This window comes from Muscardinus avellanarius (genome assembly GCF_963383645.1).
Source record: "Muscardinus avellanarius genome assembly, chromosome: 15".
Taxonomy (NCBI): domain Eukaryota; kingdom Metazoa; phylum Chordata; class Mammalia; order Rodentia; family Gliridae; genus Muscardinus; species Muscardinus avellanarius.
The window spans coordinates 4,430,664-4,502,752 of NC_137801.1; the positions used below are offsets into that span (position 1 = coordinate 4,430,664).

At 44.7% G+C, this 72,089-nt stretch overlaps 1 protein-coding gene across 1 annotated transcript; it reads left to right on the forward strand.

Moving 5' to 3' along the window:
- Positions 1-11,835: 11,835 nt before the first annotated feature.
- RSAD2 (radical S-adenosyl methionine domain containing 2) lies at positions 11,836-25,502 on the forward strand (the record flags this gene model as incomplete). The annotated part of the gene is made up of 6 exons (XM_080711995.1): positions 11,836-12,187; positions 13,824-13,985; positions 18,051-18,280; positions 19,397-19,546; positions 22,974-23,006; positions 25,338-25,502. 6 exons carry the CDS (start codon positions 11,836-11,838, stop codon positions 25,500-25,502), a joined length of 1,092 nt encoding a protein of 363 aa, XP_080568121.1.
- Positions 25,503-72,089: the final 46,587 nt, after the last annotated feature.

Sequence of the window (72,089 nt, forward strand, 5' to 3'; positions counted from 1 at the left end):
ATCAAATTGGTTTAAACCTTAGCTTTTTTTTTTTTTTCAGTACTGGGGATGGAACCCAGGGGCATTCTACCTCTGAGCTACTCCCCCAGCCCTATTTTTTACTTTTTATTTTTTTTTTTATTTTTTTTTTATTAATTTATTTTTTATTGGTGCAATGTATTCATACATTATAGTGGTATAAAGAAAATACTTTTGTAGACATACATGCACATATCGCCCAGTTAGCCCCCACCCGATCCCCACCCCATTCCCTCCCCATCCCTCCTTCCCATGCTTGGCTTAGTGGTTGACATCTAGTATTATAGCAATTTATACAATATTAACATTGATAATCTCACATAACAGTTTCATTTGTCTGGTACCAAACTCTTGATGCCTTAAAGATAACATTTCAATATTTCTTTTTGCTTTCTTTCTTACCAGAGACTATTTTTTTTCTTTTTTTTTTTTTTAGGTAAAACTATCATACATTTATTTATTTATTTTTCAGAAAAAATCTATCCTGATATGGAATATGGACACTAGATACCCAAAACAATCTCAAAGAAGAACAAAGCTAGAAGATGTATATTTTCTGATTTCAAACCATATAAAGCTACAATAATTGAAACAGTGTAGTACTGTTCTAAAGGCAGATATATAAACCATTGGAGCTAAATAAAAGCCTAGAGATAAATTCTTCCATACATTGTCAAGTTATTTTTGACAAGGTTTCCATGAATTTTTGGTGGAGGAAATACTAGTCTTTTAACTAAATATTGTTGAAAAATAATAATTACATGGAAAAGAATAAAATTGGACCCTTACTTAACACATATACAAATATTAACTCAAAATAGATAAAAGACCTAAATATAAATCTTAATACTATAAGCTTTTAGAAGAAAATCTGGGTCATAAAACCTCACAACATTGAAATTGGAAGTGATTTCTTGGATATGATTTCAATGGCATAGGCAACAAAAGGGTAAATAAACTCCCTAAAAAATAAAAAAAAATATTGTATATCCAAAGACAATGTAAACAGAGTTAAAAGTTACTGATCCTCTTCCAAGAGTTCCTCCTATGACCCATTTCTCCCTAACTCTCACAAATTAGGGAAAGCATCTGATTTCTTATTTTTTGTGCCTGACTAATCTCACTTAGCATAATGTCCTCCAGTTCCATCCATTTCCCTGAAAATGATGTAATTGAGTTTTTTTTGATGGCTGAGTAAAATTCCATTGTGTACATATCCCACAGTTTTGTAATCCATTCGTCTGTTGATGGACATCTTGGCTGGTTCCATAGTTTGGCTATGGTGAATTGTGCAGCTATGAACATAGATACACATGGATTAGTTTGGTAATTTGGTTTCTTTTCTTTTGGGTAGATACCCAACAGTGGTATTGCTGGATCAAATGGTAGATTTGTTCCCATTCTTCTGAGGATTCTCCATACTGTTTTCCAAAGTGGTTGCACTAATTTGCTATCCCACCAACAATGTCTTAGAGTTCCCACTTCTCCACATCCTCGCCAGCATCTGTTGTTGTTTGTGTTTTGAATGATGGCCATTCTAGTTGGAGTTAGGTGAAATCTCAGGGTAGTTTTGATTTGCATCTCTCTGATTGCTAGTGATGTTGAGCATTTTTTCATGCATTTATTGGCCATTTGAATTTCTTCTTTTGTGAAGTGTCTATTTAGTTCATTTGCCCATTTTGTTATTGGATGTTTTGTTTTCTTAGTGTTGAGTTTCTTGAGTTCTCTGTATATTCTAGATATTAGTCCTCTATCAGTGGTGTAGGTGGCAAAAATCTTCTCCCATTCTGTTGGCTCTCGATTGAGATTCTTGATAGTTTCCTTTGCTGAACAGAAGCTCTTCAGTTTCATGCAATCCCATGTATTGATTCTCCTTTTAATTTGCTGTGCCTTTGGGGTCTTGTTGAGGAAATGTTTGTCTGTGCCTATGTGTTGTAGTGTTGGACCTATACTCTCTTCAAGGAGCTTCAAAGTCTCTGGTTTAATTTCCAAGTCTTTGATCCATCGTGAGTTGACTTTTGTACAGGGTGAAAAAGTGGGATTAACATCCAATTTTCTGCATATGGTTAACCAGTTTTGCCAACACCATTTGTTGAAGAGGCTATCTTTTTTCCAGTGTATGTTTTTGGCCTCTTTGTCAAAAATCAATTGGCTGAAAGTGTGTGGACTTGTTTCTGGGTCTTCTATTCTGCTCCACTGGTCTATATATCTGTTCTTTTGCCAGTACCATGCTGTTTTTATTACAATGGCTTTGTAGTATAGTTTAAAGTCAGGTATTGTGATTCCTCCTGCGTGGTTTTTGTTGCTGAGAACTACCTTGGCTATTCTGGGCTTTTTGTTATTCCAGATAAATTTAAGGACTGATTTTTCTATGTCTGTGAGGAATGATCTTGGTAGTTTAATGGGCATTGCATTAAATCTGTAGATCACTTTTGGGAGGATGGCCATTTTAATGATATTTATTCTGCCAATCCATGAACATGGAAGGTCTTTCCATCTTCTAAGATCTTCTTCGATTTCTTTTTTCAGTGTTTTATAATTTTCTTTGTAGAGATCTTTTACCTCCTTGGTCAAGTTTATTCCTAGGTATTTTATTTTTTTGTGGGAGATCCTGAGTGGAAGTGTTTTCTGAATTTCTTTTTCAGTGGATTTATGGTTGGTGTACAGGAAAGCTTCTGATTTTTTAAGATTGATTTTGTATCCAGATACTTTGCTGAATTTGTTGATGAGTTCTATAAGCCTTTTGGTTGAGTTTGTTGGGTTTTCTAAATATAGTATCATGTCATCTGCAAATAGTGAAAGCTTAAGTTCTTCTTTTCCTATTTGTACTCCTTTGATTTCCTTTTCTTGCCTTATGGCTCTGGCTAGAGTCTCTAGTACTATATTGAAGAGAAGTGGTGATAGTGGACATCCTTGTCTCGTTCCAGTTTTTAGGGGGAATTCTTGAAGTTTTTCCCCATTTAATATGATGTTGGCAGTGGGCTTATTGTAGATTGCCTTAATAATGTTGAGATATGTTCCTTTTATTCCAATTCTCTGCAGTGTTTTTATCATAAATGGATGTTGAATTTTATCAAATGCTTTTTCAGCATCTATTGAGATGATCATGTGGTTTTTGTCTTTGATTCTGTTTATATGATGAATTACATGGATTGATTTTCGTATATTGAACCAGCCTTGCATCCCTGGGATGAACCCCACCTGGTCATGGTGAATGATTTTCTTGATGTGGTTTTGAATGCGTGTTGCTAGTATTTTGTTTAATAGTTTTGCATCCAAGTTCATCAGAGATATAGGCCTGTAGTTTTCCTTCCTTGAACTGTCTTTATTCGGTTTGGGTATTAGTGTGATGTTGGCTTCATAGAATGTATTTGGGAGAGTCCCGGTTTTTTCTATTTCCCGAAATAGTTTGAGTAGTATTGGGATTAGTTCTCCTATAAAGGTTTTATAGAATTCACTTGGGAAACCATCTGGTCCTGGGCTTTTCTTTGATGGTAGGCTCTTTATTGCTATTTCAATCTCTTTGATTGTTATTGGTTGGTTTAAGTGTTCTATATCTTCTTGACTCAGTTTAGGAAGGTTGTATTTATCTAGGAAGTTGTCGATTTCCTCCAGATTTTCCATTTTGTTGGAGTATAGTTTTTCAAAGTAGTTTCTGATAATCCTCTGGATTTCTACGCTGTCAGTAGTAATGTCTCCTTTTTCATCCCTTATCTTCATAATTTGGGTTGACTCTCTCTTTTTTTTAGTTAGGTTGGCTAGTGGTTTATCAATCTTGTTAATTTTTTCAAGAAACCAGCTTTTGGTTTTGTTGATTTTCTGTATTGTTTTTTTATTCTCTATTTCGTTAATTTCTGCTCTAATTTTAATAATTTCCCGTCTTCTGCTGGCTTTGGGGTTCAATTGTTCCTGCTTTTCAAGGGCTTTGAGGTGTGTCATAAGGCTATTTATTTGAAGATTTTCTATTTTTCTTATGTGAGCACTCAGTGCTATAAATTTTCCTCTTAATACTGCCTTCAAAGTGTCCCAGAGGTTTTGATATGTTGTTTCTTTATTTTCATTTGTTTCTAGAAATTTCTTGATTTCACCTCTTACATCTTCTATGACCCATTCTTCATTCAGAAGTGTGGTGTTCAGTCTCCACATGTTTATGTTGTTTCTCTGGGTCTTCTTATAGTTGATTTCTAGTTTCATTCCATTATGGTCTGAAATGACACAGGGAAGTATGTAACATTTTTTAAATTTGCTAGTGCTCATTTTGTGTCCCAGGATGTGATCTATTTTGGAGAAGGTTCCATGAGCAGCTGAGAAAAATGTAATCTCTGCTGTAGTTGGGTGAAATATTCTATATGTGTCCAGCAGGTCCATTTGGTTAATGGTGTTCTTTAGTTCTGAGACATCTTTACTGACCCTTTGTCTGGAAGATCGGTCTAGTATTGTGAGAGGTGTGTTGAAGTCTCCCAGTATTATTGTGTTGGGATTTATGTGTGACTTCATATCACAAAGAGTTTGATTTATGAAAGTAGCTGCCCCTATGTTTGGGGCATAGATGTTGATTATTGTTATTTCCTCTTGCTGGACTATTCCTTTTACCAGTAAGATGTGACCTTCTTTGTCTCTTCTAATAAGTTTGGGTTTGAAGTCTAACTTGTCTGATATCATAGTTGCTACTCCTGCTTGTCTTCGAGTGCCATTAGCATGGATTACCTTGCTCCAGCCCTTTACCTTGAGTTTGTTCCTATCTTTACTTGTAAGGTGTGTTTCTTGTAAGCAGCAGATGGATGGATTCTGGCTTTTAATCCATTTTGCCACTTTATGTCTTTTTATTGGGGAGTTGAGGCCGTTTACATTCAGTGTGATTATAGAGAGATAATTTTTAATTCCCAACATGTTAAGATCTTATTTCTGTTTAAGATACTGTTTATTCTTCTTTGCTTAGTTGTCTGCTGGATAGGAATTCTTGTTTCTTTGGTTCTGGCGTGTATTACCCATTTCCTCTTTGCAGTTAATCTCCTTGAGTATTTTCTCTAGCGCTGGTTTTGAAGACATAAATTCCTTCAGTTGCTGTTTGTCATGGAAGCTTCTTATTTCCCCATCTAATTTGATGGATAGTTTTGCTGGGTAGGAAATTTTTGGCTGGAAGTTGTTTTCTTTCAGAGTTTGGAATATGTTACTCCAAGCCCTTCTGGCTTTCATAACTTGGTTTGGGAAGTCTGGAGTGATTCTAATTGGTTTGCCTCTGTATGTCACATGGCCTTTTGTTTTTGTTGCCTTTAAGATTCTCTCCTTGGCTTCCACATTAGTCATTTTGACAATTATGTGGCGTGGGGATCCTCTTCTCTGATCCTGTCTAAAGGGAGTTCTATAAGTTTCCTGGACCTGTGTATTGACCTCTTGCTCTATGTTTGGAAAATTTTCTGCTATTACTTCCTTGAAGAGATTGTTGATCCCTTTGGTTTCACCTTCTTTTCCCTCCTCTATTCCAATTATTCTTAGGTTAGCTCTCTTGAAATGGGCCCATATTTCTTCAATGTCAGATTCCTGCTGTCGGGTTTTTTTTTCTAAATTAGAAACTATGCGTTCATTTTTAGAATGATCATCTTCAAGAAGCGAGATTCTATTCTCCATGTGGTCTAATCTGTTGTTTATACTTTGAATTGAGGCCTTTACTTCATTAATTGCATCCTTTATCTCTTTTTGACTCTCTCTAAATTCTTTTCGAAAGTCCTCTATTATTTCTAAAGTTATTTTCCTAATTTGATCTTCTAGAGATCTTTGGGTTTCTGTGTTATCAGATTCTGATGGTGTGGGGTTGTTGGCATTCACTGCTCCATTGTTATTTCTCTTTCCCATGATTTTGGAAGTTTGTGCCTTCTCTGGTTTCTTCCCTGAGTCACTACAAGTTCACTTAAGATGCTCTGGATCTCGTGTCTGTGGTATCTCAGTCACCACTACTCCTTAACTGGGTTGTATCACAAAGTCTCAGACCCAGGGAGTCAATTAAGGCTGCTTAGACCGTGGGGAGTGCCAAGTTGGGCGTTCTCCAGTGGGGAGTTGTGACTATGGTATGATATCTCTGCCACTGCCACTCCCCCACTGGGCTGCACTGCTAAAATCTCCGACCCAGGGAGACTATCTGCGCAAGTCCCTGGGAGTGCAGTACTGGGATTTCTCCCCTAGGGGCCGCAATTTGACTCACGGTTATTGAGTGCGCTGATGGAGCTGTAGTGAACTCGGTGGATTCGCTGCTGCCGCCACTGGCAATTTGACACCACTGCCACGGTGTATTTCTTCTCTGGTTTTGAACTCCGCTCTGAGTCCTTGCCAGTTGTGCTGTGCCCGGCCCTTGGGAGCTTTAGATGTTCCCGCTGCCGCCAGCAGTAAGACGCCGCTTCTGCGTCCTAGGCCGCGAGGCCAAAGTACCTTCTCTCTGGATTTGAGCTCTGTTTTGAGTCTCCCTCCTCTCTGGAGCCTGGTGCTGCTAGGGGAGATGTAGGCCGCGCCGCTCCGGCCGCTCTGCGCCGCGGCTCTGGCTGCTCTGCACCACGGGTCTGGCCACTCCGGCCGCTCCGGCCGTTCCGCGACGCGACTCTGGCTGCTCAGGCTGTTCTGGCCACTCCGCTCCGGCTGTTCTGGCCGCTCTGCTCGGCTACTCTGGCCGCTCCACTCCGCGGCTCCGGCCACTCCACCCCGCCGCTCCAGCCGCTCCACTCCGCGGCTCCGGCCACTCCGCGCCGCCGCTCCAGCTAATCCGGGCTGCGGCTCTGGCTGCTCCGGCTGTTCTGGCCGCTCTGCTTGGCTGTTCTGGCCGCTCTGCTCGGCTGCTCTGAACCGCGGCTTCGGCTGCTCTGCACCGCGGGTCTGGTCCCTCCAGCCGCTCTGGCGGTTCTACTATGCGGCAGGCCGCTCCACTCTGCCCCGATTCTTTTAGATACCAAACCAATAGAATGTTTGTTGCCTGGTATTTGTTCTTCTTCCAGCTGAGTCTCTTGAATTGTCAGTTTACTTTCCATAGGATACAAAAGCTTGGGTGGCTTATCAGTCAGAGGAGAGCCTCATGTTACCGGGTAACAGGAACTACTTTTTATTTTGAAACAAGTTCTCACTAAGTTGCTGAGGGCCTCACTAAGTAGCTGTGAGTCTGTCAACAAAACTGCAATCCTCCTGTCTCAGCCTTCCAAGTACTGGAATCACAAGTGTGTGCCACCATACCTGGCTCTTGGCATATCTTCTTACCGAAAGAAAAACATTTTTAATATGCATAAAATCTTACAAATGTAAGTTTGAATACAGCCTCAGCAACATAGTAAGGCCCTCAGCAACTTAGCGAGGCCATGTTTCAAAATAAAATATAAAATAGGGCTGGGGGTGTTCAGTGGCTGACTGCCCCTGAGTTCAGTCCTCAATACCAAAAAATAGGAGAAGGAGGAAGAGGAAAAAAAGAAAAGGAAAGAAGAAGAGAGAAAGAGAAAGAGGATGAGGAAGAACATGATGATTGCAGCTAACTAAACAGATTCCATAACACACCAATACACCACAAGCCACTGCTTGCAGATGATCCTTCCTGGGGTGCATGAAGAATACTAAGGCACTTTCCCCCAGGAAGAAAACTGATGGTGTCACGTGGCTATGATCCAGATGTGTTTGAATGCCTTTAAAGATGACTGACTCCAAAGGAGTAGAGACCAAGTAGAGGCATTCTTGACCTCAATCCCAACCCACCTCCACCTTAAGGCGGCCCTCCCTGGCCTTTGCAAGCCATGACATTGGATGGGTTCTAATAACCCCAGAAGTAAATTCTGCTGATGACCTCTGATGGCTGCGGGCAGCAGGAAAGAGCAGGAGTCTGGTGTCAATGAGGAGCCTTTGTCAGATTATTCAGGAGGACAGTAGTGAAAAGAGGGCTTGGACAGTACCTTGGGAAGGTCTGGAAGCCAGTTAGTGTTGTCAGGCTTGGCCTGGGAGGCCCGCTGAACATCAGGCCATAACTTTTGCCAGAAAGTCAGTTCTATAGGTTTTAGTTGTCTGTGGAGGTCCTTAGGAAGCACACATGGTTAAAACCTGGACCGGAAGCATCAAGGCCTCTGATATAGATAAATCAATAAGTTCCCCCCAAAAGTCTCCCACTTCTGGCCCTGGCTTTTGAGTGGGTAGAAAAATAGAACACAGGGAATAAGCCTGTGTTCAATGAATCCCAAAGTGACTAATGTCTGTGAGCTCCTTGACAGAGGAGACTTTGACTTACTACTAGTCTACAAATGATTTGACCTGATGAATAGGTAGGCTCTCAATACACACGTGTTGATGGAAGGATAGAGGGAAAGAGGAAAGAAAGGAGGAACAGAGAGCATTCCTAACTAAGCCAGAGTATAAACTCAGGAGGCAGGGCAGAGGAGCTGGGAATAGGAAGGGTTAAAAGAGGCCATCTCTGTAAAGAACAGAAATAGGGAGGGTTGATAGATACAGAGATAACAGGGCAAGTTAATACAAAACTTCAGCCCCAGGGATGAAGGAGCAGACAAGTGGCCTCAGGAGATCAGGAGGGCCACCAACCTTTGGAATGGAGATTCAAACTAAGGACTGACACTGGGCAAAAAAGACATTGGGTCCCTAAGACCCAGATCTGACCAATCACAAAAGAAAAATGGGGACCCACAAGGAAGGATCAAAGCTCATCTCCCAAGAACTTCCATGGTTATTCTAATTTGGGAACTTTCCCCCCTATATGGAAGGAGCCCCGTTTTTGTCTTCTGTCTTCCCTTAGCTTAAATAAATTTTTATACCCCTGATCTCACCCTTTTAGACTCTATGGATTTATTCTTTAATTTCACAGAAAGAACCCAACAAGAAAATGAGTTTTATATCGTTTCAACACCCCAGATTGGACAACATGTCAAGAGAATCAGTAGAGAATTAATTTGGTTACATTAATGAATATATGAATAAAAGAAACTTGGCTAGGTAGAACGGACTTAGGAAGCAATAATAAAGCCTCATACGACCGGGACCACTTACGCAGCAGCAAGTGTTTGAATCCCCAACTTCTCCTCCTTCTGTGACTCAGTGTCCTAAACTGTTACATAAGTCAGTGCATGCAAAGCATAAGATGGTGCCTGGCTTACAAGTTATACGAATGCTTCTATTTCTAACACACATTATGCTAAGCACTACCATCAATGCCTAATCTACACTCGGTCACTTGATTTTTAAAATGCCTTGTGTGAGTTAGACATTTCTACCTGTGTTTCCCAGATGAAACAGCAAGATCAGAAGAGTAAAGAAATCTAACCAAAATTACACAACACTGGCTGAATAAAAATTCAGCTTTGCTTCAAAAAGCCTGTGCCATTGCCCTCTGTGATAAACCAAATACTTTATTTGTTGTTTTGTTTCTTCATATGCATGTGGTCTAACAAAACACATTTCTCAATTGAGCCAGATCAGGGGTTAAAATGTCTAGCTATGAGATTGCAAGGAGTTGCATCCTATTCGTGGTTACCTAACCAGCAATCACGAACAGACTCTTGCAATCTGCAGAATTTGCTTTCAGTTTCCCTCTTCAGAGAATGAGTCAAGTGGCAGGTTTCTGTTTCCATTCCAAATAACAAAAGCCAACTCTACCAGAGCACTTCACGTGGTCAGGCACTGTCAAGTAAGACGTATTTTCACCCTTCAGGAAGCTCGAAGGTCTCTTGAGGGGTATGGCTTCCCTAATGAGGAGCGTAACTCCCGAGAAATACAGTCTCTGTCCCAAAGCCACACAGGTAGGCCTATGCCCCCAAGGCTCTGCCATCAGTCTGTCCCAACTTTGCTTACTCTCAGAAAGCCCAAGGTCACACACACAGGAATACCATTTTGATTAGGGAGGGATAAGGGGGAGAGTCCAAGCAAAAGTCCACAAGGTGTCTTAGGAAGCCTGTAAATATAAGTAAATAAAGGATAAGCCAATTAAAAGGAGCCATGAGTCTGAGTCAGACCTGACTCCACAGAGACTCTTTTGTGGATATATATATATATATATATATATATATATATATATATATATATCCTGCAGTACTGGGATGGATCCCAGAAGCATCCTATCTCCGAGTTACACGCCCAGCCCTATTTTTTCTTCTTTATTTTGAAACAGAATCCTGATAAGTTGTGGAGGGCCTGCTGGCTGCGAACCCAGATCCTCCTGTCTCAGCCTCCCAAGTACTGGGATTACAAGTGTGCACCATTACACCTGGCTCCAGCCCTATTTTTTTTTCTTTACTTTGAAACAGGGTCTCACTAAGTTGCAAGAGCTGTATTAAGAGTTTTCTTCTTTTATAAGGCTGAATAGTATGCCATTTGTGTTTGTGTGTGTGTATTATGTAATGCATATTCTATATTTTCTTCTCCATTCTTCTGTATGTAGACACTTAGGATGCTTCGCGATCCTGACTATGTGAATAGAACATGCAAAGAGCTTGGAGGTGCAGCCATCCCTCTACCCACCGACTTTCTTCTCTTTGCGCCAACAGCAGTCGTGGGTGTATTGGGTCCTGCAGTGGTTTTGTTTACTTGACTTTCTTAACAACTTTCTCTGAGTACCTCCCTTGAAGAATCAAATATTGGAAGCCATCGTCACACGGGTACTCTGGCTGCGGGGCTTAGGAGTGAGCATCGCCACCATGGGGATGCTGGTACCCACCACTCTGGCTGGGAGGCTGCCCTCCGCCTTCAGGCAGCCCCTGTTCTACCTGCCCTGTACTACCTGCTGGAGCCAGCCGGCAAGAGTAGGGGTTCTGAAGTGAGGCGTGAGGATGAAGAGTTTTTAACCCTAACGTGGGGGAGCCGCCAGCCTACTATCTCTACTGGTTGACCCCTGTTCGTGGGTCAATATTTCCTACGGGTCGACGACTATGCCTGGGTCAGTATTCTCTATCGCGTGGACACTCCTAGCCAACGCAGCTTCTGGGTCAATCTCGTCTTTATTGCCCCGTGTATTTGATTTTGAGCATCTCAAAATCAAAAGTGCCCCAGTTTGGACATTTTTAAAGCACCTACACAGTGGCACAGGAGCAAAGTTCCACACCACAAGACTTTGTTTCATGAAAAGTAGTTAGCAAAAAATGTATTAGGATGTTTTCAGGTATGTGTATAAGAAATATAAATGGATTTCATGCTTAGGTCTGGGTCCCACCCCCAGACATCTCATAGGTATGTGCAAATATTCCAAACTCTGAAGCATTTCTGGTCCCAATCCAATTCTATAAGGGTTGCTCTAAACACAACAAATAAAGAAACAGCCACATCTGTCTGCCAGGTATAGAGATAGATATCCACAGGTATCAATATCTTATTTGTTTATTTATTTATTTCATTTTGGCACTAGTTATTAAACCCAGGAGCACTCTACCTCCAAGCTATAATCCTAGCCTTTAAATTTTTTTTGTTCTACAAAACAGAAAAAAAACAATAAAAAGGTCTTGCTAGGTTGCCTAGAGTCTCGCTACATAACTGAGGCTGTCCTTGGACTGCAATCCTCCTGTCTCAGCCTCCCAAGTACTAGGATTACAGGCATGCACTGCCATGCTCAGCTGGGTATCGATACCTTTATAGGTGAACGGGACCTAGGAAACAGAAGCCCTTTCCTTGGCCCCAATCCAGAGGCTTCAGTCTTGGCTGCATTTCAACTTTCATTTTCAAGAAGAGGAAAATCGAAACTTTACTTCAGCTGAGCGTTAGTCAGAGGAGGTGTGTCCCTGGTCCCTGTGACAGGATGCTTAGAGGTGAGGCTGGATTCCACCCCCATATAAGCTGCGCGGCTTGGGAGTGAGCATCGCCACCATGGGGATGCTGGTACCCAGCACTCTGGCTGGGAGGCTGCTCTCCGCCTTCAGCCAGCCCCTGGGCTCTCTCTGGAGGAGCCTCCCCCTGCTGCTGTGCTGGCTCAGGGCAGCAATCTGGTGGCTTGTGCCTGAGAGGAGGCAGCGACAGGTCAGGGAGGCACCCGCAGAGGAGACCCCAGAGGAGGAAGAAGGAGATGACGGCGCTCTGCCCACCGTGCCCACGAGCGTCAACTACCACTTCACCCGCCAGTGCAACTACAAGTGCGGCTTCTGTTTCCACACGGCCAAGACATCCTTCGTGCTGCCCCTGGAAGAGGCCAAGAGAGGGCTGCTGCTGCTTAAAGAAGCCGGTGAGTCCCCATCCCAGAAAGAAATCAATCGGGATGCTGCACAACCCCAGAGAACTGGGGTCAGACCAAGGGCAGGGGCTGCAGGGGCTGGGGAGCTCTTCCAGAAGCAAGGTCAGGGGTCCCAGCAACCTGAGCCTGCAGAAAGGGGCGGGGCAGGTCCGGGTGGTGCCTGAGCCTTCCAAATCGCAGAGCCCGCCTGGCCATAAATAAATAAGCCCAGCACTCTGTGAGCAGAGGTCAGTGCAAAAGGGCATCCCCTCTCCCTCCAGCATCTGGAAACAGGGAGTTTGGAAAGATCTTACTACTTTGGGAGCTTGTCCAAAGCAGAGAAAAAAGAAAAACTTTATTTTTCCATAAACACTTAATGAGCAAAGTTGAAAATGAGCACCGAAAATTCAATGCAAGAATAACAATTCTTTTTTGTTTGGGATTCTGTATTTGCTCTTAGTAGGGAGCTTTAAAAAATACTTTCTAACAAATATGCTAAGTCCTTTGCCGTGACGCTCACTGGACATGAACAGATTAGTAAGTCAGAGATAGGCATCTCAGCATGAAGCTCAGGGCAACATCACTCACGCCAAACCTGCCCTGCCTTCTCCCCTGTCTCTCCTGGAACACTTCCCGAGTCAGCAGCTTTGCGCCATCCCGGGCTGATTTATCCTCCTCCTCACCGAACATTTTTTTTAGGGCTCAGAAATTAAACTCAAGGTCAGTCTACCTCTGAGCTACACCCCCAGCCCTATTTTATTTCTAATTTTGAAACAGAGACTCACTAAGTTGCTGAGGCTGCGCTCAAACCTGTGGTTCTTCTCATTTAGCCTCCCGAATACTGGGATGTTTGTTTAACTTTTTAACTGAGTAATAGTAGGCCTGCTCCAAAGTCGACACATCCCTAGCGCACAGACACCCCAGGCTCAGGGCTCTCAGCTGCAGAGAGACCACGTGACCATCACTCTGCCCCCGCCAGGCAGTCACTAGCCGGGCAGATGAGCTAGCATCCACCTTGTGTTCATTCGGCCACCAAAGCTCACCTCGCAGGTAAAGAGCCGCCACCACGTCCTCCTTGCTCCAACGGGAGCGCTCCTCATTTCCCACCAGGATATTTGTATGATCTCTGCTTTCCAAACTGAAAGCATGTTGTCTGATGACAAGACAGGCTTTTAACTTCCCTGCCTCTCGGTCTCTCTCATGTCTAGCAAGGGCCGCTTGAGATCGCCGAGCTCAGGGCTGCGACGAGCTGGCGGCAGCCCTCGACTTCTCCCACCCAGATTCCTCAGGCCCTGATTTCTGCTCTGCATATGTCCAGGCTGCCTTGTGGAGTCATTTGGCTTTTGAGAAAGTCTTTCTCTCCTGAGTATCTCCTGAATTAAATACATAATTATTCTCAGAGTGACTGATCTTGCAAGCTAGAATTAGAGAAAGGGAGGGGAATGAGAAATTTTAATTTTATTTTTTAACAAGAAGAAAATATTACTTTTGCCATTAGAATAAATATGAACGATGTGGCCACAGGTGTAGGTCAATAATAAGCATGTTCACACGTGTGCACGAGGCCCCAGGTTAGATGCCCAGCACTGCAAACATAAAATAAGAATCGGTTAAAGAAGTGGGACAGCTTGTGTTTCGCTTTGGACAGGTATGGAGAAGATAAACTTCTCTGGCGGAGAGCCCTTCATTCAGGATCGGGGTGAATACGTGGGCAAGCTCGTGAGGTTCTGCAAAGAGGAGCTCCGTCTGCCCAGCGTAAGCATCGTCAGCAATGGCAGCCTGATCCGGGAGAGGTGGTTCCGGGACTACGGTAAGCCCCTTGGATGATGTTTCAGTCGTTGCTATGATACACTTGGCTCCTGAGTTTCCTCCCACCCTGGGCTTTAGGCCAGATCTTCTGGAAAACTTGAAAAAATGAAAAAGAAAAACAAATCTTGCTTATTCTAATCTCCTTTCCAGCTGTGGTGCTATGGACATTTTGATTCTGCAGAGACCTAAATAAACAAGTACAGCTGAGAGAGAGAGCAGACCATGCCTCCACTGGACCTTTTACTGTAGCAAACAGTAGGACCTGTGGCCTAAGCTTAGACACTTACGGAGAAAAATTAACACATTTTACAGCTGGCTGGTAAAATATCTCTATTGGGCTTGGACGGTGCCCAAGACTAATGATAATGATACTAGATGCTCATGGTGTGTGGATTGGCCGATTTGGGGAGCTCTACAGAGTCCTTCTGTGTAGCCAGAGATATAGGGAACAAAAAAGATCATGTGGAAGGTAAATAAGTCCTCAAGATGTAAGAGAAGAAAAAGGAGGAGAAGGGAGAGAGAGAGAGAGAGAGAGAGAGAGAGAGAGAGAGAGAGAGAGAGAGAGACCGAGACCAACCAAGAAGTCTTAGACAAAAAGGAAAGATGAGAGGGAGGGAGGGATGGAGAGAAAGAGAGAAGGAAAGAAAGAAAGAGAGAAAGAAAGAAAGAAACAAACAAACAAAGAAACAAAGAAACAAAGAAAGAAAATAAAAGAAGAAAGAGAAAGAAGGAACTATGGACCTAAGATTGCTGAGAAGCTTTGCAGTTAAGTTTTACAAGATGCAGTGTCTTGAGAGCAATACCTAGCACTTGGGAAACACTTGAAAATGTTTGCTATTATCTCTACTTTTTTAGGAGATAGTTAAAACCTCATTCTCACAGTTCTCTGCTCTTGTTTTGCTGAGTTCTTTGAGCTTTAAAATCATTGTAAGGGAAGCAGGCATTTTTGATTTGTTGGAGATATTGACCAGAAATCTCTGATCAAATACTTCTCTCAAGATGAGGACCAGAGGCTAAGCATGTGCATAGGGCAATCCATCTGATGAAGGCTAAGTAGGAGGAGAGGATCCAAAATCTAAGAAGACTGGAGTATCAAGGAAGAGTCTGAGGCAAAGTCTTAAGACATCAACGAAGGGAGAGGCACAACATCAACAGTTTCCCAAAGGCGAACGTTGGGAACTGACATCGGAGAAACAAAAAAAGCATCCAGGAAGCTGTGTCGCCAGAGACTAGTTGACAAGGCGTTATTGACATATACCTGGGCAGCACTGTCCCTCCAACACGGCGCTACATGCCGGTCCTTGTAGTGTAGAGTTAAGGGGAGGAGGATGGCCAACCTGCAGGGTCAAATGCTTAAAGGTGTGTGTGGGAAAAGTGGTGTGAATCCATGCTTTTGGAAGTTCACAAGAAAGCTACATCATCAACAGGAAGCCAAGAGAGAACTCTGAAGACTGAAAGGAGTGGCCCTCCTCATTTATACTGGTGGGCAGCCAGTTAGGAACTTTCATTGATTATTTTTGCATATGTGTTGTGTAGAAGTTAGCCAGGTGCTCAACAGATTAAAGATGCACAAAATCTGCATTCTATTTTCAATCTCCCAATTAAAAATATTTGCAAGCTGGGTGTGGTGGCGCATGCTTGTAATCCCCGCACTTGGGAGGCGGAGACAGGTTCGAAGACAGCCGCGTGCGCTGGCTTAGGAGACCGTTTCCAAATAAAAATGTAAAAATAGGTCTGGGAGTGTAGCCCGGTGGTAGAAGGGCTTCCAGGTACCCAAGTACCACCAAAAAAAAAAAAAACTATTTGCAAATAACCTGAAGTATTTTTAGAGGCTTGAGAGGAACAAACAGTATATATATATATATTCATACATATATATATCCTTCTTTGGCTCCTCCAATTTTCCATCTCTGGTTTAAAGGGGCAAGAATAGCCCTGTGTGTTTGAAAGGACAAGGAGAACTGTTTCAAGAGCCCCCATTACCCCTCCAAGTTTGGCCATTTGCTAGAAGGATTCCTAAGACTCACTAACTAGTTGTACTCATAGCTAGGGCTTTGGAGAGCAAAGAATATGGGGTGAGGGGGTAAAGGTGGACATGAAGGAATCCAGAAAGGTTGACTGGACATACACTTCTGAATCCTTCCCCAGGTGAGAGCACAGGGGTCATGCTTTCTCTCTAGCAGTGAATTGCAAGGACATGTTTAGTATGTGTCTACGCAGGAAGGATAATTTGATTCTTAAGATCCAAGGTTTTTATGCAGGGCTGAGCATTCCAGTCTAGTAACTGGAATGCCCAACATTGCAGCCAAGTATATCATAAGTCTTGCCAAGCAATCCTAAGAAGTCTTAGCAGGCTGGTCCAGCATGCCCCATGGCTCCAGCTTCTACACATCATCTCTGGGGGTGTACAGAATTTTTAGCTGCCATGCCATCTATGCCAGAGCTGGATAAGATCCCATTGTGATTCCAGGCTCTCCTGGAAAATAAATGGAAGGTATCAGCAAGCAGATCTGCTCTGATAACCCTTTCTTTCCAAGAGCTATGACCAGAGAAGCTGAGGACAGGTGGAGGATTTTCACAGGAATGCAGCACAAGTTGGAAAGAAAAGTTGGCCTCATATAGCAATTGACCTCAAGATGCGTAGGGATTTGAAAATCAACCAGAAGAGCCTTCATAGAACCAACAGACAGGTCTTCATGGTTCAGATCTGAGCTTTTTCTTTTTGGTTGGTTTAGACACCACATGCTCAGTTAGTTGCCTGATCTCCATATGATATCTCATAAGGAATTTGCTGGAGATCCAATTTTAGAACAGTTTGAGTTATTTTCAACAGTAGATCCTTGCCTTATTGTGATTTCAGTTTGTTCTACCTGCCTGTTATTTCAGTGTAACCTGTAATTAGCCCTATAATAGGAGCAACATACACTCTTTTAGTAATATTAGACAATAATTGCTGGAGAGTTTTAGGAACCCTTAGAGTCTTATTTCTTTTTTCTTCTTTTCGGTGGTCCTGGGGATTAATCCCCAAAGCATTCTGCCTCTGAGGTACATCCTCAACCCTATCTTATATTTTAATTTTGAAACAGGGTCTTATGAGGTGAGGCTGATCTCAAACCTGTGATTCTCCTGTCTCAGCCTCCCAAGTCCTGAGATTATAGGTTTACACCCTACATCCAGCTTAATTCTATAATTTAAAAGTAAATATAAGGAAAAGGAGTCAGCTTCGGGAAGTCACAAGAACCTGGAAGCTCAAGCCTTGACACCTGCCAGGCTGACCCAGCCCCAGGGAATGCCCATCCCTCACACATGGGTGATGACCCAGAGCAAGGAGGGCGGCTATGTGAGGCACAGGACGGATAAGCAGAATCCAGCATTATAGCCCCGGGTGGAGGAGAGCCCAAAGCCAGAGGAGCCTTGCTATTTTCTATGCTCCGGTAAGGAGCCACTATCTGACCTCTCAATATGTGGTACTGTCGGTGAGCAATCTGTTGATAAGTTTCCCTTATCTCGGTTTTTCTCAGCATCTCAAACACTCCTTCCTGACATAGCATAACATCCCTGAAAATACTTAGATGGTGAGTCAAATGTACAAAACATGCTGAGAAAAAAACTAACAGACCTGGTGAAAATGCGAGGGATCTTCTACAAAGCAATGTTATCTGTGTGATGGGAAAAGGAGAGAAAAACCCTGTAATTTCTCCGAGATGAGTCTAGAAGCTGCCTGAATATCTACTTGCTTCATAAATAATATCATTTTTATGCAGGGCAAGTAAAAGGTCTCACAGAAATGTACTAAGAAGTGCCAATGCACATACATGTGCAGAGTTTTAGAATGATCACATGTAACTATCTTCAACACTTAATGATGTGCATGTATGTTTTAATGATGGTTTCATGCAAGTACCAAGTATAATTTATATATCAATGAATTTCATGGATATGAAAAAAGGATCACTAAACTATTAAAATACAGTTTGAAATAAGATATGTTTAATCATAAAAAGACTTAAATGACCTGAAGGGCTTGGGCCTCAGATAGAAAAATTTATTGACCGTCTTCTTGCAGGCGAATATCTGGACATTTTGGCCATCTCCTGTGACAGCTTTGATGAGCAAGTCAATGTCCTCATTGGCCGTGGTCAAGGGAAGAAGAACCATGTGGAAAACCTCCAAAAGCTGAGGATGTGGTGTAGGGATTACAGAGTGGCTTTCAAGATCAATTCTGTCATTAATCGATTCAATGTGGAAGAGGACATGAGGGACCAGATTAGAGAGCTAAACCCTGTGCGCTGGAAAGTGAGTATATGATGCTGCTCTCCTCCTGTCAATACAGAGAGAGGTAGGAGATACTCTCTCCATTGAAACTGAGACTGAGAACTCAGGATCCTTCAAGCCAGGTCCTTGCTCCTTCTTTGACTCTGGGGCTTTTGGTGACACACACTCAACACACACTCATGATGCTCACACATTCACACATACACACACAGTCCTATGCGCATTTGTTATGTAAAAGAAGATTGAAAAATAATACAACGACTTCAGAAAATTGTCCTTATAGATTAAGTAAAAAATGTAGTCTAGCCAGGTGTGGTGGCCCACGCTTATAATCCCAGTACTTGGGAGGCTGAGCCAGGAGGATTGTAGCTTTGCAGCCAGCCTCAGCTACTTAGTGAAGCCCTCCGCAACTTAGTGAGACCCTGTTTCTAAATAAAAGATTAAAAAATAGGGCTGGGAATGTAGGCCAGAGGTAGAATGGCCCTGGTTTCCATCCCCAGCACCACCAAAAAAAAAAAAAGTAGTCTAGAGATATTATTCAGAATATCTTAAAAATCAGCAGAAACAACAAAAATTTAAAAAAAATACGTTTATCTCTGCTTAGGGCTAACAAGTTATTTGTTTACTTTAATGCTTTATTACAGTTCACATTTCCTTCAAAAAATGCCTGTTATTTTGTAGTCTAAAATCATTAGATTATAGGCCTCGATCAGACATAAACTAGCCAGTTTGGGGAAGCTTGTATTTTTTTTTTTTTTTGGTGGTACTGGGGTTCCTGGAAGCCCTTCTACCTCCGGGCTACACTCCCAGACCTCTTTTTACATTTTATATTTGGAAACAGGGTCTCCTAAGCCAGCACGCGCGGCTGGCTTCGAACCTGCGCGATCCTCCTGTCTCTGCCTCCCAAGCGCGGGGATCACAAGCGTGCGCCACCACGCCCGGCCTGAAGCTTGTATTTTTAAACTGTTTCTACTTTTAACAACATCAACTATATTTCTCACCATCAGGGCGGGCTCTTTTTCCCCAATATAATGTAGAAGGCTACTTAGCTCCAAGCATCTTCTCTGTTTAGACAAATGGAGCAAGGAGTCAGGTTTGGGCAGAACAGTGACGGAAGGCTCCTTCCTTATCTCCCAGGTGTTCCAGTGCCTCCTAATCGAGGGCGAGAACTCTGGAGCAGATGCCCTGAGAGAAGCAGAAAGATTCGTCATCAGCGATGAAGAGTTCGAAGGATTCCTGGAACGCCACAAGGAGGTGTCCTGTCTGGTGCCGGAATCGAACCAGAAGGTTGTGTATGGCCAAACTGCCTTTTCTCCCCACGGCATGTTTACATTGATTACAGAGGGAGCAATCTCCTGCCCAGGGGTTGTGCACATGGTCACATTGTTATTTTAGAGGATTCAGTGAAGAAAAATAGGAGGGCCAAAAATAGGATGGGTCCAAGTTCACCATGGTTACCTGCTCCCTGCAGGGTCTTCAATAAACGTCAGGTTCCCTTTAAAGAAACAGGCAGAATGATATCTCTGAGACGATGTGATTATATATATATATATCTACATAGTCATATGGTCATGGAATCACATACATACATACATACATACATACATACACACACATATACACATACACATAAAATCTCACCCTACATGCGTTATATAGGATGCAGTGCCTAAACAGAGTTCATGAATGCTACCATGTGAAGATCAACACCATCGCATTAGTTTCTTGAGTTATCTTTATGAATAATTCTAAAAGTGAGAAAGAATTTAGAAGATGTGTTTGCCTATTCCTTAGCTGTCTAATGTAAGCACAATTGGACATATCCAATTTGCACAGACTTTATAAACAGATTAAACAGTGCTGGCCAAACCATATCACCACTTTGAGTCTTCCAGAAATTACTAGACGCAGAGTCATTAATAGATGAATTCTCAAAAACCTAAAGAAAAAGTAACTTTTTTTAAATTTCTGCTAATGTGGAGGAAACTGCATACTATTGTAAGACAAGAACATTTTTAAACAGTTAAGAATGGTATATTTGAGTACATAAAATTAAAAATATATACCATACATCTAATAAAATTAAAAGTAGACAATGCCACGGTAATGTATTACACTGGAGCAAATCAACTAAAATATAACATGTAAAAAGTTTTTTAAATCAATAAAAATCTGCTGACACCAAAAAAGCAAATTGATTGGTGGACATAAACAGACAATGTACAGAAGAAAAACAGAAACGAACAAACGCTTTAAAGAGGCATTGAATTTCCTGTGTATTCAAAGACAGTCAAATTAAAATATGATGATCGAAGAGCAGCAGAAATCAACTGCAATTCGCTAGTAAGAGGATAAATCTCTACAAATTTACCAGATGACAAATTGGTAATTTAGAATAACAACCACTTAAATGTTTCCATATTTTGATTCAGAAACTCTATATCATAAGAAATATTTAGAATTCAAAGAAATATTTATGTACAGATATATTACTGCAGTGTTAAAAAGGACAAAAGCTGGGCATGGTGGTGCACGCTTGTAATTCTAGTACTTGGGAAGCTGAGACAGGAGGGTCACAGGTTTGAGGCCAGCCTCAGAAACTTAGCGAGGCCCTTCATAACTTAGTGACATCCTGTTTCAAAATAAAATAGAACTGGGGGTGTAGCCCAGAGTAGAATGCCCATGGGTTCAATACCCAGGACCAAAAAATAAAAATTACAACACTGAAGATAGTCGCATAGTATGGCAAAAACAGGTAATTTGTATATTAATGGAATGAGATGCTATGCTGAATCAAAAGCATATTTCAAATGATATACATAAAGAGGATAAATGTTGTGATACAATATTAGGTACAGATGTGATGCAATATTAGGTACAATATGCACAATTAATTTGACATGTAATCCTGATATACAGAAAACCACATTTGTAGATATCCCTGTGGTTATCTTAGAGTAGTGGAATTATCGGGAATTCTGGTTCACCTTTATGATGTTGGGTATTTAAAATTTTTAAAAATAAGTATGAGATTCATTATCTGAAAAAGTATTTTAAGAGCAGGTTCTCCCATCTGCTACCCAAAAATACACACACAGAAAATCTCTCCCCCGTATGCTTACATAATGGCAGGAATTCCAAGAACAGAAATTTATTCCTTATGCTTTTGGCTTCTGAGGCTCATGGTTGGACTTTAAAAAGGTAACACTGAACCAGACACATAGAAGTCAAGCCCCAAATTAGGAAGCGGGGCGCCTGCTAAGGGGAGAGAACGGAAGTTGAAGAAATGCTTCAACATGGTCATCATTGAACTGGATTTTTCCACCTCCATCTTAATTATATAGTTAAAGGGAAGTCAAAGAAAATGGGGTAGGTTATAATAAATGTTACTCGTTGCTGCTCCCCTCATTTGTATGAGGAGCTATGAACCTTTCTGCTCATCAGGAATCACACAAATGCTTCCGGAGCCATGTTAGCCTCTCCCTGGGTCGGCACAATTCCAGGCAGAGTCCAGGGCCTACATTGGCCTGACTTGTATCAGATAGAGCAAACTCGGAATTTCGATGACCCCAAAGTCCACGAGCCTCTCAGCTAGTTCACGCAGATCCTCAGGGTGTGACGTCATCCCCTGGGGGCTGGCTCAAGGGCGAGGTCAGCTGAGTAGGACTGAGGTGGCTAGAACATCTCCCAGGGCTGTCGACCTCATGGCTGAAGGACCTCTCCTCTCCGGCCTGTGCCTGGTTTCATACTGAATGCAAGCTTAGAATGTAGGGACAATCCAACCCAGAAATAGCCTCAGTGACTGATGAAAATGGTATAAAATTCAATTTTCAAGCCCATTCCATAATGTTTCAAGGGACCACGGCCACTACCATCCTCTTAACTATTTTCAGTGGTGGCTTTTGGGCTGCAGTGCAGAGCTGGATAGCTGAACAGAGTCTGTGTGTGCCGGCAAAGGAAGAAATAGTTACTACCTATAAAGCCGGGAGTGGTGGCGCACGTTTGTAATCCCCGCATTTGGGAGGCGGAGACAGGAGGATCGTGGTTCTTGGACAGCCTCAGCTACTTAGTGAGGCCCTTTGCAACTCAGTGAGACCCTGTTCCAAAAACAAAGAATAAAAAATAGGACCAGAGTTGTAGCTCGAAGAAGAATGTCCCTGGGTTCAATCCCTAGTAATGAAAAAAAAAGTAGATTTTTAGGTGTACCTTTCTATAGAAAAATATAGGAATATGTTGTCTGCCTATAGAGTGCACTGCTGTTTTTAAGACTTGTTAGGGAAATATTAGAATCTCCAGGTGAAACTCCCAGATGAGCATTAGCAAGCTTTCTGCTTTGTACACTGAAATAGATGGGAATTCACTCTGGGTCACAGCCAGAGGGGATAGTAAGTGATAAAGGAAAAGGCTCTCACACAGGTAAGGGGCCTGCAGGTGAGCTGGGACCTTATCAGAGAGCCTTCAGAGTGGAATTTCTTCACTCAGCCTTTCTCGCTCCAGGCAGAGAATTCAGACCCAGTTGAATCTGCTGGACTCTAAAAGAACACAAACAGTCCCGCCCCTTGTGAGGGCCACACCACATTTGAATGAGATGAGAGATATTGAACCCAGAATAATAAATCACCAAAATACAAGCATCGTATGATAGGCAGTTGAGCATAAACATGAAAAACTATACTTGAAACTAAACTTGAGTTTGATTTTTTTTTCTTTGCAGATGAAAGACTCCTACCTTATTCTGGATGAATATGTGAGTATTTCTCATGAGTTATAAAATTATTACTGAAAAATCAATTTATATATTTCTTAATTCTGGCAGTGCCAGAACTGAGCTAAAATGCACACAGCATTTAGTACGTATTGTCCTCCCCAGACATCCCGTGACCTCAGTGTGATTATTATTAAAGTGACAGAGCCCTGGCTTCCCTGTGCCAAGTTCTGCGCTTAGCATTTCTACACGCATTGGCTGGAACTCAGGTCCTGAACCCACACTAGCCAGGATGATACGCTGTCGCACACATGGCCAGGAGCACAGGTCACTCACAGCAGGGTTGTCCACTGTGTGGCCCTGGGGTGGTGGCTCTGCTGTGGTGCGCAGCATGGTCTTGAATTCCCGATCCTTCACTGGCTGAGGAAGCTTGACAATATCACAATATTGAGGCGGGCCTGGTCTCCTACAGCTCCACGGCACAGCGATTGCTTCTACGCCACCATCCCCTTCCAAAGGAAAAGGAAAATGCACCCTTCTCAAAATCAAAAAGAAATAACTGGGCTGTCTTCTTTCTTCTTCTTTGACTTTGTCTTCTTCATCTTCCTCCTCCTCTCCTTCTCCTCCTCTCCTCCTTCTCCTCCTCTCCTCCATTCTCCTCCTCTTCCTCCTCCTTTTCCTCCTCTTCCTCCTCCTCCACCACTACTTCTTCTTCTTCTTCTCCTTCTTCCTCTTCTTCTTCTTCTTCTTCTTCTTCTTCTTCTTCTTCTTCTTCTTCTTCTTCTTCTTCTTCTTCTTCTTCTGTTGTTGCTGCTGCTGCTGTTGCTGCTTCTTCTGTTTCTTCTGCTTATTCTTCTGCTTTTATTCTTATTCTTCATTTCCTTTTCTCCTTCCTCATCCTCTTCTTCTCCTTCCTTCCTTCCTTCCTTTATTCCTCCCTTCCCCTTTGATTTAGATTCATAATCTTTGTCAATATTTACAGCAAAGGACAAATAATTAAATTTAAAAATATGTTTTTAAGAATAGAGCTCCAACAAAGCCAGGCAAGGTGGTACACCTGTAATTCCAGTATTTGGGAAGCGGAGACAGGAAGGTGGCAAGTTTGAGGCAAGGCTCAGCAACTCAGCAAGACCCTGTTTAAAAAAATGAAATAAAAAGAGTCTGTAAATGTGGCTCAAAGTTAGAACCACCCTGGATTCCATCTCTAGCACCACAAAGGAAAAGGAAAGAAAAGGAAAGGAAAAAAAGAGAAAAGGAAAAAACAAGAGAAGGAAAGAAAGAAAGAAAGAAAGAAAGAAAGAAAGAAAGAAAGAAAGAAAGAAGACCATGGCTTAAGTACTTAAATTGGAGTTTTTTGGAGTTTTTGAGAAATGCTTATTATAACTTTTATGTTTCATTATCTTTAAGTTAATCAATGATGCATCACTACAATTTCACTTATGGCCAACCTGAGCTCTCTTTATAGGGCGTAAAGGGAAAAGTGATAATGAGATCAAGGTAAAGAGAAAAATTTAAACAATTTATTTGGGGGAGTGCAAATTATCATGACTGGCTAGGGATTTTGACCAATGTTCCTTAACAAACTGTCTGGTCTCCACATAATTGGAATAAATAGAATTGCAACAAACAATTGAGCCAAAATTTGCTTTTGCTGATTTAATAACTTTTTGGTTCAACCTTATTACTTGATCTACAAAATGACCAATGTAGGCCATAAGTGTAAGGCCCTTGTTCTTACCTACAAGGTGGAAAAGGACAGGATAAAATGACTAAAAATACATAGGATAGGAGGAAGATTAAGACCCCCATCAGGGTGCATACGACTCTCCTTGATTCGGTAGTTGTCTGCCTCAGTAGCCTCTTTCTTCTTTCTTTCTTCTTGTTCACCCTGCCTTGCTCAAAGCCTTTTTTAGGATGCAGACTTAACATGTATGCAGTTTCCATCCCATCAGCACATCTGCCTGAGATTTCCCAAAGACAAAATACTATCCTCTGCTTTTTGTGCTTCCTAGACTCATTCCCTCCAATTTAAAATGTCAATACAAAATTCAGATGTCAACATTTGAGGGAAGTCTGTCTTGACTTCTACTCCTTCCTCTGATGGAGGTGCTTGAGAGCAGAGGGCAGGCATGGCGTCCCGGTCATTATACACCTGGCGGGTCTCATGTACCTGTATCAGCCTCTCCATCGGTGGGTGCATGAACCGTGTGATTGGAGAAGTCAAGCCCGAAGAGTTCAACTGACTACAGTCCTCCATAGACATCTGTTGACTTGATTAGAATATCGAGAGTTGCTTTGTACTGATATGCTGAGTTGAGTTTTACTGTTCTAAACATTATGAAAATATACCAATTTCCTTCTTGAATTCCCTAGATGCGCTTTCTGAACTGCAGAAATGGACGGAAGGATCCTTCCAAGTCTATCTTGGATGTCGGAGTAGAAGAAGCTATAAAGTTCAGTGGGTTTGATGAAAAGATGTTTCTAAAGCGAGGGGGAAAGTATGTTTGGAGCAAGGCAGATCTGAAACTGGACTGGTGACACTGCGTGCCAAAGAAGACTGACCCTTGCAGAGGAGCCCCAAGCGTGGCTGGCTTGGTCAGCAGGGCTAAGTACACTGGCACCTCTCAGTCTGCTGAAACCTGGCTGGCTACTGCACATCACACCTTATTACCTGTCATCGCTGGACACAGAAGTAACTTGCATCACTAAAAATCCATAGATAAGACAGAACCATCCACTTGAGTTAGTTGGTTTAGTGCCTTAGTATTATTATTGAAAAGGTATCTCTCGTTTTTTGAGTTTGATTTACCTAAAAAAAGTAGGTAAGCTCCTGTCTACAGGACCTATAATCCTGTTCAAAGGTCTATTTATGAGGGGAAAAAGCTCCAGTATTTCTTCTCATGGGGCCAATATTTAATTCAAATTTAATATTTTGAACAAACATTGCTGTGATTCTTGTGTTTCCATTTCAAAGCTATTTTTTCTAGTTTCTTTTTATTTGACAGAACCAGTGTTTTTTCTGCTGAACATCGATTGAGTTGCCAGTTTGCACATCTGGAAAGATTAACTAATACTACCTCTAGCTATCTCTGCTTGTTGTACAGCTCTTTCTCTCCTTTTCTGCACTGAAATCTTGAAGTTCTTAGAAACAAGAAATAATCTACAGATTTTCCAAAGAACAGCAAGTGGGAATCTTATCAGTTTCCGGTGGTACCTACAAGGGGATTCCACAGTAAAGACTGGGAGGAAACACAGCTTTCTTCACACACACACACACACACACACACACACACACACACACACACACACACGGACCACCTAATGGTCTAGAGCAAACATTTTGCCACAAGTCAACAACACTTTACATTGCATGATGTGAACCTGACGGAGTGTTTGAGTTGCTTTGCCAACCTTCTGTCCAGGCCACAGGGGGCTGTCAAGCAAACACAGGAGTTTGAGTAGATGCTTGTTTCTACTCAGATGATAGTGGTTGGATGCCCTGAGCCATTCCACAGAAGCCCTGCGGCCATGGGTAGAGAGAGTGAGTACTAGCAGGCCTGGGGTTTATGTGAATGGAGCTGTGCACCCATATGGTGTCTCTCAATTAACTCCGGATCAGTTGAAATAAGATAAAATTCAGGTCAATCTGAGCACCAGCCCTCACCTTTTCTAGCTCAAAGAAAGAACACATGGGAGAGAATGCCGCATAATCTACGTCCTCTCCTTCTGGAAATATCACATGATTCTTAATCACATACCTCTCACTGACTGGAAAATAATGTTTTTCAGTCATTATTTAAAAAATGCTAAACCACTGAATTTTGTTTTTATTGGTTTTTTGGGTTTTTTTTGGTTTTTTTTTTTTGTTTGTTTGTTTTGTTTTGTTTTTGGTGGAGGGCAGTTATTTAAATTCAGCTGCAATTCCAGTCTCCAACACTTGGGGGCATTTGAATGTCTGATTTCACTAACCCCCTTATAGGAATTCCACTTTCTTATTTATTTTCAGAACTTGGTGATATATATTTTTTTCTCCTTTGTGATGCTGGGTATGGAATCCAAGGCCTTATGCAAGACTGGATTATTTTGAAAGCTTTGATTTTGTAATTTTTCTTTCTCAAAAAAGGTATTCTTATTTCAACTGAAATATGTCTGTGTTCTCTTCAAACAGGGCAAGTTGTTTGTACTTTCTACTTTCTGTCCTTTATTAAGGAAAAAATGAATCAGAGAGTTTTTCCCTGTGGGTTTTGGCACCACCTAAGCTGTGATGACCTTCGTATAATCAGCTTAAAGACAAAGCAGATGTTTTAGCAGAGAGGGTGAATCTTAATCACTTATGTGAAAACCCCATAAACATTGTCTGATACACAACAGAGCCTCAGACAATGTGGTTTTCAGCAAATCTGAGTTTGAAGCCCCAGTCTTCTGAGTTGGAGTCAATTTTTCCCTAGTTCAAGGATACTATATTTCTCTTTCCTCTGAAGGAACCATAATATGAAACCAAAAGAAAGAAGAAAAATATTTTTGATAAATAATCTATCTTAAATATACCTTCCAGCTGTTTTATGTTTTAGCTGCTACTAAGCCCTTTATTATCTGCCAAGATTTGGAAAACCTCAATGTTTATAATATTCAAATGCCTTTTTTTTTTTAAAGGGAAGGAACAGGAACTTGGAGCATTGAAGTGAAATTCAGGGTTGGATTAGACAGTGTTTCTGGTTTGCTTTAGTTTAAATATGAGTGTTAGTTTGGTGAAATTAATTTCCTTTTATTGGGAAAATAGAGAGTAATTTTAATGGTGTGTCTTAAGCTGAAGTGTAAGGGCAGATGCTTTGTGGTGCTTTCAATCTAAGTTTGAGTGAAAACACCGTGAATCGAATTTTGTCTTAAGAAGTCTGGGAGGATCAAGCATGAGTAGGAACTTTTCTGATTTAAAAAGCGCTAACCACATTCACTATTTAGTGATAAGTGCCATGAACTTACTGTTTGTTTTCTTCCAAGTTTGAAGGAAAACGAGGTTATTGGCTGAATTGCTCAAAAAATGAGCTCATATTTTATCTCTATCAGAGTTTGAAGTTTAAGTGTTACATAGCAAGGCATGCAAACAGTGGGACACAGTAGCAGTAAGGTTCATTTTGGCAATAACCTATCACGTATTAAAAGTACTGCTTAGTAAGTTGTGACTAGGAAAACCAACTGTGCTATAAGGTGTTGAGGCTTAGAGAGTAGATGATCTTAGGTTTTAGAAAAAAAAATATATTTTACATACCCAGCTCTTGGTTATTGTTCTAATGTGTTGTAATATGTTGCACTATATTAAAGTATTTTTGTACTTGGACTCCTCTCTCACTGGCTCACTGTGATGAAGTCTGTTTTTGGTGCGTGTTTACAATATGTGTGCACTTTTACAAACTGTGATTGCTAAAGACAAATCCACTTTAAAAATCAACAGAGTTATCAGTATTGATAAATTCACTTCGCACAACCCACTGGGGCAGCAAGTCTGAGTGGGAATGAACCACTGGGGAAAATGTCCTATCTAGTCTAAAAGTCAAGCCAACATCTTGGGGACGAGGCAGCCAGAAATCTGATAATCACACAAGGAACAGCTCCTACAGATGGGCAGAGACAAGGAGACTTTCGTCCTTGCCACAGCTCTAACGTGGTGATCACTCTTCTTCCAGTATGACCTGGCCAGCAGTCCAAGCCCTAGGAGAGCTAAGGGCTGGGGAGAACTAAAATCACTGCCCCAGACTGGGTCCCTGTGAAACATCAGGGGCCTGATCCCCACACAGTCCTTAACAAGACTTACCAGGACTGCAGGTGAGTCCAACACTGCATCTCCACCTCTGTAGCAGGTGGTCTACACAAAAGAGCAGAAAGTTCCCCACCCAGACCTCAGCCCGAGGATCTCATTAGATTCTGGTGGTGGGAAACCAGGCAGACTGAAGAGAAGTATCCTGAACTTTGGGACGGGACCAGAGCCAGAGGGACAGTGTCTAGTATCACACCGCCTTCCAAGGAAGTGCAGAACTTGTGCCTGGCACCTTGGCACCAAGCTGTCCGTGTAATCCCTAGCTCCTCCCATGAATCCCGCTGGCCCAGCCACCTGTGCCACTGGCTTATGAATGGCGCATCCTCTGTGCAGTCTGTCTTCCCTCAGTTCACAGGGCTCTGAATTTGCATCTCATGTCCACTCCAGGCCCTTCTGACATGGGCGTGGTCCTTCTGAGATGTGCACCATTCTAAACATGGCTTCTGTGCATGTGGTCCAGTCATGAAGAACCCATCTCCAGGAAAAGCCTGGCCTCACAGCAGTCCTAACCCCAGCTGCCTTTCAACCCTTGGCTTTCTCCCCAGAGGACAGAAAAGGACACTCAGGGGACACCGCTGTGGCCAGGCCCCTGACTCAATGTCAAATCCCCTGATATACATGAAACCACTCATGTGTGTGGTCTAGGGGAATAGGGAGGTATGTAGTAGGCATAGAAGGTCCAACTAAGATGCCATTAAGATGGGGTTGACAGAGAGTTTTTACACCATTTTAATAACTTTAAAAATACATACTTGAGTAGTATTGAAAAATAGAGTAAATCAAAATGAAGAAAATAAAATTACTCATAATTGTATCACCCCGAGGTAACTGCTAATTTAGCTCCTGTTATTCCAGCTGGGCTCATTGTTTGATAGAATTGAATTCATATTCAACAATTTCATTTCCACATAATATCTTCTGAAGGTTTTAAAAGCCAATTAACATTTTTACTTTAATGAGAACAGCCAGTACTCAACAATTCACACTAACAAATAAAGAGACATTCAGAAGCACTCCACAAAAAAAATAAATAAATAAATAACCCAGTTAATTAGAAAACAGCCATCGGACTGGGTTTGTGAGTGGCTTACACATTTCTTTATGAATGTTAGTGTACCCCATGCTCTGAGAATGAGATTATGATTGGATCTTCAATTTCTCCCAAAGGCCTCGTGTTGAAGGCTTGGTTGCCTGCCTGTGGCATCACTGGGAGATGTAAGAGCCCTTAGGGAATGCCCAGAGGTAGCAGGAATTCAAGTTTGGTTGACTTGAATTGGCCTCTATTAATCATCTCAGACTGTCATGACAAAATACCACAGACCTAGTGGCTTCCACAACAGAAGACAATTTCTCTGGAGGTTGGGAAATACAGGTTAAGGCACCAGCCAATTTGATTCCTAATAAGAATTCTCTTTCTTACTTACCAATGACCACTTCCAATGCCTTCTTTCCAGGATGCAGTTCGGGTGAGGGGAGGCCCCTGTCTTACAATGATTTGATGTCAAGAGTTTTGGACTGTACGATGATATGAAAAGGGCACATGTACAGTAGACACCATGCTGACACTGAACAGTGGTAAGCTACAGCTTCCTTCAAACCCAGAACCAGGAGGTGAGACAGTTCACTCTCTGCAGTGCACTGAGCTTTGAGTATGAGATGCTCAGTAGACTGGGATTAGTAACTGCATTCTCCACATACAGTGCTTTCAGCTTAGGATGGGTTTGTTGGGACAGAGTCCCCTCTTAAGTGGAGGAGCACCTGCCTCTGGTAACTGGCAGTCTCTGTCAAGTTCATATTCTGTGAGCCCCATTCTTTATAATCTTATATGATTTACCAGAAAATTTTAAAACCTCATGTCATAGCTTGTTATCTCCAATAAATTCTTGTGATCAACAAGAGGGCATCCGGGCTTTGGGGTACACTATCATATAAGATGTGTGATGGTGTGATGTAAGATGACCATTATTCCTTAATTTACGCACTTCCTAAGCATTTATGATCTACCATCTATTATAGTATGTGTTACAGATAGACAGATAGTGGCACACTCTTGTCATCCCAGTACTTGGGAGGCTGAGACAGGAGAATTGCAGGTTTTCCACCAGTCTCAGCTACTTAGTGAGGCGTTCCACAACTTAGTGAGACCCTGCTTCAAAATAAAGAATAAAAAATAAGCCCGGTGGTGTAGCTCCAAGGTAGACGGCCCTTGGATTCAATCCCCAGTTCTACAAAACAAATACTACTACTACTACTACTACTACTACTACTACTACTACTACTACGACAACTAATGGCATTGTTTTCTTACTAATGTGATTAGCAAGAAAACCTTAGTGGAAACACAATTTTATAAACAAGTATGGAAAGTGTCACAAGGTACTAGAACATAATATAACATAATTAATATAACAAAAGCAGACACAACACATGTGTTGTTGCCAGTAGACAGTGTTATTGATAATGGTGATGGTGGTGGTGGTGGTGTGTGTATGCATGTGCATACGTGTGCACGCACAGAAAGGGAAAGAGAGACAGAGAAGGAGAGAAATTGATTTGTGACATACTGTCTATATTTTAAGGAGGCTGAATAATCCAAGTCTAGGAACATTTGGAATCACATCAGAATAAAAGTTAAATATAAACGGTACCAAAATGCTTCCTAGAAACAAACAGCAGTAGAACAAGACCATCTCTACAGATCTTCTCATCATTTTTTGCCTAGAAGGAGTCTCTGGCTCTCTACTTGCATTCTTGTTCCCAACGTCCCTCAAAAGTTTGCATTTGTTGATAATGTCCAAGGCCTGCCGGTCCTGGCCCCATCCCCATCCCCGTCCCCTGACACTCTCGTTACTGATAGACAAGTCTGCCGCCAGGCCATGCCACAGGTTCCACTGCCGGGGAAATGTTCCACGATTTCCTTTTGCCACTTTCAGAAAGGTATCTCTCTATTTTAGCAGTTCCTCAGGAAACAACCTGGGGTAGGGTTTGGCTTTCAGAAGTCGATTGGCACTTTGGAAGATGGGTAGCAGGAGGATTGGCGTATATCTCTGCAGAACCCCAGGCCTGGGGAAGCCCTCTGGACTTGTTCCCAGGCAAGGCAAGCGAGGAAGGCTTCAATTCCACGTGGGCCCACTATGGGAAGCAGCTTTGGGTGAGGCGGCTTCCTTTGGCTGAGGATGCTTCCTGGAAGCTAGTCTTCATCATCCATGGTCTCTGTTGGAGTGGAGAGTGCTGGCCTCTTTTCCCTGGGAGTTTTTCAGCAGGCACTGAAGCCCCCATTGCACTGTGTATGTCTCACCCAGACCTAGTTCATTGGTGAAACACCCTATCTTGTCTTTCCTGTGTTGATTTTAGAACAATAAAGAAATATCCATGTGATAGAATCTACTGGGAACGAGCTCTGGGCACCAGTTGTCAGGAAGGCAGGCTGGAATTCCTTGCGGTGCTCGCATTTGTTCTCTCTACCTAGCTGACACATGAATTCCTTCCATGTTCCACTCCTGTCCTGACTCTTGGCTTCCTGCTTTAAATGTGCCTTCACGTCTAAGATTGACTTACTCTACTTACCTTGCACTGCACTTTGACTATCTATAAAAACACAAATATGTATGAATTACTAATACTAAAACCAAGTTTACAATGAATGTGTTAGATTATGCTGCAGTAACAAACAAGCCCTAAAATGTCCGTAGCTTAGCACATGCTGGTTTACATTCTTTGACAATTAGCCTTCCAGGGGCATCCCGGAGATCCAGAACCATTTTATTTGGTAGCATCATCTTGGTGTGTAGCCTGAGATCACCGTGGCGGAGTTGAGCAAGCTAGAGGGCCTGGCAAGTCTTCTGGCCATCTTGGCTAGAAGGGAGGCCTCTGCCCACAGTCTATTTATTAAAAACAAAACAAAACAAAACCAAAAAAAAAAAAAAAAAAAACGAGTCCTGTGCCTGATCTAACTGCACGAGGAATGGGAAACTGGAGAAGCACACAGATATTTAGTGAGCGCTAAACATCATTAAATGTCTGTCCAGAGTTAAGTCTACCTACTGTTGAGTGTAATTAATTATTCTTTCAGAATTAAGAAAGCCTCTAAAAATGTTGGCGAGCCACAGAAGGCCATATTCTATTGATTACTACAGTAAAGCAGCGTAATACAAAATGAAGAGATCGATGAATCAGCCAAGAGCTTGGAGTAACAGCACAGTTGCCGCCACTAGCTGGCTGGGATCTCAGAACACCTCGGGATTTCTGTTATGCGACATGAAAAGTGTAGGAAAGGCTGTCTATGGTCCTTTTTGGTTCTAAATGTCTATTCAACATCTATGGCGTTTCCATTTGAGCTGTGTAGGTAGCTGAGGAAGACAAGATTCATTTATTTCCTCTGGCAAATATTTATTACATGCCTAAAACTTGTCCTGCTGGTGCTGGGTAACATGGTAATAAAAAAAAAAAAAAAAAAAAAAAAAAAAAAACTAAAAAGATCTTTACTTTCTGAGAGAATCCCAGGAAAACCATCTTTGTTGTTTTATCCACATATCAAATTTTTTCTTTATTACCATTTCTTTTTACCATCACTGAATGGCACTTTCATTTTTATTATGACTTATTCTTTCCACGGCAGTCAAACAGGAGCACATTCTGGGTGCTTGTGTTAAGTGTGCCAGGACAATTGGTGACTTAAGTGATAGGACTGTATTATCTCACAGTTCCGGAGACTTGCTAGTAACTTAGCCAGGGTTCTCCAGAGAAACAGAACCAATAAAAGAACATATATATTGGAATTGGCTCCCATGATTATGGAAGTCAAGTAGTTCCATGATCTGCCATCTGCAAGCCATAGTCCTCAGAAAGCTGGTGGTAAAATTTAGTCTGAAGTCACAGTCTTGAGAATCCAGGCATGGGGCTGGGAGTGCAGGATCTGCTGCTGGAAGTCCTGGGGTCTGAAGGTCGCAGAACCAGGGACTCTGCTATCAGGGAGCAAAAGAAGGTGGAAACCTCCTCTCTACAAAAAAGCAACTCTTCCCTTCCTCCACCTTGCTGCCTCATTGAGGCTTTCAGTGCATTGCAAGTGCACCTAGGAAGGCTGGGCCTTCTTTATTCAGTCTGCTGATTCAATTGCTAATGTCTTCTGGGGACACTTTGAAAGAAACACCCAGAAACCACCATGCTTTACCAGTTTTCCTGGCTTCCTACTGCCCAGTCAAGTAGGAACACAATTACCCACCACAGGAGGCTGGACATCAGAGGTCCTGTCCAACCTGGCTGGTTCCTTTGGAAGCAATGAGGGGGAGAATATGTCCCAATTCTCACCCCTGTGTCTGGTGCTTTGCTTTTGTCTTTGGTATCTCTTCCCTTGTAGAAGAATCAACTCATTTCCTGACATCAAGTTCATCTAGTGTCTGCCCTGTGTGTCTGTCTGTGTCCACCCCATGTACATATCTGTATCTAGATTGACACTTTTTATTAAAAAAAATTTTTTTTGTGGTGCTGGGGCTGGAACCCAGGGGCATTCGACCTCCAAGCTATACCCCTTGCCCTTTTTTTTTTTAAAAAAAATTCTTTATATGAAACAGGGTCTCTCTAAGTTGTGGAGGGCCTCACTAAGTAGCTGAGGCTGTCTGTGAACAGTGATCCTCCAGTCTCAGCCTCTCTAATGCTGGGATGACAAGCGTGTGCCACCACGCCTGGCTTAGATCGACCCTTTTTAGAAGGATACCAGACATATTGGCTTAGTACCTACCATACTCTAATGTTATATTAACCAACATTATCTGCAACAATACTATTTACAAAGAAGATCACATTCTGAGGGGTTAAGCCATTAATTCAACTTCAGGGGCAGGGGGATTACAACTCAGTCCAAACAGTGTTGCCGTTAAGTAACTGGATGAATGAATGTCCTTCTCCGTTTGGGCTGTTTGGCTTGAAGTTTTGTTTGATACTACTCGAAGGCCATGTCTCCTCCCCGTCAATGTGGTGCTACCCACACTGGAGAGACCATTTGAGATGCCCAGGCTGAGAAAGAAGGAGAGGAGATGCTTGAGTGGAGGGGGGCGATATGGGTGGGGAGCATCCTCAAGAAGCCTCCCAAGCGTGGGAACTCTCCTCTATCCCTCAACATTACTCTGGGAGTCCACGTGGCTTACTCGGAACTGTGCATCGGCTTGTGGAAGATTTGTGGCTTCCAGAACAAGCAGGCTAGCAGCCACGTGTGGGCTGAGGATGAAAGCTTATACTTCACTTCTCCCGCACCATGAAATCCCCAGATTCCTGTGTGTCCCCAAGGAGAGAGAGTCAGGATGGAAAAATGACATTTAATTTCCTGCTAGTCTCTTGAAACAGGAAGCTGAATTTTAGTTAAGCTTTAAAAAATGGAAATCACGTGAATTTTCTGTACATGAGGAACGTGTGATTAGACATTCACACGATTCCATTGTTTATGTTCATGGCAGTAAATAAATTTAAGCCAGGAATTCAAGTTTTTGAGCTTCCTCCAGTTCTGTGTGTAGAATAAAAACTTCAGAATGGGTTTCCAATCTTCTGGCCTTGGACCCAGTTCCGTAGGCATCAATTCTCTGACCTCACTCCCCCAGACACAGACACAGACCATGCTGATGATTTTCGAGGGCCATCTATAGCTCTGTGACCAGGGCTTTGCGCTCAGGCAATACCTCTCAGTGGAAATGTGGGTGGAGGACCGGGGCTTACCTCATGGTGTCCTGGAAGCAAGATCATTAAGGAAGGGGCCAAGGTCCCACTACATTCTTCCAGGGTTCACTCCCAATGGCCCATAGAAAATTACATCTGAGTCACACTTTGTGGTTTTGTTTCAAACTGGGCACTCAGCTCCAGTGTGGTGAACTCTCCCTGTGCATTTCCCAACAGTAATGGCATTCACAAAGAAAGGTGAAACACAAGAGCAAAGTCATGCACGTTTCCACACAAGCACCTGGCAGTCTGTTTGAGGTTGGGTGAGGGTCTATATTGCACCTGGCCCCAGATGGCCCTGCGCAGTCCCTCCCAACTTGGCTTCTGTGCCTCTGTATGTCACGGGAAAAGTCGCAACTCAGTAGAGGTCACTCCAACTTAGAGCACATAGAGGGTAGCGGCCACTCCTTGTGCACACACAGCCGCGTGCCCGGAGCCTTCTTAATTATTCATTCACCAGCAGCACGCCTACGTGGGCTCCCCTGGTACCCAACCAGTCTATGGGAGGTGTGCGTGCTTTTCCCACAAAGCCCGAGCCTGCAGGCCAAACTATTTTCATCTTCTCGTGAGAGGTTGGGTTAACAAAGTGCTATTGTTAAGACTCTTCACATTGTGCATTTTTCTTGAATAATGACATTTCTATAAAGAATTTGACTAGCAGGAGGCATCAGAAAGCCAGTGTGCTCATTCTTATCTTTGAGGAGGAGAAATATTTGACGGAACAACTTCTCAATGCAGATGAGTCTGATTATTCTTTTTTTGGGGGGTGAACATATGAATGTAGCTGGGGAAGTGAAATTATGCAGAGCTTCAACATAGTTGAAAAACCGGCTTAATTATCTGGAGAAACCACGGAGTCCTTATAGCGATTATACAGTGATTTTTTTTGTTTGTTTGTTTTTTGGTTTTTTTTTGTTGGTACTGGGGTTCCTGGAAGCCCTTCTACCTCCGGGCTACACTCCCAGACCTATTTTATGTTTTTGAAACAGGGTCTCTTATGCCAGCGCGGCTGGCTTCGAACCTGCGCGATCCTCCTGTCTCCGCCTCCCAAGCACGGGGATTACAAGCGTGCGCCACCACGCCCGGCTACAGTGATGTTGTTAGACTTATTTGACCCCTCCCTGGAGCTCTGTGGCACACATGCTATTGCCACCTGCATTTTCCAGGTAAGAAGATGGAAACACAAAGTAAAACACCCGTTTAAAGTCACCTGGGATTCAGCTTGAGTTCAGACCAGGCGGTGTGAGGGTATGATAAGAAGGAAGAAAGTTTTGCTTTTTTCTTTCTCTAATTCTGGGAAAAGAGTGTGTATATTGAAGGAGAGGGTATTTCACGCACATCTTTTTTTCTTTCTTTCTTTCTTTCTTTCTTTCTTTCTTTCTTTCTTTTTTTTTTTTGTGGGTCTCGGGATGGAACCCAGGGCATTCTACCTCTGAGCTACACCCCCTACCCTACTTTTTATTCTTTATTTTTTTGAAGCAGGGTCTCACTGAGTTGCCAAGGGCCTCACTAAGTAGCAGAGGCTGTCCCCGAACCTCGATCCTCCGGTCTCAGCTTCCAGAATGCTGGGATTACAAGTGTGCGCCACCACGCCCGGGGCCTTTCATGCACATCTTGTAAGTTTCCTTCATATATGCTTATCTGACGTGTTATTTTTATTTTATTTTGTTTTGTTTTGCTTTTATGGTATTGTGAGTTGAATCCAGAGACATTCTACCTCCGAGCTACAACCCCAAACTTAAAAAAAAAAAAACACAAAACAAACAAAACAAAAGTTTTTGTTGTTCTGAAACAGAGGAGTCTCACTCGGTTGCCGAGAATCTCACTATTGCCAAAGCTCATCCTGACCCCTTGATTTTCCTTTCTCTGCCTCCCAAGTACTGGGATTAAAGGCGTATGCCACACCTCTGGGCTCTGACATGTAATTTAGCTGTTAGAGAGGGTGACAGAAGCTAGCTTATGGAAATCCCACATTCAGTAAGAGATCTGAGATTCTAACAAGCTGCAAACTTAAAGACAAGGAGCCGCCATGCCTGGCATCCCAGATATACACAAACCTGCCTGCGGGCCCTGCAGCTGGTCCTCTTTCTCCTTCCTCCACACAATCTGGCAGTTTGGTGAAAAGATGCTCTAGCACAGAGAGGCTCTCAGCCTTCTAGGGCGTCCTCAGGACACACCATCAAACGGAGGTTCTGGGAAGCCCAGGCTCCCTAGGACTCGACCCCGGGGGCCCCGCTGCCCGGCCCCGGCCCTTCCTAACACCTGGCTGGCAGGTTAGGCGGGGCCGCCCCTTTCTTGGCCGCCGGCCGGTTCCCCCAGCCCGCACCCTGGGGTGACCTGGGGCGCGGCGGGCGGCAGGGGGCGCTGGAGGTCGGGCCGGGCCGGGCCCGCGCGCCCCCGCTCCGTGCGCGCCGCCGCCCGCCGCTGCTCCCCGCGCGGGCAGATCTCGGGGCGCTGGGCGGGGAAGGAAGGCAGGCGGCTGGCGAGCGGACCCCGCCCCGCACCCCGCACCCGCAGGCGGCACCCGCGGAGCCCGGGAGCCGCGCGCCTGGGCCGAGCAGCAGCCCGGCCGGGACCAGGTGGGTGACGCGCGCCCCTTTGTGTCCGCATCCCCGGCGAGGGCGGGACGCGCGGCGGGGCGGGCCCGGGTCCCCGCCCGCCGGAGGAGCGCCGATCGGATCGCGGGGGGCGGCGGCGGCCGGGCCCGGACCCGCCACCCATGGGCCCCGCAGCCCGCCCGGTCCTCGGGGCCGCTGGGGTGGCGCCCGCGCCCCGGGGCCACCTCCTGCCCGGCGGGGCTGGGTCTGCGGCGCTGCCTCCTCGGGACCCCTCCCCAGGCCCCCGGCGCCCGAGGCCGGGTCCTGGGCCGGGCCAGCGCGCCCGGGCGCGGCCGGGCAGGTCGGGCCCAGGTCCCCGCCTGCACCCCGGGCACCCCTGCCCACTCCCCGGCCGGTTCTCCTGGAGCTCCCCGCGCGTCTCGCCCCCTCGGCCGCTCCCCGGCCACCCTCGCCCTCTGATCGAGTCGCCCGTGCAACTAGCCATGGGAGCCTGCCCGCCGGGGAGGAAGGAAGGAAGGGGCGATTTCTTGTCCCCTATGGTCTCCATAGGCGAGTCTCAGGATGGACTCATTAAAAGTTTGTTCTGTGTCTCTTTTTAAAAAGAGAATTAAATATAGATATTCAGTTCCTTCCCTACTCGATAGATAAATCCATTGAAAAGCGATCCCTGACCTGTGTCCTGCAGGGTCAAAGGCCGCATAACAGGAGACTTAGACAAAGCCCCAGGGACGGTCCCATCCTAAGGGGGTCCCTAGTGGCTGATGGAGAGGAGGGGGACCTGGCACCCCCACCCCCCCATCGCCAGGAGATTCGGGATCTTGCATCGGGACATCTTGCCTCGGAAGGTTTTGAGAAGGAGGACTTTGAGAGCCTGGAGCCTTGGAGATGGATTAAGGAAAGGTTGCAGGGAAAGGGGTCAGGGGTGAGAGTTCAGCGCAGTAAGGCTTGTTTAATAATATACTGTCTGGCAGGGCCAGGTGATCCGAGCCCTGGGGACCTCCAGGAGAGAGAGACAGGGAGAGAAGAGGCAGGCCCTTCTGGAGGAGGGGGCTTGGAATCAGGCATGGTGGCAGGGCCCAGGTGTTGGGAAGGGCCTCTGGGGAGGGGGCTGCCCAGGAGAAGGAAAAGACACACCCCATGTGTCCCTGTGCTCTCTGACCTTTCCTAGGGGCTTGCCCCAGTGGCTTCCACGAGGACCAGCCACTTGCTCACTGTAACCTCTTCTGCAGTGCTGGGGTTACGGATTAGATCTGTTGTACTTTTCTAGCACCGTCCACAGTTTTACTTACATTAATCTTTATAAAAGTGCAAAGGGAGCCAGGCATGGCGGTGCACGCTTGTAATCCCAGCATTCGGGAGGCTGAGATCGGAGGATGGCAGTTTGTGGACAGCCTCAGCTACGTAGTGAGGCCCTCTGCAATTTAGTGAGACTCTGTTTCAAATTAAAAAGAATAAAAAATAGGGCAGGGGTTGTAGCTCAGAGGTAGAATGCCCCTGGATTCCATCCCCAGACCCGAAAAAAAAAAAAAAAAAGAAAAAAAGAAAAAAAAAAAAGCAAAGGAAATATGGCTGGAAAGGTCAGCTGGGGATAAATCAGGGCATCTTTGATTTCCAGGCCAAGATTCTGTGCTGTGTCTGTGGCCAGGGGAGAGAGTGTTTTGAGGGAGGGGAGTGGGCATCCTTAGCCCTGCTTCACAGAGGTTACAGCCGTTTGGGGGAGCAGGCGTGGTGCTGTGAGCCCTCTGTGGGTGTTAGCCCCCTTGGTGTGGGCTTGGCCCTGTGTAACCAGGGTCGTTCTTTGAGTGAGGACCTCATTGGTAAACGGGTGCGCTTAACCTAGTTTGAAATGGATGGTAAATTTCCAGACTCAGCACAATTTTAGTTCCGCAGCTGGTGTTTTTAAAGGTGCCCTAATTCTGATGTCAGGAAAGCTGGGAGGGGAACTAATGAAGGACTCTGGGAACTTCAGGAGCCCTTTCCAATTGCTCTTTTATACGCATAGTCCAGCGCCCTTGGCTTCCTGGCATGCACACCCTCCAGACTGTTCCTAGACTGCAGAACTTCTCCTGGGGATTTGGTGTGGTTGAGACGCTGGAGGACCGCACGCTGTCCACCTGAGGCTGCCGAGACTGGGTAGGGAGCTTGCAGCTCTGACCGCAGCGGGGCCAGAAGCTGCGAGCCACGTTGCCTGAGAAAGCTGTTTTTTCCACTGTGGTTCCAAATTTGGCCTCACCGCCTTCTTTTGTTCAAATTTCTCCTCCCTCCTGGGAACCTCCGTCTCTGGAGGTGGAGTCAGCCTGTCCTGGACCACTAAGAATCCTAGAAGTTGGTGGCCTGGCAGATCCCCTGCTTCGGCTCGCACCATGATGATGAGGATGTGTGTGGAGAGCAGAGGTCAAGCAGCGCTGCCCACATGGGCCTGAGGTCTGGCCTGGGTCACCTGTGCCCACCGTCTGTGGTCTCCCATGTTTGCAGCAGAATCGGGGTGTGTTTGCTCCTCGGGTGGTCTGTAGCCCCTTAGGCAGAAAGGGAGCCTCAGAGCCTTGGAGCAAGCAAGGACCCCTGGCTTCCTGGGGTGCGGGATATCAGAGGCTCGGGATGGATGGAATACAATCTTCCCAGCAAGAGAGACTGTCTCTGTTACCTCTGGGTCCTTTTCTATCTTAGAGCCTCAAGAAGTCAATCATTTGAAGAGATGGTTTGAGACACAGCTTTCTTGCACCTTGGCTTCTGCATTCTGATACGCTTGAATACTTTTCATTAATTAGATGGAGAAACTAGTTCTAAGCCACTATTGTGTGTGTGTGTGTGTGTGTGTGTGTGTGTGTGTGTGTGTGTGTGTGTGTGGTACTAGGGATGGAACCTATGGGCATTCTACCTCTGAGCTACAACCCCAGCTCTATTTTTTGATTCTTTATTTTGAAACAGGGTCTCACTGAGTTGCAAAGGGCCTCACTAAATAGCTGAGGCTGTCCTCAAATTGCAGTCCCCCTGTCTCAGCCTCCCAGATGCTGGGATCACAAAACTTGTGCCACTATGCCCCTTTTCTAAGCTATTAACATATCCGCCAGGCACTAGGGCTGCACAGCTTCCAGACCCAACTGTCTGACCCAGGCAAGTGTCTCCCTTCCCTAGGATGACCCCAGATCCTTTAGGGTAGCACTGAGGTGTTGATCTAAATGTTTTCCTAAATCGAGAAATAAAGTATGTACTGCTTCCCTGGTATTTTTTTTTTTATTAGGAGAACAATATTGCAGGACAACTTACCAGATGCAATCATTTATAGAGACTTTTCCAAGAGCAAAACCCTATATATTATACATGTATTACACATATATTTCATATATTATATTGCATATAATACATATATATCACATATATAATAACTTTCAGAAGGACCACTTTTCCCCAGAGTCATATGTTGAGAAATAAGGCGTCCCAGGAAGTTGGCAGTGTGCCCATCTTCCTTCCTTCTGCCAACCTAGCACCTGATTGGGACTGTGCTTCCTGACTATTTTATGGACTCGAGTGAGGAACCTTTCTCTAGGGAGCAGGTTTACGAGCTGGATGCAGCCTTACTGAGAAAGGTTGGTCTCTTGAGGGCTTGAAGAAGCACACCCACCAGTCTTTCGTCATCTTGGTGCTTGATCCTGGACATGGAGGAGACTGTAAATATTCAGTAAGCTCTGACAGGCAGTGTGCCAGGCCAGGTATCGATGTTTTGCTTGGATTCTGCATGCGGCGATCACAAGTGCATGTACCCCTCACCCCTGCAACTAGCAGAGAAGGCACCCTAAAGCAAATAGTTGGTACCCAAGGTCTCATCACACGTGGTCAAGGCTAAAGCCTGATTTTGAGCTCAGAGGTCTGTAGAAAGTGGTAGATTCCATGATCTGGAGGCAGCTACAGTCTAGGGACGGGGATGCGACGCCGTTCACAGATTCTGCTCGCCTCCAGGCCGGGGCCAGGACAGCGGTGGAGGCTCCCAGTGTGCATGGGGACCGCCGTAAGATGCCTGCTCAGCCCAGGTGCTAAGGGGCCTGCTTGCTGGAACTTGTCTGATCAGTTGAAGTTAGCTGAGCACATGATAGGGCCAGAGTCCAATTCAGCTGCCCGGAAAGAGTGAGAAACAGCTCTGAACATTAATACATGAGCTCTTTGGGGGACATTCTACATCTAACCTTAACCATCATCTGTTTTCTTATAGCCATAGAGTCACTGATGTAGGTGACTGTGGAGATTCAGGTCACTCTTATGGTACTGGCATTTACAGATGAGGACATGGAGCTCCTAGAGCAGAGAGGACGGGATTGCACAGACAGGGCTCAGGCCGCTCCTTTGCACCTGGGGAGTTTTCTACCAGGTGCTTCCATAGAAACCCCCCCCCCCGAAGCTGTAATTGCATCTATCTAATCTAATGTTAATGGTTTGTGTAACTCTTATTTCCTGGGCTAAATTATAAAGTCTACAGAGAAGCCTGGTTCCAGAGGGAAGCTACAGACAGACTGTCGATGAAGAGATGGGGTTAGAGTTTGGATTCTGTTCTCTCTCAAGATCAGAGTCCTTCCGGGGATACACATTCCTTCTCTACTCAATACACTCAGAACAGTGCAAAGTCAGGTGGGGAAATTGGCTTGATTGGAGAGTGAAGGTGGCCAAAGACAGCTCTGGAACCCAGGATGTGGAGAGGAAGCCCTTGGGGTTGGTGCTGTGGCTGTGTAGACAACACATAGTCCAGTTCCCACATCACATCATAGTCCAGTTCCCATGAGCCCTGGATGGACTCGCCGCCTGGTCCTGCAGCCTGAGGCCCCGTGTGGTGTGATGTGCATGCGGTCGAGGCGTGGTCCTGGCCCTGGTATGTCCACAGTCTTGCAGCAGGAGCTGGGTAGCTGGTGACCATGCTGGGGTAGGACCAGGCACCAGCCTGTGCTCATCCACGTTGTAAGTGGCTGGGCGCCCTGCAGGGGTGCACTGTGCTCTGATTTTTGAGGATGTCCAGGAGGTAGGGGTGGTGGCTCAGGAAGGTGGGCTCCATCACCCTCATGGGCGGAGTCTTTCACCAAGATAGGGTCAAAGTTTTCTGCAAGAAGTTTGGCAGGTGAGACTCAGACTGGTGCTTCCTGGGATTCTTCCTTTGAGAGCTACGGACTTCTGAGAATGCTGTGCAGCCTGTGAGGCATAGCTGGTGGATGCAGCCTGTCCATTTCCTGGCCACTGTCCTGTGGCGGTGCAGCAGCAGATGTGTTCTGAGCAGTACACGCTGGACCCTGCACAGGCTCCAAGCCATGTCTTTGGGCACCTCACCTTGGGAGGGTGCAGCCTACTTTTCCTAAAGAAGCAACTGGTCCCATGCATAATTTTTTTTCATGACCACTCTTTTTCCCACAGGGCACCTCTGGGAAGCACATATATATATAGTCACTTGGCTGGGGTTAGATGTTTGCTGTCCTGTGGGTAGGACAGAGCTGGCTATGGGCATTCACCACGGGTCATGAAAACTGAACCAGTCTGGCTGCAGGGAGCCAGCAGGGTGTGCACAGGGCAGGGGTAAAAATAAGAGAAAAAGATCTTTATTCAATTTGTGGGCCCCTAAGAATACATCTGCTTCTGTGTGCATCTCCCTTCTCCTGGTCTTGCTCTAGGCAAACTCTGTTATTTCCTTCTCCCATCATGCATGGACAGTGCCCAGTGTAGGTTTTCTTTTTCGTCCTAGGACTTGGAATGCCACGTGAGCAAGCCACAGGTGACAGCCAGGTAGGAGGGCCAGAGCCCAGGCAGGTGCGTCTGCCCAGCCCCCTGACTTTCTTATTTCTTTGCCTCTGCCTGGCTTATTCTCATGAGGACAGTAGTCATCCTGTGTTACTGCTCACTGTATTGCTGGCATCTTACTGTGATTGCATCTGCAAACATCTCAACGAGGGCATGTTCACTAGTACCAGGGGTCAGCAGTTCAGCATAGCTTTGGGCGGTCGTGATTCAAGAGTAATATATACATATGCACGCACGCACCCGTATCAGGTAGTATACGTGTGTATATTTCTGTCTGTTCGTATGCATTGTGCCGGCAACAGAGCCTCTGTTAACAGGGTGACTCAGGCCCTCATGTGTCTCTTTTCTTGATGACAAGGTATTGAAAGTAGGTGGCTGCTGGCTGCTGCGGGTGCAACAAGATGTCCCCGAGGTCCCCCTCTCCTCTCCACTTCACCATCCTTAGTGTTTTTTCCTCGGCATCACGTGGTCGCCCCATGGTCCAAGATGGCTTGCCTTGGTTTCGGGCTTACATCTGTATTCCAGGCAGCCAGAGAACTGGTGCAGCTGGTGTTCGGGACATCTGCCTCTTCTCATCAGAAAGAGATTAGTGTTCCCCAGAGCAGCGTAGTGGACGGACTCTGTTCAGGTCGCAGTGGCTGGAGCTGGGCTGCCGGCAAGCCAGGTCCGCAGGTTCCGAGGAAGCGAAAGGCCGGAGTGGGAGGAGATCCTTGAAGACGTGCAAGATACAGCGTGGGAAAAGCTCACGCCGTGCCGGCCAAGCCGGGTGTTCACAGGCTGCCTTTTTCTCTCGCCTGCTGGAAGAGCAGGAGTCCATGGGGATGGGTCCAAGTTGGTGCCCAGTGGCTTGTGTGTTCTCGGTGCCTTCTGCTGGTAGGCACAGGTGTGGGTGCGAGTGAGTCAAGAGCAGGGTGTTCCACCCCTTACTTCTGGGTCCGCAGCCACCTGCCCGGGGTCTCCCCACATTGCACGTTGGGCAGGGGCTCAGCGAGCAGTTGTGGGACCCAATTTGTATCTTTTCCCGTCAAAGGCTTAGAACCCAAATCTGTTCATTGCAGTGTTGGTGAATATCATGCCATTCATTTGTAGTATTATTTATTTGTATTACTTGGCCAACTCTCCTTAGTCCTGGGGGCTCGAGGCAAATCGAGGACTGCAGAGCAGAGAGGGAGGGATGAGGGCTGGCCAAGCTTTTCTGGAACCTGGTAGCAAGTGGGGTTCTGTGGTGTTCAGCTCAAGAGCTGGAATCTTATACTATCCAAGTTTTATAAATTTCAGTTTCCTTCCAAGAAGAGTCACCAGCTGCAGCCCTGAGGTGTCCTTTGTTTTGGCGATGTCGCTGGTTGCTGGATAGGGCAGGTACAGGGCTGTCCATGTGCTCAGTAAAGATTCAGGAACCCCATCCCAGGCCAGGCGCTGGGCTGTCGAGGGTAGGACCCGGATAACATTCAGAGTAAGACCCGGGTAACATTCAGGGCTTTAGTTCCAGAAATGGGCCTGTGGTTCCTGCAGGCTGATTGGTCACTGGGACCTTTTCTTATCTGTTAATACTTTTTTTTTTTTTTTTTTGTGGGTCTGGGGATGGAACCCAGGGGCTTTTGACCCCCGAGCTATACCCCCTGCCCTATTTTTTATTCTTTATTTTGAAACCGGGTCTCACTGAGTTGCAGAGGGCCTCACTAAGTAGCTGAGGCTGTCCGCAAACCGCGATCCTCCAGGTCTCAGCCTCCCGAATGCTGGGATTACAAGCGTGCGCCACCACGCCCGGCTTGTTAATACTTTAATCACTCCTGGGATTCAGTTTTCCTTGGAGCTCAGCTTTGGTTCCTTGACAGTGACCTCGTTTGCTCTCCATCCCTGGCCTTGTGCAGCGGGTCCAAGCTTCCCCAAGGAGCAGCTGCGTGGGGCCTGCTCAGGACACTCATCCAGGCCTGGGGCGTGTTCCGCTGGCCTGGAAGATGATTGCTGTCTTACTGAGGCTGCAGGATTGCTTCCTGTGCAGCCAGACACACCAAATGCACACAGTTGGAGGGAGGTGGCACCCCAGGAGCTGAGCTGTCCAGCAGGGAGCCCCTGGACCCGGAGGCCCCACAGACTGGACGTCTGGCTGGCCCTGGCTGTCAATGGGTGTTAACTATCTCCTGTGAAAAAAACAGAATATAAAATATCCCTAGCAATTTTTATGTGGTTCTAATGTTACGATTATTTTGAATATATATGATTAAGTAAAACGTGCTCTAAAATCAGTTGTTCCATTTCCTTCTTTTGTAAAATGCTACCCGAAAACGGAAAATTCAAAATTACACATGCAGCTCACGTTCTGCTTCCCGGGACCCACGTGCCCTTGATCTGGAGAGATTCGGAGAAGCGGGTTTGGGTTTCCCTCGAGGCTCAAGGCTTTTAGGCCACTTTGTCTCTCTGGCCGGCTGGTCTGCGCCTGGGGCTGGGTCACCCTCACTGTGGGGACCCCCTCCCAGCATCTCCCGTCCTGGTTTGCACTGTGTGTCCACTGTCACTAAGCGCTTTCTGTTCACACGCCCAGTTCAGTTGTGGCTACCTGGACTTCCTGCCGTTGGGTCTACAGTGTGTATTCTCAGGTTTGGTTCAGCTCCTCACCAGACTCGACTTGGAGTCAAGCTAGCTTCAAAATTTCCTGCGCTTTTTTTAAGCTAGCCGAGCTTAATGTCTTCCTTACGATGCTCCTTGGGCATTGAATGTATACCTGGACGTTTGTCACCTTTGCTTCAGGTTAGGTGCCGCAGCTCCTCCTGAGCTTTCTTCTGGGCCAGTCTCTCTTACAGCTCCCAGATGGCTTGCTGTTGGCTTTTTCCAGGCCTCCTATGGTCCAAGCCAGTAGCCCCTGCCCAACCCAGGACACGCTTGATGCTCAGGAAGATGGGTGCAGAGAAAGCTGCCCCATACCTACTTCCTGCCCAAGTGAGCAGGTCCAGGCCACTGGCCCACAGCCTCACCCCAGGGAAGCCACTGTCCTCCGGCCAACCTACCCTCGGAAGCTGACCTCCTTCCTGGGAAGGCTGTGTCCTGGTCTGCATCCTTGCTGCCATAGCTGCCCCACATTTATTTTTTTCGGCATCTTCGAAACCTGTGGCTTTTGCTGGCCTGTTCTCTGTGGCTGGCACCCTGGGCCGCTCTCCCCTGACACTGTGGTCCTGGGTCTCCTGGCAGGCTAACCGCTCCAGCGGCTGGCCTCAGCCTTTCCCTGGGTCTGATGGTCAAACACTGGCCTGGACTCTTCCTGCCACTTCCAGGGGGACATGTGTGCCTTCAGCCAGCCCTCTTTGCGTCCCGCTGTGGGGAGGATGTGGAGGGAGGACCGGCAGGGTGCCAGAGGCTCGCAAGCTTTGCCAAGTTATTCTGTTTAAAACCTGGAAATCAGTATGAGCTCCAGAATACTAATAAAAAAAAAAAAACCCAGAGCTGATGTTAACACACGTGTTTTACTATATTAATAAAATAAAACTGTCATCAAGCCAATTGGAACTCAGCACACAGTTAGAAATTACATCTAACCTGAAGCGAGGGTGCTTTTTAATGGTTAGCCTGAAAAGAGTGGGCTCCTGGACCTGGCTCATCCCAGCGTGGAGTGCTGGCCTCTCTCCCACTCCCTGTGACATTACAATTGAACGCAGGCTTTGTGACTTGTAGCTCCAGTTGTGCGGGTGAGTGGACAGCAGGCTGGGCTCCTGGAGTGCAGAGATGCGTCTGACTTTTGATTGCCCAGGACTGGAATGGGTGGACCAAACTTCAGTGTGTCGAACTTTTAGTAAACCCAATGCATCTTTTTTAAAGAAAGGAATTAAGATCATGCCTAACCCTTAGGGTGGTGTTTAAAACCACTCACCTCTATAAACTGACCCCCAGCTGAGCTGCCAATAAAAATAATATTCTAAAGCATGTACAATCTAGTCTGTAGGACTTCAAGTAATCTTCACATTTTTCCTCATATCGACTCTAGGACTGTTATCCACACCTTATTGTTTAGGTAGAAACAACGGTAGTTACATCTTTTAGGTCACAATCAATACCTTGGGAGGTAAGATAAAGATGTTCTTGGTAAACGTTTTTAAGTTATTATTTAAAAATTTTTAAAAGAAAAATGAGCTCACAAAGGACATTTTCATCATATGACACAGTGGGCTCTGGGGTAGGGCGGAAGTGATATAAATCACACGGCCGGGCAGAAGGGATGAATTTCTAGGCCTGAGCTGGGGGAGGGACGACTTCGGAATCCGCAGCACTTGACTCTGCTTTGCAGCGGCATGTTGGTTACTTCAGACAGTGGCACTGTGGGTAGCCCAGCTCCAGGACATGATGCTAAATGTGGAGAAAAAATAAATAAATTTTGCACAAATGTTTCTCCTCGTGTCCTATATTTTTAAATAATAGCCCAAATGGAAAACATCTAAATATGGCTAAAGTAAATATCTTGCTCTAATTAGATAAGATGTTTGAAGATTTGTGGCCATGGGAAGATGTTTATAATCTGTTATCGAGTGAAAATAATTGTGAGGCAGCATCGTGTGTACAGTATGATTTACAAACATGGAAAATATGTTGAAGAAAAATCATAACTCGCAAGGAGCATGGCTTTTTCTGTTTTTTTTTTTTATTGTGGTTTTACCATTGGCCCTCTGTGTTTATGAATTCAAACAACTATGGATTGAAAATATTCGGGGGGGGGATCTTACTCGGTTCTGAACATGTACAAGCGCTTTTCTTGTCATTAGTCACAAACCTACAATATACTGACTTCTTACGCGGCATCTACATTGCGTTAGGTGTTCTGAATCATGTAGACATGGTTTCCAGTGAACTGGAGGATGCTATAGGTTCTATGCTGCTAAGTGAGATTTGTGGATTCTGGAAGCCTTTTGGGGTGGGAGCTGAAACCAACCCCTCTCTTAATGCAGAATGGCAACTATATTCCATTTCACACTGAAATATACTATTTTAGTTTGAAATATTTTTAAGTATAAATTTTGACCTCCAATGTGCACACGAATCTTATTTCACATACAATATATATATATAAAACTATTTGCTGCAGACACTTAAAGAGAATTAAGAAAATAAACAGGGCAGGAATCCTCCCGTTATTGAACGAAGCGGTGCAGGTTTCAGTGTGGCTGCCAGGGGGGCGCCTGTGCTGCCCCGGCAGGCCCGGTGCAGACAGTCAAGGCCGGGACTGAGGCCGGGAGCCTGGAGTCCACGTCTTATAGTGGGTGGCTGTGGTCAGCACCTAGGCAAGAGGAGGCAAGACAGAACAGAGGCTCGAATGTAGCCCAAGGCTTTGGGCCCACTGAGACTTGTGCAGAGGCCAGGTAAATGCTCCCATTTTATTCATCTATAAAGTGAGAACAGTTCCAAGAGTACTTTTTTTATTTTCTCCTTCAGGGGACTTCTCTGATAGAAATCATTGCTATGCACATTTGAAGAAGAACTGTAAGGGCCTGTCCAAATGGACGATCAACAGTAATCCTCCAAGGTCCAAGGCGGGGGTGGGTAAAGGACACTGAAAGGTGGGCTGTGGGGACAGAGGGCTGAGCACTTCTGCAAACAGCCAGAGCCCATCTGGAACACGCTTCGCCAGGAGAATCAAGGATCACCCTTCCTGTCTGCTAAAATGTGATGTATCTTCATAGTAGAAGGGCTTTTCCTCACATTCACAGACACTGGGATTCATCCTCAGCACCACAAACAAACACTCAGAGACAATGAGCTAAACAGACAGAAATGGAAGGAATCAGACCCATCCTGCTGCTGCTATTTTTCTCTAGTTTTTCAGCCTAAGATAGAACTGCCAAAATAAAATAATGCCCTATTCCCTTCTTTCCTTATTTCTCTGTTTCGACCATTTCCTTGTGGGAAATTTATGGTGCAGTGGCCAGCGAAGCCGATCCCTGTGTGACCTGGAATCATGTTCTCAACCTCCTGAGATCTGGGCTTTCCGGCTCTCTTTCTCTCCTACTGTTTTGCACTTGTGAGGTGGGAGCGTGATTTGTATGATTTCTGTGACTTTGCTGTGTTGTGCATTTGTTTTATATGGAAGGTTTGTCGTATGGCTCAAGACTGTCATGTCTGGGGCCAGAGAAATGTACATACTGCTGCTGTTGGATGCAACGTTCTTCATCTAGAGAATCAAGCTGATCGTCAGTGCTGGTCTGGTCAGCCGCTTTCTTACTGGTTTTCTGTCCACTGGACTTGCCCATTCTCAGTGCAGGGTATGTTAAAATCTCCCAACTACAAGCCAGGCGTGGTGGTGCACGCTTGTCATCCCAGCATTTAGTAGGCTGAGACAGGGGGATCCCAGGTCAAGGACAGCATCAGCTACTTAGTGAGGCCGTCTGCAACTCAGTGAGACCCTGTTTCAAATAAAGAATAAAGCCAGGCATGGTGGTTGTCACCCTAGTACTTGGGAGGCGGAGACAGGAGGATCCGGGTTTGCGACCAGCCTCAGCTACTTAGTGAGGCACTGTTTCAAAATAAAGAATAAAGAATCAGGCTGAGGGTATAGCTCGGTAGAATGCCCCAAGGTTCAATCCCCAGCAGCACACACACTCACACACACACACACACAAAAAAAAAAAAAAAATTTAGAAAGAAAGAATAAAAATAGGGGTGTGGATGTAGCTCGGAGGTAGAACGCCCTGGATTCCATCCCCAGTATCACACACACAAGAACAAATATCCAACTACATGCTAGTAGATGTGTTGGTTTCCCTTAGAGTTCTGCTCGTTTTGGCTCGTGTAACTTGATGCACAGGGTGGGGTGCGCACGCTTTCAGGACTTGTACATCTTCTTGGAGAATGGACCCTTCCATTATTTTGTAATGTTTCTCTTTGTCGCTGATTTTGTTGTTGTTGTTTTGTTTTTATTTTTTATAAATAAATAAATATAAATTTCTGTATTTCGTTGTGTATGAATTTTCTCAAAAAGCTATTTTATTTTTTAAACAAATTTTTTATTGAACATAAATGGTATACAGTTAAACTATATTTTGTGCCCTCCCCCTCCGCCCCTGTTTTCCCTTTCCCCTCCCTCCAATGGTTGTTCAGGGTAACCATGCCATATTCATAATTTTACACATATTCGGATATAGACCCTCATTAATCAAGATCAGCTTTCCTCCTCTCCTATCTTTCCATTCAAACTTTGCTGGTATTTCCCCTCCATTATCTGGAGTCCCACTGGTATTCTCTGTGTTTCCTAGTTTGGGCATATTAGAGGAAACATATGTACCTTCTCCTTCTATGCTTGGCGGATCTCACTTAACATAATGTTCTCCAGGACTTTCCATCTTCTTGCAAATGATATAATTTTGTTTTTCTTTATGGCTGAATAGAATTCCATTGTGTGTATTTCCCACAGTTTTGCTATCCATTCATCTGTTGATGGTGGTCTGGGTTGGTTCCATATTTTGGCTATTAACAAATTGTGCTGCTATGAACATAGGTATGCATATGTTGCTGTATTTCTCTGAATTCAACCCCTTTGGAAAGATACCCAGGAGTGGTATAGCTGTATCATATGGTGGATCTATTCCCACCTTTCTTAGGAATCTCTACAGAGATCTCCATAGCGGCTGAACTAGTTTGCACTCCCACCAGTTGTTGTTGTTTTAAACTCTGACATAGTGTGGCTCTTCCAGCTCTCTTTTGATTTGTGTTAGCATGCTATATCTTTCTACATCTCTTTATTTTTAACATGAACCTTCATATTTAAATTAGAGTTTTTGTTAAAAACACACAACAGTTAAGTCTTGCTTTCTTATACACTCTAAAAATGTTTCTTTTAACTGAAACGTTTAAACCATTTATGTTTATAGTGATTATTAATATGGTTGGACTAATATCTACCATGTTTGTAGCTGTTTTTTATTCATTACATCTGTTATTTTTCTCCTTTTCTGACTTCTCTGATTGAATGTTTTATGTGATTCTATTTTACAGCCTCTATGATCATATCAGTTATATTTTGTTTAACAACATTTGTTAGTGGTTGTCCTAGAGATTGCACGTGCATTTTTTTTTGTGTGTGTGTGTGTAGTACTGGGGATGGAGCCCAGAAGCATTCTACCACTGAGCTATACCACCGTTCCTGTTTTACTCTTATTTTGAAAGGGAGTCTCACTAAGTAGTAAGGACCTTACTAAAGTTGCTGAGTCTGATCTCGACTCTGAATCCTCCTGTCTCAGCCTCCCACTTCCTGGGATTATCAGCCTGTCCCACTGTGCCTGGCTTGCTTTACATTTTTTTTTTTTAACCTGTGTTTACTTTCAAAATGCCCCGTACCACCAGATTATACAGCAAATGTACCTGAGACAGAATCCCCGATGCCAACATCTACAGGTTGCGACCATGACTCTGGTTTACTTTTTTCTCCAGATCTTGGAGTGGGGGATCTGGACTGTGGGTTTGTCCTGGGATCTCAGTTTTCTGACAGCAGTTAGAAGAAATGGCTGATTCTCCGTTTGTGTTACCTTTCCAGGTGAGGGTGGAGGTAAAAACTCCTTGGCTCTTCACACATCGGAGCTGGAATCTCAGGTCGACACCGTCACCTGTGTTGGGTTTCGGCCTCCTGGAAGCGGTAGTGAAGGCAGTGGGGAGAGCTTAGCTTGAGACGGGGCGCCCACTCTTACCAGTGGGAAGCCCGGCAGGTTTATGGTTCTAGGACTGAAGTTTCCCCTCTTTGGATCTAATATGTCATGTGTCATTTCATCCAACTTGTTCATGGCACCTGGAAATGCAACGGGTCCTCAGAATGTTTTGTTGGCCGATACCATTTTGCCCTAGGAGGCAGGAAATAATCTTCTGAAATACTCTTTGTATAGCCACTTTTGTCTCCTGTCATCTAAGGGACGCGGTCAGATTGATTTACAGCTATTAGTTGTTCAAGTATCTTTGTAAAAAAAAATAGTGTAATGAATGACTTTGGTGGATTTTTTCCTGATGTTTTATTTAACTTTTATTTTTTGTGGAGCTGGGGATGGAACCCAGGAACATTCTACCCCCAAGCTATAGCCTCAGCCCTATTCTTTATTCTGAAACCGGATCTCAATGAGTTGCAAAGGGCCTCACTAAGTAGTTGAATTTATCTGCGAACCGCGATCCTCCGGTCTCAGCTTCCCGAATGCTGGGATTATAAGCCTGCGCCACCACGCCTGGCTTTAACTTTTATTTTTTAAAAATGAGCTACAAAAGAGGCCAGACATAAAGGGCCAGATGCTGCAGCTATCCAGAAGAGGTTAGGCGGGCTGTTGAGTGCCAGCCCCCGAGGAGGAGGGTGTGAAGGAAGAGGGCTCAGTAGCAAATGGGGTTTTATTCTGAGTTGATGGATATGTTTTGGAACTAGATAATTGTGCTTATTGTATACTTGGTGGGTGTGCTAGATGCTTCTGGCTTATTAACTCTAGTTAATGTACGCGATATTAATTTCACCTTGATTTAAAAATACCTCAAATATATCAAACACTCAAATATCTGATACTGTGTAAAACCCCACAGTGTGAGGCATTGGCTACCACAGTCAAATCTCCCCCTCTCCATCTCTCACTACAAACACTCTTTAGATAGAAAGTACTGTTTATTGCTATTTGAAAATATTTTTTCCTCATCAGCACACACCATTCTACCTTATTTCTTTTCAAAGCAACATAGTCATAGGAACTGCTTTCCGAGTTCTTGACAGTTAGAGTGTCTTGTACCTCACCATTCTAAATAAACTGTTTTTTCTTGGGGCAATGCCTCTACTCCAACAGGCGTCTTATTTTGTGCCTGGTTCTCTCTCTGGTTGGGTGAATCAATTGATTCTTTGTGAGCCGCCTGAAGCCTGAGCGTCAGATTCATGCTTTATGAGTAATTTCTTACAGCGAGCGATGATGAGAGAATTAGCTGACTGTTTTTCATCACAACAACATAGTTTGGAGAAGCTCATTTAGGGAATAACCAATGAGCTGGGGCGTTTATTCCGTAGGGGGATGCGACAAATACCTCCATTGCTGGAGAGCATGCTTTATTTTCTCCCAGAGAAGGCAAGGGCGAAAAAACTGGAAGTCCGCTCTAGGAAACAAGTGTGGGGCCCTGTGCTGCTCAGTGCCGACTGTTAGTACATGGCATGTGTAGACAGAGAGGTACTTTATTGGGGCTGGACAAGACCACCATTCGTATTAAAGTCAGACCACTTACAGTGGCGGAGTGAGCTTAGCTGCATGGAGCTATACTGTTTTATTTTATTTTTTTAAATATTAACCTGGTAAGCAGAGCAACAACAAACAAAACTACCACCACCAACAACAATCCCAGGCTTGGAAACTGGAAGATTGGGGAGGAAGCAGAGGCAGGCGTTTGGACCCCTCCGTGGATCTGTGTATAAGGGCTTGCAGGCCTCGCTTCCTGCACGCTGTCTTGCAGTGATAACCACTGAGCAGAGTCAGAAATGTCTATTCGTCAGGAGGAGAAAGAGCCAGGGAGAAGGGCAGAAAGAATCCAGCTAACCTCGATTCCTGTGGATTTCCCAGCAGGCCCCGCTCTGCTTCAGGGGGCCAGAAAAGCTGCCTTTTTGTGGGATTCTAATTCAAAGTGTGCCATATGTCACACTCGAGATAGGCAGTCTTTTGTGACACAAAGGAAAATGATTTTTCGCTCAGTGTATAGAACGTACACTACATAAAAATATCTTCAGCCTCTATAAAGGTTGGGTTACAAGTGCATAGAGTAAATTAAGTTCAAATGGAATAAAAGGCAGAGTAAAGTCTAAAGTAATCAACAGCTTTTACCCCCTTTTCTTCTGGAGAGTGAATATGTTCAGTAGTGCTCCCACGTGGTATCATATTTTATCAGTTGTTTTGTATTGTACCTTTTTATCTGTAGGTATATCTCAGGCATCTTTTCATATCAACATGTAGGACCAGCTTGTTCTCCATTGGCACGGATGGCGCCACATTATTTATTGAACTTGCCCTCTCTTGGTGGACATTAAGTGGCTTCCCAGTCTCTGCCCTCACAGAGGCTGCTTGGCAGAGCCGTAGACTTGGCCCTCCCTCTCTTTCTTGTCCAGTCTCAGCACTTCTTCAGGGTCTCTCCTTCCTGCAGTGAAGAGTTTCTCAGCTGTCTTGCCGTCTTCCTTTCTGTTCCTATTTTGGTCATTTCTACATCTCCTAAAACATCCAGTTCATTCCCATCGCATACCCTAAGATCCTACCATCTGGACATCCGCGTCCTACTCTGTGCTCCCCATCCTCTTGCTGGAACTGAACTTCTGTCCCATTTGGTCTTTAAAAATTCTTCTGCCCCACTGGTACCTTTGACCTTCCCGCCCTTTCTCCTTTTCTTTCTAGACTGCTGTCCTTATCCCTACTTTCATCATCACCCGGCAAAAAAACAAAACAAACAAACAAAAAAACCCAGCTTTGGTTAGACCCAGTTGCCTCTTATTCTGTCCCTGCACCCGAGCAGCTAATTGTGGCTGGAGAGAAGCCCTGACTCCTGTGCCTGGATGCCATGCATGGGCATGACCTGAGGCTTGGGCATCCTCCATCCGGCAGGCCCTGCACCTGCCTTTCTGGGATGGATGTTCTCCAGGGGCTGCCCACATGGGCTGCTGCCCACGCCCATTGCTGCGCCTGTGTCTCTGTGATGCAGGGAGTGAGGCTCCATCCTGGACCCTGCTTCCTGTCCCTTTGCCACCGAGGCTCAGGTGAGCCAGCTCATGGGGTCTGCTGACTCTAACAGCATCGTCAAAAAACAGGCCCCAGCACAACCTTGCACTTCAAAATTTGGAGAGAAAAGTGCAACTGGAGTCACGCTGCAACCTGTCATGTCCCGGGGGCCTTGAGGCTTCTGTCCTCAGGTACATTGGCTGCATAATCTGGTGGTAGAGAGCTTCTTGAAAGCAGACCTAGGTTAAAAAAAATGCACATACAAACTCTAGGGCAACCAATAAGAGATGTTGTTAAACGCAAGTGTAACTGATATGATAATAGGGGCTTTAAGTTAGAATCACATAAAGCATTCAACCAGAGAAGTCAGAAAAAGAGAAAAATAACAGATGCAATGAGTAGAAAACAGCAATAGACCTGGTAGGTATTAGTCCAGCTGTATTAATAGTCACTTTAAACACGGATGGTTTATTATTTATTTATTCATTTATTTATTTATTTATTTTTGCAGTACTGGGGATGGAACCCTGGGACATTCTACCTCCAAGTTACACCCCCCCCAGTCCTATTTTTTACTCTTTATTTTGAAACAGGGTTTTGCTAAATTGTAGAGGGCCTCACTAAGTAGCTGAGGCTGGCCATGAACATGTGATCCTTCTGTCTCAGCCTCCCAGGTACTGGGGTTACAAGCGCCACCACCCCCAGCTTGGTACGTTTATTTAATAAGGGATAATCATATATATATATATATATATATAACTATATATAACTCACTAACAGGGTCCTTTCTACACTGATATGCGTGGTGGGAGAAAGGGCTAAGATAATTTCTTTCGTGTGTTTTTGCATCAGGTGGGCATCCTCAGGTTATTTTAAACCTTTAAGTCTTTTGTGCATGAATTGAGTTAGAGTCCGTGTTTACACAAAGGAGTGAATTAATTAAGTTATATGGGAATTGCCAGAGCAGCTCATTGTTAGGAAATGAGAAGCCTCTATCAGATTTGCTTCCTGTGACAAACAGTAGTGTTGTTGTTACTGTTGTTTCTTTTGCTTTGCTTGCAGTGTCTCACCAGGTGCGCATAGGCGGAAGGGCTATAGTGGTGTACACTTGAGAGCATCTCCGTCAACTCTGCATCCCTCCTGCAGTGCTATGATGTCTCATAGGCGTGCGAGGACAGGTTGAGGGATGAGAGGACATTCCCGATACCTACACTCTTGGGACTCTGCAAACACAGACAAGAGAAACTTGCTGGGGAATATAAGGGCAGGGGAGACTGCCGCAAGTGTACGATGTTTCATCACCTTAAAGCCGGGAGGAGCAGTTCTTGATACCTGGGAGGCTTGCTCTGTGCCTGGAGGCTCTACATTAACAATATGCACGCAGCCAGGTGAGATGCTGCCTCTTTGCTGGTGCTGAGGCAGCGCTGATGGAAGCCAGTTGTGTGGCAGTGGGCTGCTGGAAAGGTGGGGATGGGGGCCTTTGCAATCTGCCAGCAGCCTGAGAGTTATGCAGGGCTCCCAGCACACCTGCTGGGCAGAGAGCTCTGCAGGTGGATTCTCTCTTATAAAAAGCCTCCTTTGGCCAGTGCACCAACTGGGAAGCGAGCTTTACTTTCTGCTGAAGGTTATAATTCTATTTACAGGATGAAAGACATTGAGCAAAAGATACTCAACACTTAGTGTAGTTGTCTGAAGATCAGAATGTACTGCCCAGTGAAGGCAGGGAATAAGCTTGCTGCCTTATTAAGTAGGTATATTGACGCTGTTCAGGACGAGGGGGGGGGGCAGGGGTGTGTAGGTGAGTGGCATGCTCTTTGCAGGGCCAGGGGATGTCTGAAGGTTGATCCGGGCCCTCCTGGGGAGGCTGAGTATTGAAGTCTTTAGCTTGGAGCAGTGCAAGAAAATTAGCATTCAGAGGCTGCCTGTGGGCAAAGCTTGTCAGTTTAGGGAAGGAGACTTTGAGGAAGGAATACTACCAAAAAGATAGGTGTGAGTCCCTTTACCAGGACGTGTCTTCAGCGCACTCAAATTCTTCGTGGCCCCTTTTGGTGTCCCACCTTTGAAGAAACTGGGATGGTTCCATTAGGCTGAGGGGGAAAATAGAAGCTGTGTCCATTATTCTTTGCTTCCTGATCAGAAATATCTAAAAGTAAGCAGAGTGCAGCAGGGCGCGGTGGCGCACGTTTGTAGGCCCAGTACTTGGGAGGCTGAGACAAGAGGATCCCAGGTTCGCAGCCAGCCTCAGCTACTTAGTGAAGCCCTCTGTAACTTAGTGAGAACTTGTTTCAAAAAAAGAATAAAAAATAGAGCTGGGGGTATAGCTTGGAGGTAAAAGGTCCCTGGGTTCCATCCCCAGTAACAAAAAAATAAATAAAAAGTACACACTGGTGTCACAATCCTGATAAGCCAAGCTATATCTTGAGAAAAGCAAACATTTTAGAAATTCTGATGTAATCTTGCCTTCCCTGTTAATTTTTCCAGTAGGTATGTTCCTTTCTTTCTTTTTAAATAATGGTTTCATTGAGGTATACCTCCGGTAGCATAGAAATTATCATTTTAAGTGTACCGTTCAGTGTTTTTCTTTTTTTTTTTTTTTAGCACATTTGCAGAATCTTGTGACCATCACTGGTACCTAATTCTAGCACGTTTTCAGTAGCCTCCCCAAACCCAACTCCATTAGCACTCATTTATTATTCTTCCAGGCTCCAAGCTTCTGCGAACCAATAATCTACTTTGTGTCTCTGTGGATTTGCCTGTTCTGGACATTTCCTATAAGAAATGTTTTTGTATAACATGTGCTCCGCTGTCTCTGGTTTCTTTCAAATAATATAGGCTCATCTTGTGGCGTCATTCATCACTGCAGCCTTTTTTTTATGACAGTCTATTGTGTGGACACAACACGTTTCTCTTTACACATTCACTGGCTAATGGATTTAGGTATTGTGATCATGTTTTGGTTGTTAGGAATAGTGCTACATTGAACATTCATATATAAGCTGTGTTTTTAGTTGTCTTGGGTGGTATAGACCTAGGTGTGGATTTTCTGGATCATCTGTCAACAGCTTTATGTCTGACACTTTGTAGAACTGCCAAGCTGTTGCCCAAAGCAGTGACACCAATTTCCATTTCCCCCAGCAGTGTGTATGGGCTTAGATTTTTCCACATCCTCGCCTAACACTTGTTAATGTCTGTCTTTCGATTCTATTTATCCTAGTGAATACAAAGTGGTATCTTGTTATGATTTTGATTTGTATTTTTCTACATTTGAAATCATGTTGAGCATCTTTTCAGCTGCTTATTAGCCATTTAGATATCCTCTTTGGAGAAATGTTTATTCAAATTCTGTGCCCATTTTTTTAAAATGCGGGTTGTCTTTTCATTAAGAGTTCTGTACGTATTTTGAATACAAGTTCGTTATCGGATATATTATTTGAAAATATTTCCTACCATATTGTGGATCTTATTTTCACTTTCTTGATGGAATCCTTTGACACACAAGTAATGTTTTACTTTGATAGAATCCAGTGTGTCTAGTTTCTTTGTTTTGTTTATGCTTTAGGGGCCATATGTAAGAAACCGATGGCTAATCTAAGATAATGAATATTTACTCTCAATTTTTTTTTCTAAAAGTTTTATAAGTTTGACTCTTACATTTAGGCCTAGACTCATTTGGAGTTAATTTTGTGAAAAGTATAAGTGCCAGGACTACATTCAGATTTTTAGCATCATTTACTGAGAATTCTATCATTTGCCCATAGATATGTCAAAGCACTCCTGTTGAAAGTCAATTTAACCATACGTATACAGGTTTATTTCTGGCTGGACTGTCATTTTTAATCTACTAATCTGTGTCTTTGTGCAGTATTACATTATCTTGATTGATGTACTTTGGTAATAAAATTTGATGTTAGAAAGTAAAACTCTTTTATTTTTATTTTCAAAGTTCATTATACTATTCAAGAGCCCTTTGATTTCTGAATGCATTTTAGGATCAGCTAGTCAATTTTGTGCAAAATATAAAATTTTTGTTAGAAATTACATTGAATATTAATTAGTTATCTTTTGATCAATTTTCAAGTATTGGTATCTTAACAATAGTATGTCTTCTAGTCTATGAACATGGGATGTCTTTCTGTTTACTTAGGTCTTCTTTAATTCCTTTCAATAATACTTTGGTGGTTTTCAATGCACAAATCACATATCTTTTCTAAATTTGTTAAGCATTTTATTGTTTTTGGAGCTGTTCTGAAGTGTGTCATATATAAAAGTATGTAGTTTTATTCATTCTGTTTCTTCCTTTTGATTAAAGTGCTTAAGCCATGGATGTAGTTAGTAAGAATATACAATTTATGCCTATTGTTTTACAATTTGTTTCTCATGGTTCTTCTTTCTTTTTTGTTCCTCCTGTATCCCGGTTTGCCTTTTAAATTATTGTTAAATAGATAGTTCCCATTACAGGATTTTAATCCCATTTATTCTATTATTTACTATGTAGCCTTTTTTCCTTAGATTTCCCTGGGGATCAGGCTGTCCTGTGTGTCGCGTCCCTAGGGCTCTGACCAGCAGAGCCTAGGGAAGAAACACACGAACGCTGACTCTGTTGATGAAGCTCCTTCCTCTTTAATGCTCTCTCAACGCCCTCTCAGGTAAAAACAACATCAGTCTTCTCTCCCCTCCTTCATCACTCCTCCAACCCTCCTAGCTAGGCATGCGCGCTTTCTAACCTTCTCCTGGGCGGGCCGGTGGTAGCACGAGGCGCTGCGTCACTGATCATCCGTAAGGCGCCTGATAGGGCTCACTGCGCAGACTCAGGGCACCACCAGCCTCGTGAGCCTCGTGACTTGGCTGCAAGCCCAGGCGCCATCTTGAGTCCACGCTGGCAACAAGCCTGGGTGCCACCTCGGTCCAGCCAAGTGGGCCCCGACATATCTCCCTTTTTGTTTTATTAAATAAGGCTCAGGATCGTGCCTGTCTTAGGTTGTCTACCCTCAAGGACCATTCTTACCCGTCATTGGGAGAACAATAGCATGATTGTTTCCCTGTCTTAGGTTGAAAGGTCCCGGGGACGATCTTACCCGTCACTGACTACCGATCCAGCATACTGAGCCATACGTGGGGAGATGAGCCAGCTTCAAGGGCTGCCAGAGCTTGCACCAATATGCGCTGTTGTTGCAGTGTGCGTTGTCGAGTTCGCCTGATATATCCAACCATGAAACATCATGCTACCATCAGCAAGAATGCCCAGAATGCCATACCACCCCAGTCTTTTTATCAAGTCCATCCATTGTTGTACTGCGGCGACTTCTGCACGGGTAGAATTAATTGCAGCGATGGACGCTCGTAGCTCAATCATGGTGTGTTCAAATTCATGGCTCCAAGTCCCCAGAAGCATCTTGCTTAATTGACAAGACAAATTGCCTGCATGGGAGAAATTTACTGCACATACGTTATATATAGTCCAGATAATTGAGCTTGCTGAGCCATGGCAGCAGCCGCATGTGAGGATAGAGCATTCATAGTGGCTGTAGTAACTACCCCGGCCACAGAGGCCACAATTACAGCAATAAGAGCAGAAATCCCAAAGTCTCCAAGGGTGCATAGAAACATTCTAGCAGAAAGTCAGAAAACAGGTATCAATAAAACAACCTAGATTATCATTAACCAAGGTAAAGGAAGAGGGAAAGCAAAAATAATTTCCCGAAGATCTTTTTCACCCATTTTAATGTGAAACATTACCAACAGAATTAGCAATATCCATTTGCCGCTTGGCATCTTCCATTGGCTCCTGTATATGGCGTACCAATCTTTCAGGAACCCAAATCGGCAAGTCTTTATCCTGTGGGAAAACACACACCGACCCTCGACCCCACGTTAGCACTGGATCCGGACCATTTCATGCTCCTGTAAGCAGCAAGTGGTCCAGGAAGTCCTGAATGAGCTCGCATGTGGGTTGCATAGAAGGAACATTTTCGGTTCCAAATATATTGTTGTAACTTAGCCAATAATAAAAGAATAGTAGATTGTCCCCTAATATGTACTACACATTCAAGGCTATTAAGTGCCTGTACTACATATAAGCTATCTGAAATTAAATTGAATGGAGTGGAATCATAGAGCATAAATACTTGAATCACTGTCAAAATCTCCACTGCCTGTGCTGATGAATGGGGAAAAAGAAAAGTTTGTGGATCCGAGCCTTCCTTGAATATCACCCCCATACCTCCTTTGGATCCATCTGTAAAAATGTTTGGCGCTCCAGAACAAAAGGTTGAAATGTCCCTGAATGACCCTCTTGATCTGTCCAATTAAGATGAGCAGCACTGCAGCTTGGACTATTTGCATATCCTAACCCCTTAAGCAATTGATCTGTCTGTTGTAATCCCCAATATTTTGGCCATTCAGATAATCTAATGATACTACCCATACTCTGCACCTGAGTCCAAGAGACCCCAAAAAGAGACTCCCCGTATAGTGAGTTGACACATGGGATGTGACCCCATATCCATAGTGAGCCATGCTCCAGGAGGACCTGTAAAACCAAAGCCCTTATCTTTTCTTGCCTGTCTTTGACTAGGAAAAAGAGAATGTTTACTATGCAACAGAATTATCTGAGCAATGCGGTCCCCATCATTTATAACAAAAATTCCACGAGGGGAAGAAACCAATATTTTCACATTGCCTGTATAGTCCTGGTCAATAACTCCTGGATGTACCACTAGACCTGATAAGGTAGTGGAACTTTGGCCTAGAAGCAGTCCTACAGTATTAGAAGGAAGGGGTCCATGAAAATCTGAATCTACTTTTTGAACTCCCATTTCAGGGGTCAATATGAGTCGGGCAGCGGCACAGACGTCCAATCCTGCACTCCCTGAGGTTGCTCTCCGAATGGTGGGAGAGACTGCTGAAATCGAGGCACCTGCCTCATTTGTGGTCCTGCATTTCTTGTCTCCTGTTGAATTGCCCCATACATTTGAGGGCCCTGAGGCACAGGGCCCCTCTGCCCGTTTTTTGGTTCAGCACTTAACTGCGATGGGGGAAGAGGCTTTCCATCTACATCCCATCGAGATCTGCAGTCTATAAGTAGACACAGCTTCTTTTAATCTTTGAATAATCTTCCAATCTAATGGCTCATGATACCTTTGCTGATTCTGGTCAAGAAACACAGGAAATGCTCCTGGCGTAGGCAATATCTCCGCCCACGGACTAACCTCAGGTGTCTTCCATCTATCAGACCTTCCTTTCTCAATAAAATATGGTGGCGGATTAGAAGAGAGAAAGGGAGGAGTGGAAGGTTCAGGGCGTTTCTTTTTTAACAGAGCTTCTTCCTTCTTATCTCTTTCTGGTGAAACAGGCCATATCTCCTTCTCAGGGGAGTTAGAGGAGTCGCTTTCAAAGGACTCTTCCTCCCTCTGAAAGACTGCCTGTTGACCATCCCCTGAAATCTCCTCTTTCACTTTCAAATTTTCTAAAATGGCTGCTTTCACTTTAGCAACCATAGACCCCATGATTTTAACAAGCTCCTACACCCCTAGCGTCGCAACACCTGCGAACCTTCACAGCGCTGTCCCTCGCTTATCTGCGAGCCCTATTTTACGACTTCCTACACCCCTATCGTCTCAACACCTGTGAACCTTCACAGCGCTGTCCCTCGCTTATCTGCGAGCCCTATCTTATTTTGTCGCTTACCTGCAAACCTTTTCCACGGCGGTCCGGGTTTCGGCACCACTTGTCGCGTCCCTAGGGCTCTGACCAGCAGAGCCTAGGGAAGAAACACACGAACGCTGACTCTGTTGATGAAGCTCCTTCCTCTTTAATGCTCTCTCAACGCCCTCTCAGGTAAAAACAACATCAGTCTTCTCTCCCCTCCTTCATCACTCCTCCAACCTTCCGCACGCGCCCGCTAGGGCATGCGCGCTTTTTAACCTTCTCCTGGGTGGGCCGGTGGTAGCACGAGGCGCCGCGTCACTAATCATCCGTAAGGCGCCTGATAGGGCTCACTGCGCAGGCTCAGGGCACCACCAGCCTCGTGAGCCTTGTGACTTGGCTGCAAGCCCAGGCGCCATCTTGAGTCCACGCTGGCAACAAGCCTGGGTGCCACCTCGGTCCAGCCGAGTGGGCCCCGACACTGTGGCCTAACCCTCTCCCTGTAGGAGTCTCACTGGGGCAGAGCTGGGTAGTGAAGAGAAAGGAGATAGGATGGGAGGCACAGGGATAATTTATGTTTTGAAAGTTGTTTGTGTTGGTGGATTTGTCTATTCTTGGTCAAATTTGTCCTTTTTTATGTAGTAAACATCAGCTTCTTTTCTAATGACCTCTTATGCTTTACCAGTGTTTAATATGATAAGATTTCCAGTGCTATGTTAATAGCCTTGGAGATCCCAAAGGAGAATGCAGGGCAAACGCTATTGTTAGGGTATTGTTAGCCTCGTGGTGGTCCCTCTCTCCTTGTCCTCTGTCCTTTGACCTTTTGACCCTCTCTTTTGATCCAGGTACCTTGCACCTGGCTGATTCTTAAGCTCCCAGGGCCTGTCCTTACTGTTTTGGAGTTACCCCTTGGGCTAGAGGTGGTCTCCAGCCTCCCCAGAAGAGCACCTGACCCTTGGAAAGAGCCTACTGGATGCACATAGGCACAGCGGGATTTTGGACCTCCCCGGAAGGTTCTGCCACTCCTCGCCTCTGGACTTCTCACAGGTAACTTTGAGTTCTGGAAGTGAAGGCACGGGATCCTCCAGTTATGCCTTTCCAGTGGAGTAGCTGGCCATTGTTGGGAAAGATGGTATGCCTGCTTGCATGGATTTTTTTCTATCCTTCTTAAGCATATTGGCAATTTCCTAGCAAGTCTTCCCTGAACAAAACATTAAGGAATTTTCTCAATATGTTATGCTAACTTCTTGAGGAATTCGCGCTTTACAAAGATTTCTATGAGTCCTCATTTATTACTCCTGACAATTATGTGAGGTTGAAGTTGCTAGCCTCATGCTGGAGACAGGAATCGGTCCAGAGTCTCCTGGGGTCTTTCTTCATTGAGTGACTGTATATTGAGCTCCCCCTGTTTCCAGCACGCTCTAACTCAGAACACACAGAGACTGAAGGAGCACAGGGGCCTGGTCTCACAGAGATTCTGTTTCAGTTGGAAGTGTGAGTGGAGGACCAGCGGAACAGGCAGAGGAAGACAGACAGCGTGCCGTTGACTCTGAGAAGAAATCAACTGTGTTACATGATGAGGCATTGATATCTGGAGGAAAGAAAAAATAGACCAAGTTTCCTTCTCAGCAGAGAAAGATGCTCCTTTAAATGGGGCGCTTGCAGGGGTCTCATAAAATAGGAGAGGATCTGCCGGGCGTGGTGGCGCACGCTTGTAATCCCGCGCTTGGGAGGCGGAGACAGGAGGATTGCGGAGGTTAGAAGCCAGCCTCGCTGGCTTAAGAGACCCTGTTTCCAAATAAAAATATAAAATAGGTCTAGGAATGTAGCCCGGAGGTAGAAGGGTTTCCAGGAACCCCAGTACCACCCAAATAAATAAATAAATAAATAGGAGGGAATTGAACACAAACCCAAGAAGCTGTAGGAACAGCCATTAGTATTTGGTCAAGAGGACTGTAGAGGGAGGGAACACTGGACACAGAGGCAGGGCACACTGGCACATTGGAGGAATACCACTGAGTCAAGAAAAATACCAGCAGAGAGCAGAAGCAGGGTGGGTCAGGAGGTAGCAGGAACCTTGCCCGTCCAGCATGGAAGGGGTGGAGGATTAGGATAGGGTCCATGACACCCTCTGAGAGGCTGTTGGAGATCCACTGGGGCACTCCAAATAAGAAACAATGGGACCATGCGCCGCGGGTGGCAGGGGACGTGGGTATCTTGAAGATAGAGCCCTTGAGATGTTCTGGCGCAGTGGTCATGGGTTAGAGGAAAAAGAGAAAATTCTATAAGATGCCAGATACTTGGGTCTGAGTAACTCATTAGCATGGTCATTCACTGAGATGGGAAGGCGGTGGCAGGGAGGAATCGGGTACAGAAAAGAGACGAGATGTGTTGTGAACATGTTGAGTTGGGGAAGACCGTAGGACACTCGGATGGAGATGCTGCACAGACGGTGGTCTCCAGAGTCAGTAGGTGCCTGGAGCAGTCGATGCTGGTGTGGACTGGGAATCTGATCCGTAATTGGTGTTTGGAGCATAAGATCAGAGGCACTGTCTGGTGAGAGAGAGTTTCAAAAGTGGGTTCTGCAGCACTCCAGCCTGAGGAGGAGCAGGGGTTCAGCCGAGCCAGCAAAGGGACTAAGAAGGGCCAGCCAGGGAGCTGGGCAGAGTCAGTGCAGCATCTGGAGGCCACTAGGCTGTGTGCAGAGAGGGAGGGAGGAGCCATATCCAGGTGCTGGTAGGCTGCGTGAGGTGAGGGTCAGTGGACGCTTGGGGTCTTGGCGCTCCATCTCACTGGCGGCTTCGGGAAGGGTGATTTGGGTCTGGTTGTCGTGGCTGTATAGGCCTGACTGGTGGGCAGGGCTGACTGGACGGATTGGAGGTAGATGGTCAGCAAGTGTTTTGAAAAGCTTTGCTTGACAAGCTGTTTAAGGAAGGGGCACACATTGGGATGGCATTCAGTAGGGTGAGTGTGGTCTTAAAAATTATAATTATAATAATTATTATTATTCGCAGTACTGGGGATGGAACTCAGGGGCATTCTACCTCTGACCTACGCTTCCAGTCCTATATTTTATTATTTATTTTGAAACAGGGTCTCAATGAGTTGCAAAGGGCCTCCCTAAGTAGTAGCTGAGGCTGTCCACAAACTGCAATCTTCCTGTCTCAGCCTCCCAAATGCTGAGATTCCAAGCATGCACCACCATGCCCGGCTATAAAAATTATTTTTTGTTGAAAACATTCATGGCCTTTCTGTGTGCTGATGGGAGTTACTGAGTGGACTGACGTTGTAATGGTGCAGGACTGAGCCCGCTGAAACGTCTCTTACACAGGAGGGAGGTGGTTTGTGAAGCGGCTGGCTTTGGGAGGGGTATGGGGCTGATGTGGAGAGGGTCCTGATGATGGGTATGTGGGTGGTGCCTGGAGAGAACTCCACGGTACTCTTGTCTTTGTGAAGTGGGAGACTAAGTCACTAGCGGAAGGTGCCACTGTGTGGTGTTGGGATGGGATGGAGGGGAGGGATTCCAAGTTTGCAAGTGCCAGGGAGGGAGCCTTGTGGCCAAGATGGAAGGTGTAAGAAAGGTTTGCATGCTCCCCTAGATTCCCGGCTGGAGATGTGAAGACACACAGCAGGTCAGATTTGGGTGATCGCTTGGTTAAGTAGGGAGAGGCTGGGGCTTAGGGTGTGCAGGTGAGAGAGGACATTGACCTGGATGGCTGGAGATGCAGTACTATGGGGCTGGGGCCAGCCACAGAGGAGAGGAGCCAGAGCCATGGGGCTGCGGTCTGGATCTGGGAGTCTGGTTTACTCTTCCTTCCCAAGCCCCAGCAACTCAGTCGCCCTAGGAGCATGTTAGATTTCCCTGCTTGGGAAATCTTAGATGCCCACGTCCTGCACCCACATCACCAGTATGCCCCTGTGTTGATGCTGGGAATATATGGCTGACTGTGCCCGATGCCTTTCTTTGCTGACTCACTGTGGTCGTGAACAGGGTTGATTTGAAAGTCGGCATTTGTAGCTGCTCTCCCCCTTCCCTTCTAGTCTTTGGAAAATAAGTATATCGTGACTTTATTTTCTTTCAACATTAAGTGTAAGACAGCTGGATTATCTCTTTGTTCTGTGTAAGGACCTTACTGGTCCAGAGGCCGGTACCCCTGCAGGCACTAGGGCCAGTGCTAGAGACCCTCAGAGATGTGCTCCCCGCCAAATAAAGCCCTAATTCCTTCCCCCATCGGCCACACCCACCTCCCGGGATGCTGTGTTTGGAAACCTGTCTCAAATTCCCAAAACTGTGAAATGGCTTTGAATTCACAAAAGAGTCATGCCCAAGAAGCCAACCAACATACCAGAGTGACATTCCAGCACAAGCAAAGATATTTCTAAATGCTGAAGACTGAAGTACGATAGAAACACTACCGCTTCATACACATCTGTGATTGAAGGAGCTGAATTTTTTTTTCCCCCCTTCTTCTCCTCAAGTACAAAATATTACTGGTTTAATAAAGAAAAGGAGGTCTTTGGCTGGGAAACACTGGCTAGGTCTTGACCGTCTTTCGGCCTTGGGAACAGCTGGATTTGAAGAACCACAGCTGTTCGTTCTCTGCTCCTTCCGGCTCTGTGCTGGGCTGGCCGGCCTCTAGGCCAAAGATCATTTAAAAACCCCAGCCAGAAATGCAAATAGCGGTCCCCTGCTCCATTTCTACATGGCTCAGAGTTGCTGACGTGGAGGATTGAGCAATATTTTTAGATAGGGGAATGGTTGACAGTGCCGTTCCAAGCCTCGGCGGCTGACAGTATTGTTCATAATAACCACAGTTTCCACATTTCACTCAGTGACAGGTTTTGTTTTGTTTATTTTTGTTTTTCTGAGTGCTTCAGGCCAATTTTGCATGGGTGGACTGTGCTGCAGTCTGCAAAGCTGAGTCAGTGTGTTTATGGGTGAGTCTTCTTGGGGCTCACACACGCCAACATGGAGGGCCCTGTTAGTGGACAGAGGCACCTGCCCCTCTGACGGTGGAGCGCTCGCCTGGAGGCAGGGTCAAGCAGACAGCAGCAGCCAGCATCCCCTATGTGCAGGTCACCTGTGAGGGGGACATAGGAGGGGGCGCAGGCAGCCTTCTGCTCTTTTGAAAATAGGATTACCCTTTGCGTAATGCTGGGGAATCCAGTTGGATAAACTTGAGCACAGACCCGAGAAAAATAACAGGCAATGAGCAAGGGCTGCAAACTGTTGGAGGAAGCATTCCTCTCCCCACCAAGACCTGGAACCTGATGGGGAGGAGAGGAGAGGAGAGGAGCGGACAGAAGCAGAGACAGACCTCAGAGGGCCAAGACAGGCTGCACTGGGGCTGGAGCTCGGCCTGAGCACCTGCAGCCTCAGCAGTTAGAATCTACCTTGTGGGGGGCAGAGAACCCAGGATTCTCAGAGTAGTGCCAGGATGCCCAGCAGCCTGCTCTGGACGGGTTGGATGCTGTGGTGAGAAGAGGAAGACAGCAACACAGAGAACCCAGAGCAAACACCAGGCGTGTGATTCACACCAATTAATGTGTTTTCCCCTTGATTTAAAAAGTAATGTTTAATGTTATTTCCAAAAGGCTAATAACAGAGCTTCATAGAAATGATCATACACATTTACCAAAGAGATACGATGCTGCCTTCACGCTTCGTAAGTAAGTTCTAATTTTAGCGTCATTTAACATTGCTTAATGAAATATTAATGGGAAAACCATTAGGAGCTTGCCCTTTGTAACTTGTTGTAAAGTGGATAGCATAATTCAATCACCTCAATCTTATTTTAATCCGAATTTTAGTAATTGTAATAGTTTATTGTATGAGCTATGTTTGGAATGTATTTTTCAGTGTTTTAAAAAGGTTTTTTTTCCTCTATATATTCCACAAAATATATAAGTGTACGTAATAAGTATGAAAAACACTTACCTGAATGTAAAAATAAGGTGAAACCTTTTCTGATAGAATGTAGGTCTGATTGGCCTTACTGATTTAGCCATGAAAACCCCTCTGCCCTTTAGGTTATAGAAATAACTTAGATATGCAAATATTACTGACAGACAAGTTACTGGTGCATTTTTTATGATAAAATCACATTGCGATTGTTCTCTTTCTGAGGACTTCACTTGAACACGATACTGCTCAGTGAATGAGTAATACGTATAATCAAGTTATAAATGAAATTTTCTACTGTCTTTTGATGTTCTTCCCAGAAGTTGTGACCTGAAGGACCAATGTCTTGGTCTTAAATTCTCGTGCAGATCCAGTGGTTTTCAGAGGTTTACTTTTGTGGGAACATCTGCTGATTCACTCGTCGGCTGGTCACTAACATTAATTTGTTTTATTACTCTGTGACTTCTGGATTATCTGTGGAAGAAGTTCAAAGACTTTCATTTTTATAATAAAATTTTAATGTGTTCCAATTTATGTATTTATGGGCTATCATAGTAAAGTTATTATACCTATAAAAATAAATTGAAACAAAACTGACCTTGAATTGGGTCTCATTATGAATATAAATAATATCTATTTATGAGTACATAAACTTCAAGAGAAGAAAAATTCCAGTCATACTATTTTTGGTAGTTTATCTTTTAGATATAGGAAGTATATATATATATATTATATATATATATATATATATATATATATATTCCATTTGTGACTTTTTTTATCAATTGTATAACATAATAATTATAATCAGTAATGTTTATACACAGAAACATATGATAACAAATTATTATAAAAATTAACAAATAAATAATTTAATTTAGTTAATTAATTAATTAATTAATTTTTTTGCCATATTGGGGATGAAATGCAGGGGCATTCTACCTCTATTTGGAAACAGAGTCTCACTGAGTTGCAGAGGGCCTAAGTAGCTGAGGCTGTCCCTGAACTGCAATCCTCCCGTCTCAGCCTCCCAAACGCTGGGATTATAAGCGTGTACCACCATGCCCAGCCTTCTTTATTTTTAAAGCTAATTTAAAAACTCCCAGTAATAAAATGCACACAATGAATCAGATTATATTATGACTTAAAATTCTGTTGGGAGAATAAGATTGGCAATACAGTTTCAGAGAGATAAAGGCATATTATAAAATTTCCGTCAGAGAAAAGTTCATGCATATTTTAAAAATAAATATATGCCGGAAATTTTAAGTCTTTTTCCACTGTGATTGACTTCTTTTTAAAAGGGCAGTATTTCCCATATGGCAGGTGTTCATCTTCGTTGACTGATGGAGAGTCAAAGAGCCCTTTTTCCCCTGTATGCTGAGGATCAAATCCATGGCTGTTAAAATGCTTTACATTCTTACGAATTCTTATAATTTTTTAAATGGCAAGTATGGAATATGCAAAGGACCTGTGTAGTTTTTTTTTTAATATTTTAAGCTGTATTTAAACCAAAAAATAAAACCAGGCGAGTGTTTGCTTTGGGCCACACAGTGTGTGAGGGGCTCTGTGAGGTCATAGGATGGGTGGGCATTGGGAGCCAGCTACAGGGCAGCCTCCTGCCCTTCCCCTCCTGCCAGGTGACCTGGGGAGCCCCTTGCCTTGTAGAGCCTGCGTTTCTTCATTGCAAAATGAGGATAACAAAAGTCATTCGTGAGGACCAGATGTGTTGAAAGATAGGGAAGTTTCTCATAAGGTATAAACCCCACTGAGATATTTGTTGCTCCATTATTAGTTGTGGGCCAAGGCTTAGACTGTTTTCCGTTGCCATAACAACATACCCAAGACTGGGTAGGTGATGGAGACCAGGACTTGATTTAGCTTGGCGTTCTGGAGGCTTGGCGGTCCAAGGGCATGATGACCACCTGCCCAGCCTCTGGCCAGCTTCGCTCCCACTCCTCCTCTTCCCACTCTCATGACTTCGTTTACCCCCTAATGGCCTCCTGGAGGTCCCGCCTCCAGATCCCAGCCACATGTAAGTTTCCTGCATATGGACTTTTGGAAAGCATATTTAAATCGTAGCAGACTAAGAACTAAAAGAAAATGGAACCCATCTGGGTCCTCAGGGTGAGGAGGAAGGCTGTTGTGGGCATGCCTGGTGCTCCAGGCTGAACCTTGAAACCACGGAAGACACAGATGGTAGGACAGGGAACACCTATGCTCACTGCTGCAAGGAGGGCTGGGTGTTCAGATGTCATACGTGTTCTAGTCTCTGAAGAGGAGTTAGAATGATTACTATGGGGAGCTGTAGGAATTTGAGGGATCTGGCTACTGAATGTCTCTGTAATAGCACAGGGAGAAGGGATAGCCTTACAAATGGCTGGATTCTTCTCAAATACCTAGATCAATGCAAATGTGGACCCTGTACAAAGGTAAAGGGTGACATGATACAACTAAGGGCTGTGTCTAACAGCTCTGACTTCTGTCTACCTTTGAAGGTCATAAATGCACTTTCAAAGTTTTCTTTCTTTTACCAATTTATAGAATATCCTGTGGGTTATAGAGTTTGCCCTCATCCAGTTGAGCAAGATAAGACTAAAGGAGGCTTGCTCAGGATAAGGCAGCTGATCATGAGTGGAGGAGGAGCAATAAGGCCCAGGATGCTCAGATTCCAAACCTCATATGCCTCTTCTACCAATAAGTATTTTGTAGAGATTCTCAGAAAGTGGCCTTAGCACCAGAAAAACAGGGAGTATTGGGGAATATTGGAAAATATATTGCTTCAGAATGAAAGTGATTTAGGATTGTGAAACCCTACAGGATGCAGATGGATACAGGTTGGTGGGATGGAGTGGAATAATTTCTGGATATTGGTGTTTTAGAGAGGAGCCCTTTCATGTCATTTCAGCTGGTGTTTAATGTGGTTCAACAGATCTTGAGCCCCAGAAATAAGTGTGTCCTAAAGGGAAGAGACACGTGCACTAAAGTCTTTTAAAGGTTTTTCAGAATTTGGGAGCATCTTGGTGGAGCCTGAGGTTGGTGGAGATAGAAGGG